The following is a 72,089-nucleotide window of genomic DNA, read 5'->3' on the forward strand; positions in this document are numbered from 1 at the left end:
CGTGTAAGGCGAACGTGATAACCACTACACTACAGGAACTACACTGGCATTGTTTTTGATTGAGAAAAAAGCGGCTTATCAAAACAATACACGAAATAAGCAGTATTGTGTCAGCGATTAACCTTACAAAAGAGAGTTCAATAGCTTGTTCCGGAGTTGCCCAGGGTCCTGGAGAAGGTTTTAGAATTCCTTAACAATTCATTAATGTAATTTTGGTCCTGTCCTTGGCCCTCCTTGCCTAAGCTTTTACTGTAACTGTCTCTAAAATGGCCAACGATAAATGTCCTTTAACCCTCCTTTTCCTGTTGCCGTGATTCTCAGAGTAATAGACAGGCTAAATGAAACATAAGGAAGAACACAAATTATAAATATCTAGTGAAACGTGCAAGAAAGGTCCATTGTAAACAATTGGAACTCAGCCCACTTCCTTGATAGAGTTTGAATTGACTTTTCCCTTTTCAGTTTCTTTTGTAGGAAACAAAATGCTAGTTCCCGCCCGGTTTCGAACCGGGGACCTTTCGCGTGTTAGGCGAACGTGATAACCACTACACTACAGGAACTGCACTGGCATTGTTTTTGATTGAGAAAAAAGCGGCTTATCAAAACAATACACGAAATAAGCAGTATTGTGTCAGCGATTAACCTTACAAAAGAGAGTTCAATAGCTTGTTCTGGAGTTGCCCAGGGTCCTGGAGAAGGTTTTAGAATTCCTTAACAATTCATTCATGTAATTTTGGTCCTGTCCTTGGCCCTCCTTGCCTAAGCTTTTACTGTAACTGTCCCTAAAATGGCCAACGATAAATGTCCTTTAACCCTCCTTTTCCTGTTGCCGTGATTCTCAGAGTAATAGACAGGCTAAATGAAACATAAGGAAGAACACAAATTATAAATATCTAGTGAAACGTGCAAGAAAGGTCCATTGTAAACAATTGGAACTCAGCCGACTTGCTTGATAGAGTTTGAATTGACATTTCCCTTTTTAGTTTCTTTTGTAGGAAACGAAATGCTAGTTCCCGCCCGGTTTCGAACCGGGGACCTTTCGCGTGTGAGGCGAACGTGATAACCACTACACTACAGGAACTGCTCTGGTATTAATTTTGATTGAGGAAAAGCGGCTAATCAAAACAATACACAAATAAGCAGTATTGTGTCAGCCATTAACCTTACAAAAGAGAGTTCAATAGCTTGTTCTGGAGTTGCCCAGGGTCCTGAAGAAGGTTTTAGAATTCCTTAACAATTCATTAATGTAATTTTGGTCCTGTCCTTGGCCATCCTTGCCTAAGCTTTTACTGTAACTGTCCCTAAAATGGCCAACGATAAATGTCCTTTAACCCTCCTTTTCCTGTTGCCGTGATTCTCAGAGTAATAGACAGGCTAAATGAAACATAAGGAAGAACACAAATTATAAATATCTAGTGAAACGTGCAAGAAAGGTCCATTGTAAACAATTGGAACTCAGCCCACTTCCTTGATAGAGTTTGAATTGACTTTTCCCTTTTTAGTTTCTTTTGTAGGAAACGAAATGCTAGTTCCCGCCCGGTTTCGAACCGGGGACCTTTCGCGTGTGAGGCGAACGTGATAACCACTACACTACAGGAACTGCTCTGGTATTCTTTTTGATTGAGGAAAAGCGGCTAATCAAAACAATACACAAATAAGCAGTATTGTGTCAGCCATTAACCTTACAAAAGAGAGTTCAATAGCTTGTTCCGGAGTTGCCCAGGGTCCTGGAGAAGGTTTTAGAATTCCTTAACAATTCATTAATGTAATTTTGGTCCTGTCCTTGGCCCTCCTTGCCTAAGCTTTTACTGTAACTGTCCCTAAAATGGCCAACGATAAATGTCCTTTAACCCTCCTATTCCTGTTGCCGTGATTCTCAGAGTAATAGACAGGCTAAATGAAACATAAGGAAGAACACAAATTATAAATATCTAGTGAAACGTGCAAGAAAGGTCCATTGTAAACAATTGGAACTCAGCCCACTTCCTTGATAGAGTTTGAATTGACTTTTCCCTTTTTAGTTTCTTTTGTAGGAAACGAAATGCTAGTTCCCGCCCGGTTTCGAACCGGGGACCTTTCGCGTGTGAGGCGAACGTGATAACCACTACACTACAGGAACTGCTCTGGTATTCTTTTTGATTGAGGAAAAGCGGCTAATCAAAACAATACACAAATAAGCAGTATTGTGTCAGCCATTAACCTTACAAAAGAGAGTTCAATAGCTTGCTCCGGAGTTGCCCAGGGTCCTGGAGAAGGTTTTAGAATTCCTTAACAATTCATTAATGTAATTTTGGTCCTGTCCTTGGCCCTCCTTGCCTAAGCTTTTACTGTAACTGTCCCTAAAATGGCCAACGATAAATGTCCTTTAACCCTCCTATTCCTGTTGCCGTGATTCTCAGAGTAATAGACAGGCTAAATGAAACATAAGGAAGAACACAAATTATAAATATCTAGTGAAACGTGCAAGAAAGGTCCATTGTAAACAATTGGAACTCAGCCCACTTCCTTGGTAGAGTTTGAATTGACTTTTCCCTTTTCAGTTTCTTTTGTAGGAAACAAAATGCTAGTTCCCACCCGGTTTCGAACCGGGGACCTTTCGCGTGTTAGGCGAACGTGATAACCACTACACTACAGGAACTGCACTGGCATTGACTTTGATTGAGAAAAAAGCGGCTTATCAAAACAATACACGAAATAAGCAGTATTGTGTCAGCGATTAACCTTACAAAAGAGAGTTCAATAGCTTGTTCTGGAGTTGCCCAGGGTCCTGGAGAAGGTTTTAGAATTCCTTAACAATTCATTAATGTAATTTTGGTCCTGTCCTTGGCCCTCCTTGCCTAAGCTTTTACTGTAACTGTCCCTAAAATGGCCAACGATAAATGTCCTTTAACCCTCCTTTTCCTGTTGCCGTGATTCTCAGAGTAATAGACAGGCTAAATGAAACATAAGGAAGAACACAAATTATAAATATCTAGTGAAACGTGCAAGAAAGGTCCATTGTAAACAATTGGAACTCAGCCGACTTGCTTGATAGAGTTTGAATTGACATTTCCCTTTTTAGTTTCTTTTGTAGGAAACGAAATGCTAGATCCCGCCCGGTTTCGAACCGGGGACCTTTCGCGTGTGAGGCGAACGTGATAACCACTACACTACAGGAACTGCTCTGGTATTCTTTTTGATTGAGGAAAAGCGGCTAATCAAAACAATACACAAATAAGCAGTATTGTGTCAGCCATTAACCTTACAAAAGAGAGTTCAATAGCTTGTTCCGGAGTTGCCCAGGGTCCTGGAGAAGGTTTTAGAATTCCTTAACAATTCATTAATGTAATTTTGGTCCTGTCCTTGGCCCTCCTTGCCTAACCTTTTACTGTAACTGTCCCTAAAATGGCCAACGATAAATGTCCTTTAACCCTCCTATTCCTGTTGCCGTGATTCTCAGAGTAATAGACAGGCTAAATGAAACATAAGGAAGAACACAAATTATAAATATCTAGTGAAACGTGCAAGAAAGGTCCATTGTAAACAATTGGAACTCAGCCCACTTCCTTGATAGAGTTTGAATTGACTTTTCCCTTTTCAGTTTCTTTTGTAGGAAACAAAATGCTAGTTCCCGCCCGGTTTCGAACCGGGGACCTTTCGCGTGTTAGGCGAACGTGATAACCACTACACTACAGGAACTGCACTGGCATTGTTTTTGATTGAGAAAAAAGCGGCTTATCAAAACAATACACGAAATAAGCAGTATTGTGTCAGCGATTAACCTTACAAAAGAGAGTTCAATAGCTTGTTCTGGAGTTGCCCAGGGTCCTGGAGAAGGTTTTAGAATTCCTTAACAATTCATTAATGTAATTTTGGTCCTGTCCTTGGCCCTCCTTGCCTAAGCTTTTACTGTAACTGTCCCTAAAATGGCCAACGATAAATGTCCTTTAACCCTCCTTTTCCTGTTGCCGTGATTCTCAGAGTAATAGACAGGCTAAATGAAACATAAGGAAGAACACAAATTATAAATATCTAGTGAAACGTGCAAGAAAGGTCCATTGTAAACAATTGGAACTCAGCCGACTTGCTTGATAGAGTTTGAATTGACATTTCCCTTTTTAGTTTCTTTTGTAGGAAACGAAATGCTAGTTCCCGCCCGGTTTCGAACCGGGGACCTTTCGCGTGTTAGGCGAACGTGATAACCACTACACTACAGGAACTGCACTGGCATTGTTTTTGATTGAGAAAAAAGCGGCTTATCAAAACAATACACGAAATAAGCAGTATTGTGTCAGCGATTAACCTTACAAAAGAGAGTTCAATAGCTTGTTCTGGAGTTGCCCAGGGTCCTGGAGAAGGTTTTAGAATTCCTTAACAATTCAATAATGTAATTTAGGTCCTGTCCTTGGCCCTCCTTGCCTAAGCTTTTACTGTAACTGTCCCTAAAATGGCCAACGATAAATGTCCTTTAACCCTCCTTTTCCTTTTGCCGCGATTCTCAGAGTAATAGACAGGCTAAATGAAACATAAGGAAGAACACAAATTATAAATATCTAGTGAAACGTGCAAGAAAGGTCCATTGTAAACAATTGGAACTCAGCCGACTTGCTTGATAGAGTTTGAATTGACATTTCGCTTTTTAGTTTCTTTTGTAGGAAACGAAATGCTAGTTCCCGCCCGGTTTCGAACCGGGGACCTTTCGCGTGTTAGGCGAACGTGATAACCACTACACTACAGGAACTGCACTGGCATTGTTTTTGATTGAGAAAAAAGCGGCTTATCAAAACAATACACGAAATAAGCAGTATTGTGTCAGCGATTAACCTTACAAAAGAGAGTTCAATAGCTTGTTCTGGAGTTGCCCAGGGTCCTGGAGAAGGTTTTAGAATTCCTTAACAATTCATTAATGTAATTTAGGTCCTGTCCTTGGCCCTCCTTGCCTAAGCTTTTACTGTAACTGTCCCTAAAATGGCCAACGATAAATGTCCTTTAACCCTCCTTTTCCTTTTGCCGCGATTCTCAGAGTAATAGACAGGCTAAATGAAACATAAGGAAGAACACAAATTATAAATATCTAGTGAAACGTGCAAGAAAGGTCCATTGTAAACAATTGGAACTCAGCCGACTTGCTTGATAGAGTTTGAATTGACATTTCGCTTTTTAGTTTCTTTTGTAGGAAACGAAATGCTAGTTCCCGCCCGGTTTCGAACCGGGGACCTTTCGCGTGTTAGGCGAACGTGATAACCACTACACTACAGGAACTGCACTGGTATTATTTTTGATTGAGGAAAAGCGGCTAATCAAAACAATACACAAATAAGCAGTATTGTGTCAGCCATTAATGTTACAAAAGAGAGTTCAATAGCTTGTTCTGGAGTTGCCCAGGATCCCGGAGAAGGTTTTAGAATTCCTTAACAATTCATTAATGTAATTTTGGTCCTGTCCTTGGCCCTCCTTGCCTAAGCTTTTACTGTAACTGTCCCTAAAATGGCCAACGATAAATGTCCTTTAACCCTCCTTTTCCTGTTGCCGTGATTCTCAGAGTAATAGACAGGCTAAATGAAACATAAGGAAGAACACAAATGATAAATATCTAGTGAAACGTGCTAGAAAGGTCCATTTGAAACAATTGGAACTCAGCCCACTTCCTTGATAGAGTTTGAATTGACTTTTCGCTTTTCAGTTTCTTTTGTAGGAAACGAAATGCTAGTTCCCGCCCGGTTTCGAACCGGGGACCTTTCGCGTGTTAGGCGAACGTGATAACCACTACACTACAGGAACTGCACTGGCATTGTTTTTGATTGAGAAAAAAGCGGCTTATCAAAACAATACACGAAATAAGCAGTATTGTGTCAGCCATTAACCTTACAAAAGAGAGTTCAATAGCTTGTTCTGGAGTTGCCCAGGGTCCTGGAGAAGGTTTTAGAATTCCTTAACAATTCATTAATGTAATTTTGGTCCTGTCCTTGGCCCTCCTTGCCTAAGCTTTTACTGTAACTGTCCCTAAAATGGCCAACGATAAATGTCCTTTAACCCTCCTTTTCCTGTTGCCGTGATTCTCAGAGTAATAGACAGGCTAAATGAAACATAAGGAAGAACACAAATGATAAATATCAAGTGAAACGTGCAAGAAAGGTCCTTTTGAAACAATTGGAACTCAGCCAACTTCCTTGATAGAGTTTGAATTGACTTTTCCCTTTTCAGTTTCTTTTGTAGGAAACAAAATGCTAGTTCCCGCCCGGTTTTGAACCGGGGACCTTTCGCGTGTAAGGTGAACGTGATAACCACTACACTACAGGAACTGCACTGGCATTGTTTTTGATTAAGAAAAAAGCGGCTTATCAAAACAATACACGAAATAAGCAGTATTGTGTCAGCGATTAACCTTACAAAATAGAGTTCAATAGCTTGTTCCGGAGTTGCCCAGGGTCCTGGAGAAGGTTTTAGAATTCCTTAACAATTCATTAATGTAATTTTGGTCCTGTCCTTGGCCCTCCTTGCCTAAGCTTTTACTGTAACTGTCCCTAAAATGGCCAACGATAAATGTCCTTTAACCCTCCTTTTCCTGTTGCCGTGATTCTCAGAGTAATAGACAGGCTAAATGAAACATAAGGAAGAACACAAATGATAAATATCTAGTGAAACGTGCAAGAAAGGTCCATTTGAAACAATTGGAACTCAGCCAACTTCCTTGATAGAGTTTGAATTGACTTTTCCCTTTTCAGTTTCTTTTGTAGGAAACGAAATGCTAGTTCCTGCCCGGTTTCGAACCGGGGACCTTTCGCGTGTAAGGCGAACGTGATAACCACTACACTACAGGAACTACACTGGCATTGTTTTTGATTGAGAAAAAAGCAGCTTATCAAAACAATACACGAAATAAGCAGTATTGTGTCAGCGATTAACCTTACAAAAGAGAGTTCAATAGCTTGTTCCGGAGTTGCCCAGGGTCCTGGAGAAGGTTTTAGAATTCCTTAACAATTCATTAATGTAATTTTGGTCCTGTCCTTGGCCCTCCTTGCCTAAGCTTTTACTGTAACTGTCCCTAAAATGGCCAACGATAAATGTCCTTTAACCCTCCTTTTCCTGTTGCCGTGATTCTCAGAGTAATAGACAGGCTAAATGAAACATAAGGAAGAACACAAATGATAAATATCTAGTGAAACGTGCAAGAAAGGTCCATTTGAAACACAGCCGACTTCCTTGATAGAGTTTGAATTGACTTTTCCCTTTTCAGTTTCTTTTGTAGGAAACGAAATGCTAGTTCCTGCCCGGTTTCGAACCGGGGACCTTTCGCGTGTAAGGCGAACGTGATAACCACTACACTACAGGAACTACACTGGCATTGTTTTTGATTGAGAAAAAAGCGGCTTATCAAAACAATACACGAAATAAGCAGTATTGTGTCAGCGATTAACCTTACAAAAGAGAGTTCAATAGCTTGTTCCGGAGTTGCCCAGGGTCCTGGAGAAGGTTTTAGAATTCCTTAACAATTCATTAATGTAATTTTGGTCCTGTCCTTGGCCCTCCTTGCCTAAGCTTTTACTGTAACTGTCTCTAAAATGGCCAACGATAAATGTCCTTTAACCCTCCTTTTCCTGTTGCCGTGATTCTCAGAGTAATAGACAGGCTAAATGAAACATAAGGAAGAACACAAATTATAAATATCTAGTGAAACGTGCAAGAAAGGTCCATTGTAAACAATTGGAACTCAGCCCACTTCCTTGATAGAGTTTGAATTGACTTTTCCCTTTTCAGTTTCTTTTGTAGGAAACAAAATGCTAGTTCCCGCCCGGTTTCGAACCGGGGACCTTTCGCGTGTTAGGCGAACGTGATAACCACTACACTACAGGAACTGTACTGGCATTGTTTTTGATTGAGAAAAAAGCGGCTTATCAAAACAATACACGAAATAAGCAGTATTGTGTCAGCGATTAACCTTACAAAAGAGAGTTCAATAGCTTGTTCTGGAGTTGCCCAGGGTCCTGGAGAAGGTTTTAGAATTCCTTAACAATTCATTCATGTAATTTTGGTCCTGTCCTTGGCCCTCCTTGCCTAAGCTTTTACTGTAACTGTCCCTAAAATGGCCAACGATAAATGTCCTTTAACCCTCCTTTTCCTGTTGCCGTGATTCTCAGAGTAATAGACAGGCTAAATGAAACATAAGGAAGAACACAAATTATAAATATCTAGTGAAACGTGCAAGAAAGGTCCATTGTAAACAATTGGAACTCAGCCGACTTGCTTGATAGAGTTTGAATTGACATTTCCCTTTTTAGTTTCTTTTGTAGGAAACGAAATGCTAGTTCCCGCCCGGTTTCGAACCGGGGACCTTTCGCGTGTGAGGCGAACGTGATAACCACTACACTACAGGAACTGCTCTGGTATTAATTTTGATTGAGGAAAAGCGGCTAATCAAAACAATACACAAATAAGCAGTATTGTGTCAGCCATTAACCTTACAAAAGAGAGTTCAATAGCTTGTTCTGGAGTTGCCCAGGGTCCTGAAGAAGGTTTTAGAATTCCTTAACAATTCATTAATGTAATTTTGGTCCTGTCCTTGGCCATCCTTGCCTAAGCTTTTACTGTAACTGTCCCTAAAATGGCCAACGATAAATGTCCTTTAACCCTCCTTTTCCTGTTGCCGTGATTCTCAGAGTAATAGACAGGCTAAATGAAACATAAGGAAGAACACAAATTATAAATATCTAGTGAAACGTGCAAGAAAGGTCCATTGTAAACAATTGGAACTCAGCCCACTTCCTTGATAGAGTTTGAATTGACTTTTCCCTTTTTAGTTTCTTTTGTAGGAAACGAAATGCTAGTTCCCGCCCGGTTTCGAACCGGGGACCTTTCGCGTGTGAGGCGAACGTGATAACCACTACACTACAGGAACTGCTCTGGTATTCTTTTTGATTGAGGAAAAGCGGCTAATCAAAACAATACACAAATAAGCAGTATTGTGTCAGCCATTAACCTTACAAAAGAGAGTTCAATAGCTTGTTCCGGAGTTGCCCAGGGTCCTGGAGAAGGTTTTAGAATTCCTTAACAATTCATTAATGTAATTTTGGTCCTGTCCTTGGCCCTCCTTGCCTAAGCTTTTACTGTAACTGTCCCTAAAATGGCCAACGATAAATGTCCTTTAACCCTCCTATTCCTGTTGCCGTGATTCTCAGAGTAATAGACAGGCTAAATGAAACATAAGGAAGAACACAAATTATAAATATCTAGTGAAACGTGCAAGAAAGGTCCATTGTAAACAATTGGAACTCAGCCCACTTCCTTGATAGAGTTTGAATTGACTTTTCCCTTTTCAGTTTCTTTTGTAGGAAACAAAATGCTAGTTCCCACCCGGTTTCGAACCGGGGACCTTTCGCATGTTAGGCGAACGTGATAACCACTACACTACAGGAACTGCACTGGCATTGACTTTGATTGAGAAAAAAGTGGCTTATCAAAACAATACACGAAATAAGCAGTATTGTGTCAGCGATTAACCTTACAAAAGAGAGTTCAATAGCTTGTTCTGGAGTTGCCCAGGGTCCTGGAGAAGGTTTTAGAATTCCTTAACAATTCATTAATGTAATTTTGGTCCTGTCCTTGGCCCTCCTTGCCTAAGCTTTTACTGTAACTGTCCCTAAAATGGCCAACGATAAATGTCCTTTAACCCTCCTTTTCCTGTTGCCGTGATTCTCAGAGTAATAGACAGGCTAAATGAAACATAAGGAAGAACACAAATTATAAATATCTAGTGAAACGTGCAAGAAAGGTCCATTGTAAACAATTGGAACTCAGCCGACTTGCTTGATAGAGTTTGAATTGACATTTCCCTTTTTAGTTTCTTTTGTAGGAAACGAAATGCTAGATCCCGTCCGGTTTCGAACCGGGGACCTTTCGCGTGTGAGGCGAACGTGATAACCACTACACTACAGGAACTGCTCTGGTATTCTTTTTGATTGAGGAAAAGCGGCTAATCAAAACAATACACAAATAAGCAGTATTGTGTCAGCCATTAACCTTACAAAAGAGAGTTCAATAGCTTGTTCCGGAGTTGCCCAGGGTCCTGGAGAAGGTTTTAGAATTCCTTAACAATTCATTAATGTAATTTTGGTCCTGTCCTTGGCCCTCCTTGCCTAACCTTTTACTGTAACTGTCCCTAAAATGGCCAACGATAAATGTCCTTTAACCCTCCTATTCCTGTTGCCGTGATTCTCAGAGTAATAGACAGGCTAAATGAAACATAAGGAAGAACACAAATTATAAATATCTAGTGAAACGTGCAAGAAAGGTCCATTGTAAACAATTGGAACTCAGCCCACTTCCTTGATAGAGTTTGAATTGACTTTTCCCTTTTCAGTTTCTTTTGTAGGAAACAAAATGCTAGTTCCCGCCCGGTTTCGAACCGGGGACCTTTCGCGTGTTAGGCGAACGTGATAACCACTACACTACAGGAACTGCACTGGCATTGTTTTTGATTGAGAAAAAAGCGGCTTATCAAAACAATACACGAAATAAGCAGTATTGTGTCAGCGATTAACCTTACAAAAGAGAGTTCAATAGCTTGTTCTGGAGTTGCCCAGGGTCCTGGAGAAGGTTTTAGAATTCCTTAACAATTCATTAATGTAATTTTGGTCCTGTCCTTGGCCCTCCTTGCCTAAGCTTTTACTGTAACTGTCCCTAAAATGGCCAACGATAAATGTCCTTTAACCCTCCTTTTCCTGTTGCCGTGATTCTCAGAGTAATAGACAGGCTAAATGAAACATAAGGAAGAACACAAATTATAAATATCTAGTGAAACGTGCAAGAAAGGTCCATTGTAAACAATTGGAACTCAGCCGACTTGCTTGATAGAGTTTGAATTGACATTTCCCTTTTTAGTTTCTTTTGTAGGAAACGAAATGCTAGATCCCGCCCGGTTTCGAACCGGGGACCTTTCGCGTGTGAGGCGAACGTGATAACCACTACACTACAGGAACTGCTCTGGTATTCTTTTTGATTAAGGAAAAGCGGCTAATCAAAACAATACACAAATAAGCAGTATTGTGTCAGCCATTAACCTTACAAAAGAGAGTTCAATAGCTTGTTCCGGAGTTGCCCAGGGTCCTGGAGAAGGTTTTAGAATTCCTTAACAATTCATTAATGTAATTTTGGTCCTGTCCTTGGCCCTCCTTGCCTAACCTTTTACTGTAACTGTCCCTAAAATGGCCAACGATAAATGTCCTTTAACCCTCCTATTCCTGTTGCCGTGATTCTCAGAGTAATAGACAGGCTAAATGAAACATAAGGAAGAACACAAATTATAAATATCTAGTGAAACGTGCAAGAAAGGTCCATTGTAAACAATTGGAACTCAGCCCACTTCCTTGATAGAGTTTGAATTGACTTTTCCCTTTTCAGTTTCTTTTGTAGGAAACAAAATGCTAGTTCCCGCCCGGTTTCGAACCGGGGACCTTTCGCGTGTTAGGCGAACGTGATAACCACTACACTACAGGAACTGCACTGGCATTGTTTTTGATTGAGAAAAAAGCGGCTTATCAAAACAATACACGAAATAAGCAGTATTGTGTCAGCGATTAACCTTACAAAAGAGAGTTCAATAGCTTGTTCTGGAGTTGCCCAGGGTCCTGGAGAAGGTTTTAGAATTCCTTAACAATTCATTAATGTAATTTTGGTCCTGTCCTTGGCCCTCCTTGCCTAAGCTTTTACTGTAACTGTCCCTAAAATGGCCAACGATAAATGTCCTTTAACCCTCCTTTTCCTGTTGCCGTGATTCTCAGAGTAATAGACAGGCTAAATGAAACATAAGGAAGAACACAAATTATAAATATCTAGTGAAACGTGCAAGAAAGGTCCATTGTAAACAATTGGAACTCAGCCGACTTGCTTGATAGAGTTTGAATTGACATTTCCCTTTTTAGTTTCTTTTGTAGGAAACGAAATGCTAGTTCCCGCCCGGTTTCGAACCGGGGACCTTTCGCGTGTGAGGCGAACGTGATAACCACTACACTACAGGAACTGCTCGGATATTAATTTTGATTGAGGAAAAGCGGCTAATCAAAACAATACACAAATAAGCAGTATTGTGTCAGCCATTAACCTTACAAAAGAGAGTTCAATAGCTTGTTCTGGAGTTGCCCAGGGTCCTGGAGAAGGTTTTAGAATTCCTTAACAATTCATTAATGTAATTTTGGTCCTGTCCTTGGCCCTCCTTGCCTAAGCTTTTACTGTAACTGTCCCTAAAATGGCCAACGATAAATGTCCTTTAACCCTCCTATTCCTGTTGCCGTGATTCTCAGAGTAATAGACAGGCTAAATGAAACATAAGGAAGAACACAAATTATAAATATCTAGTGAAACGTGCAAGAAAGGTCCATTGTAAACAATTGGAACTCAGCCCACTTCCTTGATAGAGTTTGAATTGACTTTTCCCTTTTCAGTTTCTTTTGTAGGAAACAAAATGCTAGTTCCCGCCCGGTTTCGAACCGGGGACCTTTCGCGTGTGAGGCGAACGTGATAACCACTACACTACAGGAACTGCTCTGTTATTCTTTTTGATTGAGGAAAAGCGGCTAATCAAAACAATACACAAATAAGCAGTATTGTGTCAGCCATTAACCTTACAAAAGAGAGTTCAATAGCTTGTTCCGGAGTTGCCCAGGGTCCTGGAGAAGGTTTTAGAATTCCTTAACAATTCATTAATGTAATTTTGGTCCTGTCCTTGGCCCTCCTTGCCTAACCTTTTACTGTAACTGTCCCTAAAATGGCCAACGATAAATGTCCTTTAACCCTCCTATTCCTGTTGCCGTGATTCTCAGAGTAATAGACAGGCTAAATGAAACATAAGGAAGAACACAAATTATAAATATCTAGTGAAACGTGCAAGAAAGGTCCATTGTAAACAATTGGAACTCAGCCCACTTCCTTGATAGAGTTTGAATTGACTTTTCCCTTTTTAGTTTCTTTTGTAGGAAACGAAATGCTAGTTCCCGCCCGGTTTCGAACCGGGGACCTTTCGCGTGTGAGGCGAACGTGATAACCACTACACTACAGGAACTGCTCTGGTATTCTTTTTGATTGAGGAAAAGCGGCTAATCAAAACAATACACAAATAAGCAGTATTGTGTCAGCCATTAACCTTACAAAAGAGAGTTCAATAGCTTGTTCCGGAGTTGCCCAGGGTCCTGGAGAAGGTTTTAGAATTCCTTAACAATTCATTAATGTAATTTTGGTCCTGTCCTTGGCCCTCCTTGCCTAAGCTTTTACTGTAACTGTCCCTAAAATGGCCAACGATAAATGTCCTTTAACCCTCCTATTCCTGTTGCCGTGATTCTCAGAGTAATAGACAGGCTAAATGAAACATAAGGAAGAACACAAATTATAAATATCTAGTGAAACGTGCAAGAAAGGTCCATTGTAAACAATTGGAACTCAGCCCACTTCCTTGATAGAGTTTGAATTGACTTTTCCCTTTTCAGTTTCTTTTGTAGGAAACAAAATGCTAGTTCCCACCCGGTTTCGAACCGGGGACCTTTCGCATGTTAGGCGAACGTGATAACCACTACACTACAGGAACTGCACTGGCATTGACTTTGATTGAGAAAAAAGCGGCTTATCAAAACAATACACGAAATAAGCAGTATTGTGTCAGCGATTAACCTTACAAAAGAGAGTTCAATAGCTTGTTCTGGAGTTGCCCAGGGTCCTGGAGAAGGTTTTAGAATTCCTTAACAATTCATTAATGTAATTTTGGTCCTGTCCTTGGCCCTCCTTGCCTAAGCTTTTACTGTAACTGTCCCTAAAATGGCCAACGATAAATGTCCTTTAACCCTCCTTTTCCTGTTGCCGTGATTCTCAGAGTAATAGACAGGCTAAATGAAACATAAGGAAGAACACAAATTATAAATATCTAGTGAAACGTGCAAGAAAGGTCCATTGTAAACAATTGGAACTCAGCCGACTTGCTTGATAGAGTTTGAATTGACATTTCCCTTTTTAGTTTCTTTTGTAGGAAACGAAATGCTAGATCCCGTCCGGTTTCGAACCGGGGACCTTTCGCGTGTGAGGCGAACGTGATAACCACTACACTACAGGAACTGCTCTGGTATTCTTTTTGATTGAGGAAAAGCGGCTAATCAAAACAATACACAAATAAGCAGTATTGTGTCAGCCATTAACCTTACAAAAGAGAGTTCAATAGCTTGTTCCGGAGTTGCCCAGGGTCCTGGAGAAGGTTTTAGAATTCCTTAACAATTCATTAATGTAATTTTGGTCCTGTCCTTGGCCCTCCTTGCCTAACCTTTTACTGTAACTGTCCCTAAAATGGCCAACGATAAATGTCCTTTAACCCTCCTATTCCTGTTGCCGTGATTCTCAGAGTAATAGACAGGCTAAATGAAACATAAGGAAGAACACAAATTATAAATATCTAGTGAAACGTGCAAGAAAGGTCCATTGTAAACAATTGGAACTCAGCCCACTTCCTTGATAGAGTTTGAATTGACTTTTCCCTTTTCAGTTTCTTTTGTAGGAAACAAAATGCTAGTTCCCGCCCGGTTTCGAACCGGGGACCTTTCGCGTGTTAGGCGAACGTGATAACCACTACACTACAGGAACTGCACTGGCATTGTTTTTGATTGAGAAAAAAGCGGCTTATCAAAACAATACACGAAATAAGCAGTATTGTGTCAGCGATTAACCTTACAAAAGAGAGTTCAATAGCTTGTTCTGGAGTTGCCCAGGGTCCTGGAGAAGGTTTTAGAATTCCTTAACAATTCATTAATGTAATTTTGGTCCTGTCCTTGGCCCTCCTTGCCTAAGCTTTTACTGTAACTGTCCCTAAAATGGCCAACGATAAATGTCCTTTAACCCTCCTTTTCCTGTTGCCGTGATTCTCAGAGTAATAGACAGGCTAAATGAAACATAAGGAAGAACACAAATTATAAATATCTAGTGAAACGTGCAAGAAAGGTCCATTGTAAACAATTGGAACTCAGCCGACTTGCTTGATAGAGTTTGAATTGACATTTCCCTTTTTAGTTTCTTTTGTAGGAAACGAAATGCTAGATCCCGCCCGGTTTCGAACCGGGGACCTTTCGCGTGTGAGGCGAACGTGATAACCACTACACTACAGGAACTGCTCTGGTATTCTTTTTGATTAAGGAAAAGCGGCTAATCAAAACAATACACAAATAAGCAGTATTGTGTCAGCCATTAACCTTACAAAAGAGAGTTCAATAGCTTGTTCCGGAGTTGCCCAGGGTCCTGGAGAAGGTTTTAGAATTCCTTAACAATTCATTAATGTAATTTTGGTCCTGTCCTTGGCCCTCCTTGCCTAAGCTTTTACTGTAACTGTCCCTAAAATGGCCAACGATAAATGTCCTTTAACCCTCCTTTTCCTGTTGCCGTGATTCTCAGAGTAATAGACAGGCTAAATGAAACATAAGGAAGAACACAAATTATAAATATCTAGTGAAACGTGCAAGAAAGGTCCATTGTAAACAATTGGAACTCAGCCGACTTGCTTGATAGAGTTTGAATTGACATTTCCCTTTTTAGTTTCTTTTGTAGGAAACGAAATGCTAGATCCCGCCCGGTTTCGAACCGGGGACCTTTCGCGTGTGAGGCGAACGTGATAACCACTACACTACAGGAACTGCTCTGGTATTCTTTTTGATTAAGGAAAAGCGGCTAATCAAAACAATACACAAATAAGCAGTATTGTGTCAGCCATTAACCTTACAAAAGAGAGTTCAATAGCTTGTTCCGGAGTTGCCCAGGGTCCTGGAGAAGGTTTTAGAATTCCTTAACAATTCATTAATGTAATTTTGGTCCTGTCCTTGGCCCTCCTTGCCTAACCTTTTACTGTAACTGTCCCTAAAATGGCCAACGATAAATGTCCTTTAACCCTCCTATTCCTGTTGCCGTGATTCTCAGAGTAATAGACAGGCTAAATGAAACATAAGGAAGAACACAAATTATAAATATCTAGTGAAACGTGCAAGAAAGGTCCATTGTAAACAATTGGAACTCAGCCCACTTCCTTGATAGAGTTTGAATTGACTTTTCCCTTTTCAGTTTCTTTTGTAGGAAACAAAATGCTAGTTCCCGCCCGGTTTCGAACCGGGGACCTTTCGCGTGTTAGGCGAACGTGATAACCACTACACTACAGGAACTGCACTGGCATTGTTTTTGATTGAGAAAAAAGCGGCTTATCAAAACAATACACGAAATAAGCAGTATTGTGTCAGCGATTAACCTTACAAAAGAGAGTTCAATAGCTTGTTCTGGAGTTGCCCAGGGTCCTGGAGAAGGTTTTAGAATTCCTTAACAATTCATTAATGTAATTTTGGTCCTGTCCTTGGCCCTCCTTGCCTAAGCTTTTACTGTAACTGTCCCTAAAATGGCCAACGATAAATGTCCTTTAACCCTCCTTTTCCTGTTGCCGTGATTCTCAGAGTAATAGACAGGCTAAATGAAACATAAGGAAGAACACAAATTATAAATATCTAGTGAAACGTGCAAGAAAGGTCCATTGTAAACAATTGGAACTCAGCCGACTTGCTTGATAGAGTTTGAATTGACATTTCCCTTTTTAGTTTCTTTTGTAGGAAACGAAATGCTAGTTCCCGCCCGGTTTCGAACCGGGGACCTTTCGCGTGTGAGGCGAACGTGATAACCACTACACTACAGGAACTGCTCGGATATTAATTTTGATTGAGGAAAAGCGGCTAATCAAAACAATACACAAATAAGCAGTATTGTGTCAGCCATTAACCTTACAAAAGAGAGTTCAATAGCTTGTTCTGGAGTTGCCCAGGGTCCTGGAGAAGGTTTTAGAATTCCTTAACAATTCATTAATGTAATTTTGGTCCTGTCCTTGGCCCTCCTTGCCTAAGCTTTTACTGTAACTGTCCCTAAAATGGCCAACGATAAATGTCCTTTAACCCTCCTATTCCTGTTGCCGTGATTCTCAGAGTAATAGACAGGCTAAATGAAACATAAGGAAGAACACAAATTATAAATATCTAGTGAAACGTGCAAGAAAGGTCCATTGTAAACAATTGGAACTCAGCCCACTTCCTTGATAGAGTTTGAATTGACTTTTCCCTTTTCAGTTTCTTTTGTAGGAAACAAAATGCTAGTTCCCGCCCGGTTTCGAACCGGGGACCTTTCGCGTGTGAGGCGAACGTGATAACCACTACACTACAGGAACTGCTCTGTTATTCTTTTTGATTGAGGAAAAGCGGCTAATCAAAACAATACACAAATAAGCAGTATTGTGTCAGCCATTAACCTTACAAAAGAGAGTTCAATAGCTTGTTCCGGAGTTGCCCAGGGTCCTGGAGAAGGTTTTAGAATTCCTTAACAATTCATTAATGTAATTTTGGTCCTGTCCTTGGCCCTCCTTGCCTAAGCTTTTACTGTAACTGTCCCTAAAATGGCCAACGATAAATGTCCTTTAACCCTCCTTTTCCTGTTGCCGTGATTCTCAGAGTAATAGACAGGCTAAATGAAACATAAGGAAGAACACAAATTATAAATATCTAGTGAAACGTGCAAGAAAGGTCCATTGTAAACAATTGGAACTCAGCCGACTTGCTTGATAGAGTTTGAATTGACATTTCCCTTTTTAGTTTCTTTTGTAGGAAACGAAATGCTAGTTCCCGCCCGGTTTCGAACCGGGGACCTTTCGCGTGTGAGGCGAACGTGATAACCACTACACTACAGGAACTGCTCGGATATTAATTTTGATTGAGGAAAAGCGGCTAATCAAAACAATACACAAATAAGCAGTATTGTGTCAGCCATTAACCTTACAAAAGAGAGTTCAATAGCTTGTTCTGGAGTTGCCCAGGGTCCTGGAGAAGGTTTTAGAATTCCTTAACAATTCATTAATGTAATTTTGGTCCTGTCCTTGGCCCTCCTTGCCTAAGCTTTTACTGTAACTGTCCCTAAAATGGCCAACGATAAATGTCCTTTAACCCTCCTATTCCTGTTGCCGTGATTCTCAGAGTAATAGACAGGCTAAATGAAACATAAGGAAGAACACAAATTATAAATATCTAGTGAAACGTGCAAGAAAGGTCCATTGTAAACAATTGGAACTCAGCCCACTTCCTTGATAGAGTTTGAATTGACTTTTCCCTTTTCAGTTTCTTTTGTAGGAAACAAAATGCTAGTTCCCGCCCGGTTTCGAACCGGGGACCTTTCGCGTGTGAGGCGAACGTGATAACCACTACACTACAGGAACTGCTCTGTTATTCTTTTTGATTGAGGAAAAGCGGCTAATCAAAACAATACACAAATAAGCAGTATTGTGTCAGCCATTAACCTTACAAAAGAGAGTTCAATAGCTTGTTCCGGAGTTGCCCAGGGTCCTGGAGAAGGTTTTAGAATTCCTTAACAATTCATTAATGTAATTTTGGTCCTGTCCTTGGCCCTCCTTGCCTAACCTTTTACTGTAACTGTCCCTAAAATGGCCAACGATAAATGTCCTTTAACCCTCCTATTCCTGTTGCCGTGATTCTCAGAGTAATAGACAGGCTAAATGAAACATAAGGAAGAACACAAATTATAAATATCTAGTGAAACGTGCAAGAAAGGTCCATTGTAAACAATTGGAACTCAGCCCACTTCCTTGATAGAGTTTGAATTGACTTTTCCCTTTTTAGTTTCTTTTGTAGGAAACGAAATGCTAGTTCCCGCCCGGTTTCGAACCGGGGACCTTTCGCGTGTGAGGCGAACGTGATAACCACTACACTACAGGAACTGCTCTGGTATTCTTTTTGATTGAGGAAAAGCGGCTAATCAAAACAATACACAAATAAGCAGTATTGTGTCAGCCATTAACCTTACAAAAGAGAGTTCAATAGCTTGTTCCGGAGTTGCCCAGGGTCCTGGAGAAGGTTTTAGAATTCCTTAACAATTCATTAATGTAATTTTGGTCCTGTCCTTGGCCCTCCTTGCCTAAGCTTTTACTGTAACTGTCCCTAAAATGGCCAACGATAAATGTCCTTTAACCCTCCTATTCCTGTTGCCGTGATTCTCAGAGTAATAGACAGGCTAAATGAAACATAAGGAAGAACACAAATTATAAATATCTAGTGAAACGTGCAAGAAAGGTCCATTGTAAACAATTGGAACTCAGCCCACTTCCTTGATAGAGTTTGAATTGACTTTTCCCTTTTCAGTTTCTTTTGTAGGAAACAAAATGCTAGTTCCCACCCGGTTTCGAACCGGGGACCTTTCGCATGTTAGGCGAACGTGATAACCACTACACTACAGGAACTGCACTGGCATTGACTTTGATTGAGAAAAAAGCGGCTTATCAAAACAATACACGAAATAAGCAGTATTGTGTCAGCGATTAACCTTACAAAAGAGAGTTCAATAGCTTGTTCTGGAGTTGCCCAGGGTCCTGGAGAAGGTTTTAGAATTCCTTAACAATTCATTAATGTAATTTTGGTCCTGTCCTTGGCCCTCCTTGCCTAAGCTTTTACTGTAACTGTCCCTAAAATGGCCAACGATAAATGTCCTTTAACCCTCCTTTTCCTGTTGCCGTGATTCTCAGAGTAATAGACAGGCTAAATGAAACATAAGGAAGAACACAAATTATAAATATCTAGTGAAACGTGCAAGAAAGGTCCATTGTAAACAATTGGAACTCAGCCGACTTGCTTGATAGAGTTTGAATTGACATTTCCCTTTTTAGTTTCTTTTGTAGGAAACGAAATGCTAGATCCCGTCCGGTTTCGAACCGGGGACCTTTCGCGTGTGAGGCGAACGTGATAACCACTACACTACAGGAACTGCTCTGGTATTCTTTTTGATTGAGGAAAAGCGGCTAATCAAAACAATACACAAATAAGCAGTATTGTGTCAGCCATTAACCTTACAAAAGAGAGTTCAATAGCTTGTTCCGGAGTTGCCCAGGGTCCTGGAGAAGGTTTTAGAATTCCTTAACAATTCATTAATGTAATTTTGGTCCTGTCCTTGGCCCTCCTTGCCTAACCTTTTACTGTAACTGTCCCTAAAATGGCCAACGATAAATGTCCTTTAACCCTCCTATTCCTGTTGCCGTGATTCTCAGAGTAATAGACAGGCTAAATGAAACATAAGGAAGAACACAAATTATAAATATCTAGTGAAACGTGCAAGAAAGGTCCATTGTAAACAATTGGAACTCAGCCCACTTCCTTGATAGAGTTTGAATTGACTTTTCCCTTTTCAGTTTCTTTTGTAGGAAACAAAATGCTAGTTCCCGCCCGGTTTCGAACCGGGGACCTTTCGCGTGTTAGGCGAACGTGATAACCACTACACTACAGGAACTGCACTGGCATTGTTTTTGATTGAGAAAAAAGCGGCTTATCAAAACAATACACGAAATAAGCAGTATTGTGTCAGCGATTAACCTTACAAAAGAGAGTTCAATAGCTTGTTCTGGAGTTGCCCAGGGTCCTGGAGAAGGTTTTAGAATTCCTTAACAATTCATTAATGTAATTTTGGTCCTGTCCTTGGCCCTCCTTGCCTAAGCTTTTACTGTAACTGTCCCTAAAATGGCCAACGATAAATGTCCTTTAACCCTCCTTTTCCTGTTGCCGTGATTCTCAGAGTAATAGACAGGCTAAATGAAACATAAGGAAGAACACAAATTATAAATATCTAGTGAAACGTGCAAGAAAGGTCCATTGTAAACAATTGGAACTCAGCCGACTTGCTTGATAGAGTTTGAATTGACATTTCCCTTTTTAGTTTCTTTTGTAGGAAACGAAATGCTAGATCCCGCCCGGTTTCGAACCGGGGACCTTTCGCGTGTGAGGCGAACGTGATAACCACTACACTACAGGAACTGCTCTGGTATTCTTTTTGATTAAGGAAAAGCGGCTAATCAAAACAATACACAAATAAGCAGTATTGTGTCAGCCATTAACCTTACAAAAGAGAGTTCAATAGCTTGTTCCGGAGTTGCCCAGGGTCCTGGAGAAGGTTTTAGAATTCCTTAACAATTCATTAATGTAATTTTGGTCCTGTCCTTGGCCCTCCTTGCCTAACCTTTTACTGTAACTGTCCCTAAAATGGCCAACGATAAATGTCCTTTAACCCTCCTATTCCTGTTGCCGTGATTCTCAGAGTAATAGACAGGCTAAATGAAACATAAGGAAGAACACAAATTATAAATATCTAGTGAAACGTGCAAGAAAGGTCCATTGTAAACAATTGGAACTCAGCCCACTTCCTTGATAGAGTTTGAATTGACTTTTCCCTTTTCAGTTTCTTTTGTAGGAAACAAAATGCTAGTTCCCGCCCGGTTTCGAACCGGGGACCTTTCGCGTGTTAGGCGAACGTGATAACCACTACACTACAGGAACTGCACTGGCATTGTTTTTGATTGAGAAAAAAGCGGCTTATCAAAACAATACACGAAATAAGCAGTATTGTGTCAGCGATTAACCTTACAAAAGAGAGTTCAATAGCTTGTTCTGGAGTTGCCCAGGGTCCTGGAGAAGGTTTTAGAATTCCTTAACAATTCATTAATGTAATTTTGGTCCTGTCCTTGGCCCTCCTTGCCTAAGCTTTTACTGTAACTGTCCCTAAAATGGCCAACGATAAATGTCCTTTAACCCTCCTTTTCCTGTTGCCGTGATTCTCAGAGTAATAGACAGGCTAAATGAAACATAAGGAAGAACACAAATTATAAATATCTAGTGAAACGTGCAAGAAAGGTCCATTGTAAACAATTGGAACTCAGCCGACTTGCTTGATAGAGTTTGAATTGACATTTCCCTTTTTAGTTTCTTTTGTAGGAAACGAAATGCTAGTTCCCGCCCGGTTTCGAACCGGGGACCTTTCGCGTGTGAGGCGAACGTGATAACCACTACACTACAGGAACTGCTCGGATATTAATTTTGATTGAGGAAAAGCGGCTAATCAAAACAATACACAAATAAGCAGTATTGTGTCAGCCATTAACCTTACAAAAGAGAGTTCAATAGCTTGTTCTGGAGTTGCCCAGGGTCCTGGAGAAGGTTTTAGAATTCCTTAACAATTCATTAATGTAATTTTGGTCCTGTCCTTGGCCCTCCTTGCCTAAGCTTTTACTGTAACTGTCCCTAAAATGGCCAACGATAAATGTCCTTTAACCCTCCTATTCCTGTTGCCGTGATTCTCAGAGTAATAGACAGGCTAAATGAAACATAAGGAAGAACACAAATTATAAATATCTAGTGAAACGTGCAAGAAAGGTCCATTGTAAACAATTGGAACTCAGCCCACTTCCTTGATAGAGTTTGAATTGACTTTTCCCTTTTCAGTTTCTTTTGTAGGAAACAAAATGCTAGTTCCCGCCCGGTTTCGAACCGGGGACCTTTCGCGTGTTAGGCGAACGTGATAACCACTACACTACAGGAACTGCACTGGCATTGATTTTGATTGAGAAAAAAGCGGCTTATCAAAACAATACACGAAATAAGCAGTATTGTGTCAGCGATTAACCTTACAAAAGAGAGTTCAATAGCTTGTTCTGGAGTTGCCCAGGGTCCTGGAGAAGGTTTTAGAATTCCTTAACAATTCATTAATGTAATTTTGGTCCTGTCCTTGGCCCTCCTTGCCTAAGCTTTTACTGTAACTGTCCCTAAAATGGCCAACGATAAATGTCCTTTAACCCTCCTTTTCCTGTTGCCGTGATTCTCAGAGTAATAGACAGGCTAAATGAAACATAAGGAAGAACACAAATTATAAATATCTAGTGAAACGTGAAAGAAAGGTCCATTGTAAACAATTGGAACTCAGCCGACTTGCTTGATAGAGTTTGAATTGACATTTCCCTTTTTAGTTTCTTTTGTAGGAAACGAAATGCTAGATCCCGCCCGGTTTCGAACCGGGGACCTTTCGCGTGTGAGGCGAACGTGATAACCACTACACTACAGGAACTGCTCTGGTATTCTTTTTGATTGAGGAAAAGCGGCTAATCAAAACAATACACAAATAAGCAGTATTGTGTCAGCCATTAACCTTACAAAAGAGAGTTCAATAGCTTGTTCCGGAGTTGCCCAGGGTCCTGGAGAAGGTTTTAGAATTCCTTAACAATTCATTAATGTAATTTTGGTCCTGTCCTTGGCCCTCCTTGCCTAACCTTTTACTGTAACTGTCCCTAAAATGGCCAACGATAAATGTCCTTTAACCCTCCTATTCCTGTTGCCGTGATTCTCAGAGTAATAGACAGGCTAAATGAAACATAAGGAAGAACACAAATTATAAATATCTAGTGAAACGTGCAAGAAAGGTCCATTGTAAACAATTGGAACTCAGCCCACTTCCTTGATAGAGTTTGAATTGACTTTTCCCTTTTCAGTTTCTTTTGTAGGAAACAAAATGCTAGTTCCCGCCCGGTTTCGAACCGGGGACCTTTCGCGTGTTAGGCGAACGTGATAACCACTACACTACAGGAACTGCACTGGCATTGTTTTTGATTGAGAAAAAAGCGGCTTATCAAAACAATACACGAAATAAGCAGTATTGTGTCAGCGATTAACCTTACAAAAGAGAGTTCAATAGCTTGTTCTGGAGTTGCCCAGGGTCCTGGAGAAGGTTTTAGAATTCCTTAACAATTCATTAATGTAATTTTGGTCCTGTCCTTGGCCCTCCTTGCCTAAGCTTTTACTGTAACTGTCCCTAAAATGGCCAACGATAAATGTCCTTTAACCCTCCTTTTCCTGTTGCCGTGATTCTCAGAGTAATAGACAGGCTAAATGAAACATAAGGAAGAACACAAATTATAAATATCTAGTGAAACGTGCAAGAAAGGTCCATTGTAAACAATTGGAACTCAGCCGACTTGCTTGATAGAGTTTGAATTGACATTTCCCTTTTTAGTTTCTTTTGTAGGAAACGAAATGCTAGTTCCCGCCCGGTTTCGAACCGGGGAACTTTCGCGTGTGAGGCGAACGTGATAACCACTACACTACAGGAACTGCTCTGGTATTAATTTTGATTGAGGAAAAGCGGCTAATCAAAACAATACACAAATAAGCAGTATTGTGTCAGCCATTAACCTTACAAAAGAGAGTTCAATAGCTTGTTCTGGAGTTGCCCAGGGTCCTGGAGAAGGTTTTAGAATTCCTTAACAATTCATTAATGTAATTTTGGTCCTGTCCTTGGCCCTCCTTGCCTAAGCTTTTACTGTAACTGTCCCTAAAATGGCCAACGATAAATGTCCTTTAACCCTCCTTTTCCTGTTGCCGTGATTCTCAGAGTAATAGACAGGCTAAATGAAACATAAGGAAGAACACAAATTATAAATATCTAGTGAAACGTGCAAGAAAGGTCCATTGTAAACAATTGGAACTCAGCCGACTTGCTTGATAGAGTTTGAATTGACATTTCCCTTTTTAGTTTCTTTTGTAGGAAACGAAATGCTAGTTCCCGCCCGGTTTCGAACCGGGGACCTTTCGCGTGTGAGGCAAACGTGATAACCACTACACTACAGGAACTGCTCTGGTATTCTTTTTGATTGAGGAAAAGCGGCTAATCAAAACAATACACAAATAAGCAGTATTGTGTCAGCCATTAACCTTACAAAAGAGAGTTCAATAGCTTGTTCCGGAGTTGCCCAGGGTCCTGGAGAAGGTTTTAGAATTCCTTAACAATTCATTAATGTAATTTTGGTCCTGTCCTTGGCCCTCCTTGCCTAAGCTTTTACTGTAACTGTCCCTAAAATGGCCAACGATAAATGTCCTTTAACCCTCCTTTTCCTGTTGCCGTGATTCTCAGAGTAATAGACAGGCTAAATGAAACATAAGGAAGAACACAAATTATAAATATCTAGTGAAACGTGCAAGAAAGGTCCATTGTAAACAATTGGAACTCAGCCGACTTGCTTGATAGAGTTTGAATTGACATTTCCCTTTTTAGTTTCTTTTGTAGGAAACGAAATGCTAGTTCCCGCCCGGTTTCGAACCGGGGACCTTTCGCGTGTGAGGCGAACGTGATAACCACTACACTACAGGAACTGCTCTGGTATTAATTTTGATTGAGGAAAAGCGGCTAATCAAAACAATACACAAATAAGCAGTATTGTGTCAGCCATTAACCTTACAAAAGAGAGTTCAATAGCTTGTTCTGGAGTTGCCCAGGGTCCTGAAGAAGGTTTTAGAATTCCTTAACAATTCATTAATGTAATTTTGGTCCTGTCCTTGGCCATCCTTGCCTAAGCTTTTACTGTAACTGTCCCTAAAATGGCCAACGATAAATGTCCTTTAACCCTCCTTTTCCTGTTGCCGTGATTCTCAGAGTAATAGACAGGCTAAATGAAACATAAGGAAGAACACAAATGATAAATATCTAGTGAAACGTGCAAGAAAGGTCCATTTGAAACAATTGGAACTCAGCCAACTTCCTTGATAGAGTTTGAATTGACTTTTCCCTTTTCAGTTTCTTTTGTAGGAAACGAAATGCTAGTTCCCGCCCGGTTTCGAACCGGGGACCTTTCGCGTGTAAGGCGAACGTGATAACCACTACACTACAGGAACTACACTGGCATTGTTTTTTTTGATTGAGAAAAAAGCGGCTTATCAAAACAATACACGAAATAAGCAGTATTGTGTCAGCGATTAACCTTACAAAAGAGAGTTCAATAGCTTGTTCCGGAGTTGCCCAGGGTCCTGGAGAAGGTTTTAGAATTCCTTAACAATTCATTAATGTAATTTTGGTCCTGTCCTTGGCCCTCCTTGCCTAAGCTTTTACTGTAACTGTCCCTAAAATGGCCAACGATAAATGTCCTTTAACCCTCCTTTTCCTGTTGCCGTGATTCTCAGAGTAATAGACAGGCTAAATGAAACATAAGGAAGAACACAAATTATAAATATCTAGTGAAACGTGCAAGAAAGGTCCATTGTAAACAATTGGAACTCAGCCCACTTCCTTGATAGAGTTTGAATTGACTTTTCCCTTTTTAGTTTCTTTTGTAGGAAACAAAATGCTAGTTCCCGCCCGGTTTCGAACCGGGGACCTTTCGCGTGTGAGGCGAACGTGATAACCACTACACTACAGGAACTGCTCTGGTATTCTTTTTGATTGAGGAAAAGCGGCTAATCAAAACAATACACAAATAAGCAGTATTGTGTCAGCCATTAACCTTACAAAAGAGAGTTCAATAGCTTGTTCCGGAGTTGCCCAGGGTCCTGGAGAAGGTTTTAGAATTCCTTAACAATTCATTAATGTAATTTTGGTCCTGTCCTTGGCCCTCCTTGCCTAACCTTTTACTGTAACTGTCCCTAAAATGGCCAACGATAAATGTCCTTTAACCCTCCTATTCCTGTTGCCGTGATTCTCAGAGTAATAGACAGGCTAAATGAAACATAAGGAAGAACACAAATTATAAATATCTAGTGAAACGTGCAAGAAAGGTCCATTGTAAACAATTGGAACTCAGCCCACTTCCTTGATAGAGTTTGAATTGACTTTTCCCTTTTCAGTTTCTTTTGTAGGAAACAAATTGCTAGTTCCCGCCCGGTTTCGAACCGGTGACCTTTCGCGTGTTAGGCGAACGTGATAACCACTACACTACAGGAACTGCACTGGCATTGTTTTTGATTGAGAAAAAAGCGGCTTATCAAAACAATACACGAAATAAGCAGTATTGTGTCAGCGATTAACCTTACAAAAGAGAGTTCAATAGCTTGTTCCGGAGTTGCCCAGGGTCCTGGAGAAGGTTTTAGAATTCCTTAACAATTCATTAATGTAATTTTGGTCCTGTCCTTGGCCCTCCTTGCCTAAGCTTTTACTGTAACTGTCCCTAAAATGGCCAACGATAAATGTCCTTTAACCCTCCTTTTCCTGTTGCCGTGATTCTCAGAGTAATAGACAGGCTAAATGAAACATAAGGAAGAACACAAATTATAAATATCTAGTGAAACGTGCAAGAAAGGTCCATTGTAAACAATTGGAACTCAGCCGACTTGCTTGATAGAGTTTGAATTGACATTTCCCTTTTTAGTTTCTTTTGTAGGAAACGAAATGCTAGTTCCCGCCCGGTTTCGAACCGGGGACCTTTCGCTTGTGAGGCGAACGTGATAACCACTACACTACAGGAACTGCTCTGGTATTAATTTTGATTGAGGAAAAGCGGCTAATCAAAACAATACACAAATAAGCAGTATTGTGTCAGCCATTAACCTTACAAAAGAGAGTTCAATAGCTTGTTCTGGAGTTGCCCAGGGTCCTGAAGAAGGTTTTAGAATTCCTTAACAATTCATTAATGTAATTTTGGTCCTGTCCTTGGCCATCCTTGCCTAAGCTTTTACTGTAACTGTCCCTAAAATGGCCAACGATAAATGTCCTTTAACCCTCCTTTTCCTGTTGCCGTGATTCTCAGAGTAATAGACAGGCTAAATGAAACATAAGGAAGAACACAAATGATAAATATCTAGTGAAACGTGCAAGAAAGGTCCATTTGAAACAATTGGAACTCAGCCAACTTCCTTGATAGAGTTTGAATTGACTTTTCCCTTTTCAGTTTCTTTTGTAGGAAACGAAATGCTAGTTCCCGCCCGGTTTCGAACCGGGGACCTTTCGCGTGTAAGGCGAACGTGATAACCACTACACTACAGGAACTACACTGGCATTGTTTTTTTTTATTGAGAAAAAAGCGGCTTATCAAAACAATACACGAAATAAGCAGTATTGTGTCAGCGATTAACCTTACAAAAGAGAGTTCAATAGCTTGTTCCGGAGTTGCCCAGGGTCCTGGAGAAGGTTTTAGAATTCCTTAACAATTCATTAATGTAATTTTGGTCCTGTCCTTGGCCCTCCTTGCCTAAGCTTTTACTGTAACTGTCCCTAAAATGGCCAACGATAAATGTCCTTTAACCCTCCTTTTCCTGTTGCCGTGATTCTCAGAGTAATAGACAGGCTAAATGAAACATAAGGAAGAACACAAATTATAAATATCTAGTGAAACGTGCAAGAAAGGTCCATTGTAAACAATTGGAACTCAGCCCACTTCCTTGATAGAGTTTGAATTGACTTTTCCCTTTTTAGTTTCTTTTGTAGGAAACAAAATGCTAGTTCCCGCCCGGTTTCGAACCGGGGACCTTTCGCGTGTGAGGCGAACGTGATAACCACTACACTACAGGAACTGCTCTGGTATTCTTTTTGATTGAGGAAAAGCGGCTAATCAAAACAATACACAAATAAGCAGTATTGTGTCAGCCATTAACCTTACAAAAGAGAGTTCAATAGCTTGTTCCGGAGTTGCCCAGGGTCCTGGAGAAGGTTTTAGAATTCCTTAACAATTCATTAATGTAATTTTGGTCCTGTCCTTGGCCCTCCTTGCCTAACCTTTTACTGTAACTGTCCCTAAAATGGCCAACGATAAATGTCCTTTAACCCTCCTATTCCTGTTGCCGTGATTCTCAGAGTAATAGACAGGCTAAATGAAACATAAGGAAGAACACAAATTATAAATATCTAGTGAAACGTGCAAGAAAGGTCCATTGTAAACAATTGGAACTCAGCCCACTTCCTTGATAGAGTTTGAATTGACTTTTCCCTTTTCAGTTTCTTTTGTAGGAAACAAAATGCTAGTTCCCGCCCGGTTTCGAACCGGGGACCTTTCGCGTGTTAGGCGAACGTGATAACCACTACACTACAGGAACTGCACTGGCATTGATTTTGATTGAGAAAAAAGCGGCTTATCAAAACAATACACGAAATAAGCAGTATTGTGTCAGCGATTAACCTTACAAAAGAGAGTTCAATAGCTTGTTCTGGAGTTGCCCAGGGTCCTGGAGAAGGTTTTAGAATTCCTTAACAATTCATTAATGTAATTTTGGTCCTGTCCTTGGCCCTCCTTGCCTAAGCTTTTACTGTAACTGTCCCTAAAATGGCCAACGATAAATGTCCTTTAACCCTCCTTTTCCTGTTGCCGTGATTCTCAGAGTAATAGACAGGCTAAATGAAACATAAGGAAGAACACAAATTATAAATATCTAGTGAAACGTGCAAGAAAGGTCCATTGTAAACAATTGGAACTCAGCCGACTTGCTTGATAGAGTTTGAATTGACATTTCCCTTTTTAGTTTCTTTTGTAGGAAACGAAATGCTAGTTCCCGCCCGGTTTCGAACCGGGGACCTTTCGCGTGTGAGGCGAACGTGATAACCACTACACTACAGGAACTGCTCTGGTATTAATTTTGATTGAGGAAAAGCGGCTAATCAAAACAATACACAAATAAGCAGTATTGTGTCAGCCATTAACCTTACAAAAGAGAGTTCAATAGCTTGTTCTGGAGTTGCCCAGGGTCCTGAAGAAGGTTTTAGAATTCCTTAACAATTCATTAATGTAATTTTGGTCCTGTCCTTGGCCATCCTTGCCTAAGCTTTTACTGTAACTGTCCCTAAAATGGCCAACGATAAATGTCCTTTAACCCTCCTTTTCCTGTTGCCGTGATTCTCAGAGTAATAGACAGGCTAAATGAAACATAAGGAAGAACACAAATGATAAATATCTAGTGAAACGTGCAAGAAAGGTCCATTTGAAACAATTGGAACTCAGCCAACTTCCTTGATAGAGTTTGAATTGACTTTTCCCTTTTCAGTTTCTTTTGTAGGAAACGAAATGCTAGTTCCCGCCCGGTTTCGAACCGGGGACCTTTCGCGTGTAAGGCGAACGTGATAACCACTACACTACAGGAACTACACTGGCATTGTTTTTTTTGATTGAGAAAAAAGCGGCTTATCAAAACAATACACGAAATAAGCAGTATTGTGTCAGCGATTAACCTTACAAAAGAGAGTTCAATAGCTTGTTCCGGAGTTGCCCAGGGTCCTGGAGAAGGTTTTAGAATTCCTTAACAATTCATTAATGTAATTTTGGTCCTGTCCTTGGCCATCCTTGCCTAAGCTTTTACTGTAACTGTCCCTAAAATGGCCAACGATAAATGTCCTTTAACCCTCCTTTTCCTGTTGCCGTGATTCTCAGAGTAATAGACAGGCTAAATGAAACATAAGGAAGAACACAAATGATAAATATCTAGTGAAACGTGCAAGAAAGGTCCATTGTAAACAATTGGAACTCAGCCGACTTGCTTGATAGAGTTTGAATTGACATTTCCCTTTTTAGTTTCTTTTGTAGGAAACGAAATGCTAGTTCCCGCCCGGTTTCGAACCGGGGACCTTTCGCGTGTGAGGCAAACGTGATAACCACTACACTACAGGAACTGCTCTGGTATTCTTTTTGATTGAGGAAAAGCGGCTAATCAAAACAATACACAAATAAGCAGTATTGTGTCAGCCATTAACCTTACAAAAGAGAGTTCAATAGCTTGTTCCGGAGTTGCCCAGGGTCCTGGAGAAGGTTTTAGAATTCCTTAACAATTCATTAATGTAATTTTGGTCCTGTCCTTGGCCCTCCTTGCATAAGCTTTTACTGTAACTGTCCCTAAAATGGCCAACGATAAATGTCCTTTAACCCTCCTTTTCCTGTTGCCGTGATTCTCAGAGTAATAGACAGGCTAAATGAAACATAAGGAAGAACACAAATTATAAATATCTAGTGAAACGTGCAAGAAAGGTCCATTGTAAACAATTGGAACTCAGCCGACTTGCTTGATAGAGTTTGAATTGACATTTCCCTTTTTAGTTTCTTTTGTAGGAAACGAAATGCTAGTTCCCGCCCGGTTTCGAACCGGGGACCTTTCGCGTGTGAGGCGAACGTGATAACCACTACACTACAGGAACTGCTCTGGTATTAATTTTGATTGAGGAAAAGCGGCTAATCAAAACAATACACAAATAAGCAGTATTGTGTCAGCCATTAACCTTACAAAAGAGAGTTCAATAGCTTGTTCTGGAGTTGCCCAGGGTCCTGAAGAAGGTTTTAGAATTCCTTAACAATTCATTAATGTAATTTTGGTCCTGTCCTTGGCCATCCTTGCCTAAGCTTTTACTGTAACTGTCCCTAAAATGGCCAACGATAAATGTCCTTTAACCCTCCTTTTCCTGTTGCCGTGATTCTCAGAGTAATAGACAGGCTAAATGAAACATAAGGAAGAACACAAATGATAAATATCTAGTGAAACGTGCAAGAAAGGTCCATTTGAAACAATTGGAACTCAGCCAACTTCCTTGATAGAGTTTGAATTGACTTTTCCCTTTTCAGTTTCTTTTGTAGGAAACGAAATGCTAGTTCCCGCCCGGTTTCGAACCGGGGACCTTTCGCGTGTGAGGCGAACGTGATAACCACTACACTACAGGAACTACACTGGCATTGTTTTTTTTGATTGAGAAAAAAGCGGCTTATCAAAACAATACACGAAATAAGCAGTATTGTGTCAGCGATTAACCTTACAAAAGAGAGTTCAATAGCTTGTTCCGGAGTTGCCCAGGGTCCTGGAGAAGGTTTTAGAATTCCTTAACAATTCATTAATGTAATTTTGGTCCTGTCCTTGGCCCTCCTTGCCTAAGCTTTTACTGTAACTGTCCCTAAAATGGCCAACGATAAATGTCCTTTAACCCTCCTTTTCCTGTTGCCGTGATTCTCAGAGTAATAGACAGGCTAAATGAAACATAAGGAAGAACACAAATTATAAATATCTAGTGAAACGTGCAAGAAAGGTCCATTGTAAACAATTGGAACTCAGCCCACTTCCTTGATAGAGTTTGAATTGACTTTTCCCTTTTTAGTTTCTTTTGTAGGAAACAAAATGCTAGTTCCCGCCCGGTTTCGAACCGGGGACCTTTCGCGTGTGAGGCGAACGTGATAACCACTACACTACAGGAACTGCTCTGGTATTCTTTTTGATTGAGGAAAAGCGGCTAATCAAAACAATACACAAATAAGCAGTATTGTGTCAGCCATTAACCTTACAAAAGAGAGTTCAATAGCTTGTTCCGGAGTTGCCCAGGGTCCTGGAGAAGGTTTTAGAATTCCTTAACAATTCATTAATGTAATTTTGGTCCTGTCCTTGGCCCTCCTTGCCTAACCTTTTACTGTAACTGTCCCTAAAATGGCCAACGATAAATGTCCTTTAACCCTCCTATTCCTGTTGCCGTGATTCTCAGAGTAATAGACAGGCTAAATGAAACATAAGGAAGAACACAAATTATAAATATCTAGTGAAACGTGCAAGAAAGGTCCATTGTAAACAATTGGAACTCAGCCCACTTCCTTGATAGAGTTTGAATTGACTTTTCCCTTTTCAGTTTCTTTTGTAGGAAACAAAATGCTAGTTCCCGCCCGGTTTCGAACCGGTGACCTTTCGCGTGTTAGGCGAACGTGATAACCACTACACTACAGGAACTGCACTGGCATTGTTTTTGATTGAGAAAAAAGCGGCTTATCAAAACAATACACGAAATAAGCAGTATTGTGTCAGCGATTAACCTTACAAAAGAGAGTTCAATAGCTTGTTCCGGAGTTGCCCAGGGTCCTGGAGAAGGTTTTAGAATTCCTTAACAATTCATTAATGTAATTTTGGTCCTGTCCTTGGCCCTCCTTGCCTAAGCTTTTACTGTAACTGTCCCTAAAATGGCCAACGATAAATGTCCTTTAACCCTCCTTTTCCTGTTGCCGTGATTCTCAGAGTAATAGACAGGCTAAATGAAACATAAGGAAGAACACAAATTATAAATATCTAGTGAAACGTGCAAGAAAGGTCCATTGTAAACAATTGGAACTCAGCCGACTTGCTTGATAGAGTTTGAATTGACATTTCCCTTTTTAGTTTCTTTTGTAGGAAACGAAATGCTAGTTCCCGCCCGGTTTCGAACCGGGGACCTTTCGCTTGTGAGGCGAACGTGATAACCACTACACTACAGGAACTGCTCTGGTATTAATTTTGATTGAGGAAAAGCGGCTAATCAAAACAATACACAAATAAGCAGTATTGTGTCAGCCATTAACCTTACAAAAGAGAGTTCAATAGCTTGTTCTGGAGTTGCCCAGGGTCCTGAAGAAGGTTTTAGAATTCCTTAACAATTCATTAATGTAATTTTGGTCCTGTCCTTGGCCATCCTTGCCTAAGCTTTTACTGTAACTGTCCCTAAAATGGCCAACGATAAATGTCCTTTAACCCTCCTTTTCCTGTTGCCGTGATTCTCAGAGTAATAGACAGGCTAAATGAAACATAAGGAAGAACACAAATGATAAATATCTAGTGAAACGTGCAAGAAAGGTCCATTTGAAACAATTGGAACTCAGCCAACTTCCTTGATAGAGTTTGAATTGACTTTTCCCTTTTCAGTTTCTTTTGTAGGAAACGAAATGCTAGTTCCCGCCCGGTTTCGAACCGGGGACCTTTCGCGTGTAAGGCGAACGTGATAACCACTACACTACAGGAACTACACTGGCATTGTTTTTTTTGATTGAGAAAAAAGCGGCTTATCAAAACAATACACGAAATAAGCAGTATTGTGTCAGCGATTAACCTTACAAAAGAGAGTTCAATAGCTTGTTCCGGAGTTGCCCAGGGTCCTGGAGAAGGTTTTAGAATTCCTTAACAATTCATTAATGTAATTTTGGTCCTGTCCTTGGCCCTCCTTGCCTAAGCTTTTACTGTAACTGTCCCTAAAATGGCCAACGATAAATGTCCTTTAACCCTCCTTTTCCTGTTGCCGTGATTCTCAGAGTAATAGACAGGCTAAATGAAACATAAGGAAGAACACAAATTATAAATATCTAGTGAAACGTGCAAGAAAGGTCCATTGTAAACAATTGGAACTCAGCCCACTTCCTTGATAGAGTTTGAATTGACTTTTCCCTTTTCAGTTTCTTTTGTAGGAAACAAAATGCTAGTTCCCGCCCGGTTTCGAACCGGGGACCTTTCGCGTGTTAGGCGAACGTGATAACCACTACACTACAGGAACTGCACTGGCATTGTTTTTGATTGAGAAAAAAGCGGCTTATCAAAACAATACACGAAATAAGCAGTATTGTGTCAGCGATTAACCTTACAAAAGAGAGTTCAATAGCTTGTTCTGGAGTTGCCCAGGGTCCTGGAGAAGGTTTTAGAATTCCTTAACAATTCATTAATGTAATTTTGGTCCTGTCCTTGGCCCTCCTTGCCTAAGATTTTACTGTAACTGTCCCTAAAATGGCCAACGATAAATGTCCTTTAACCCTCCTTTTCCTGTTGCCGTGATTCTCAGAGTAATAGACAGGCTAAATGAAACATAAGGAAGAACACAAATTATAAATATCTAGTGAAACGTGCAAGAAAGGTCCATTGTAAACAATTGGAACTCAGCCGACTTGCTTGATAGAGTTTGAATTGACATTTCCCTTTTTAGTTTCTTTTGTAGGAAACGAAATGCTAGTTCCCGCCCGGTTTCGAACCGGGGACCTTTCGCGTGTGAGGCGAACGTGATAACCACTACACTACAGGAACTGCTCTGGTATTAATTTTGATTGAGGAAAAGCGGCTAATCAAAACAATACACAAATAAGCAGTATTGTGTCAGCCATTAACCTTACAAAAGAGAGTTCAATAGCTTGTTCTGGAGTTGCCCAGGGTCCTGAAGAAGGTTTTAGAATTCCTTAACAATTCATTAATGTAATTTTGGTCCTGTCCTTGGCCATCCTTGCCTAAGCTTTTACTGTAACTGTCCCTAAAATGGCCAACGATAAATGTCCTTTAACCCTCCTTTTCCTGTTGCCGTGATTCTCAGAGTAATAGACAGGCTAAATGAAACATAAGGAAGAACACAAATGATAAATATCTAGTGAAACGTGCAAGAAAGGTCCATTTGAAACAATTGGAACTCAGCCAACTTCCTTGATAGAGTTTGAATTGACTTTTCCCTTTTCAGTTTCTTTTGTAGGAAACGAAATGCTAGTTCCCGCCCGGTTTCGAACCGGGGACCTTTCGCGTGTAAGGCGAACGTGATAACCACTACACTACAGGAACTACACTGGCATTGTTTTTTTTTATTGAGAAAAAAGCGGCTTATCAAAACAATACACGAAATAAGCAGTATTGTGTCAGCGATTAACCTTACAAAAGAGAGTTCAATAGCTTGTTCCGGAGTTGCCCAGGGTCCTGGAGAAGGTTTTAGAATTCCTTAACAATTCATTAATGTAATTTTGGTCCTGTCCTTGGCCCTCCTTGCCTAAGCTTTTACTGTAACTGTCCCTAAAATGGCCAACGATAAATGTCCTTTAACCCTCCTTTTCCTGTTGCCGTGATTCTCAGAGTAATAGACAGGCTAAATGAAACATAAGGAAGAACACAAATTATAAATATCTAGTGAAACGTGCAAGAAAGGTCCATTGTAAACAATTGGAACTCAGCCCACTTCCTTGATAGAGTTTGAATTGACTTTTCCCTTTTCAGTTTCTTTTGTAGGAAACAAAATGCTAGTTCCCGCCCGGTTTCGAACCGGGGACCTTTCGCGTGTTAGGCGAACGTGATAACCACTACACTACAGGAACTGCACTGGCATTGTTTTTGATTGAGAAAAAAGCGGCTTATCAAAACAATACACGAAATAAGCAGTATTGTGTCAGCGATTAACCTTACAAAAGAGAGTTCAATAGCTTGTTCTGGAGTTGCCCAGGGTCCTGGAGAAGGTTTTAGAATTCCTTAACAATTCATTAATGTAATTTTGGTCCTGTCCTTGGCCCTCCTTGCCTAAGCTTTTACTGTAACTGTCCCTAAAATGGCCAACGATAAATGTCCTTTAACCCTCCTTTTCCTGTTGCCGTGATTCTCAGAGTAATAGACAGGCTAAATGAAACATAAGGAAGAACACAAATTATAAATATCTAGTGAAACGTGCAAGAAAGGTCCATTGTAAACAATTGGAACTCAGCCGACTTGCTTGATAGAGTTTGAATTGACATTTCCCTTTTTAGTTTCTTTTGTAGGAAACGAAATGCTAGTTCCCGCCCGGTTTCGAACCGGGGACCTTTCGCGTGTGAGGCGAACGTGATAACCACTACACTACAGGAACTGCTCTGGTATTAATTTTGATTGAGGAAAAGCGGCTAATCAAAACAATACACAAATAAGCAGTATTGTGTCAGCCATTAACCTTACAAAAGAGAGTTCAATAGCTTGTTCTGGAGTTGCCCAGGGTCCTGAAGAAGGTTTTAGAATTCCTTAACAATTCATTAATGTAATTTTGGTCCTGTCCTTGGCCATCCTTGCCTAAGCTTTTACTGTAACTGTCCCTAAAATGGCCAACGATAAATGTCCTTTAACCCTCCTTTTCCTGTTGCCGTGATTCTCAGAGTAATAGACAGGCTAAATGAAACATAAGGAAGAACACAAATGATAAATATCTAGTGAAACGTGCAAGAAAGGTCCATTTGAAACAATTGGAACTCAGCCAACTTCCTTGATAGAGTTTGAATTGACTTTTCCCTTTTCAGTTTCTTTTGTAGGAAACAAAATGCTAGTTCCCGCCCGGTTTCGAACCGGGGACCTTTCGCGTGTAAGGCGAACGTGATAACCACTACACTACAGGAACTACACTGGCATTGTTTTTTTTGATTGAGAAAAAAGCGGCTTATCAAAACAATACACGAAATAAGCAGTATTGTGTCAGCGATTAACCTTACAAAAGAGAGTTCAATAGCTTGTTCCGGAGTTGCCCAGGGTCCTGGAGAAGGTTTTAGAATTCCTTAACAATTCATTAATGTAATTTTGGTCCTGTCCTTGGCCCTCCTTGCCTAAGCTTTTACTGTAACTGTCCCTAAAATGGCCAACGATAAATGTCCTTTAACCCTCCTTTTCCTGTTGCCGTGATTCTCAGAGTAATAGACAGGCTAAATGAAACATAAGGAAGAACACAAATTATAAATATCTAGTGAAACGTGCAAGAAAGGTCCATTGTAAACAATTGGAACTCAGCCCACTTCCTTGATAGAGATTGAATTGACTTTTCCCTTTTTAGTTTCTTTTGTAGGAAACGAAATGCTAGTTCCCGCCCGGTTTCGAACCGGGGACCTTTCGCGTGTGAGGCGAACGTGATAACCACTACACTACAGGAACTGCTCTGTTATTCTTTTTGATTGAGGAAAAGCGGCTAATCAAAACAATACACAAATAAGCAGTATTGTGTCAGCCATTAACCTTACAAAAGAGAGTTCAATAGCTTGTTCCGGAGTTGCCCAGGGTCCTGGAGAAGGTTTTAGAATTCCTTAACAATTCATTAATGTAATTTTGGTCCTGTCCTTGGCCCTCCTTGCCTAAGCTTTTACTGTAACTGTCCCTAAAATGGCCAACGATAAATGTCCTTTAACCCTCCTTTTCCTGTTGCCGTGATTCTCAGAGTAATAGACAGGCTAAATGAAACATAAGGAAGAACACAAATTATAAATATCTAGTGAAACGTGCAAGAAAGGTCCATTGTAAACAATTGGAACTCAGCCCACTTCCTTGATAGAGTTTGAATTGACTTTTCCCTTTTTAGTTTCTTTTGTAGGAAACGAAATGCTAGTTCCCGCCCGGTTTCGAACCGGGGACCTTTCGCGTGTGAGGCGAACGTGATAACCACTACACTACAGGAACTGCTCTGGTATTCTTTTTGATTGAGGAAAAGCGGCTAATCAAAACAATACACAAATAAGCAGTATTGTGTCAGCCATTAACCTTACAAAAGAGAGTTCAATAGCTTGTTCCGGAGTTGCCCAGGGTCCTGGAGAAGGTTTTAGAATTCCTTAACAATTCATTAATGTAATTTTGGTCCTGTCCTTGGCCCTCCTTGCCTAAGCTTTTACTGTAACTGTCCCTAAAATGGCCAACGATAAATGTCCTTTAACCCTCCTATTCCTGTTGCCGTGATTCTCAGAGTAATAGACAGGCTAAATGAAACATAAGGAAGAACACAAATTATAAATATCTAGTGAAACGTGCAAGAAAGGTCCATTGTAAACAATTGGAACTCAGCCCACTTCCTTGATAGAGTTTGAATTGACTTTTCCCTTTTCAGTTTCTTTTGTAGGAAACAAAATGCTAGTTCCCGCCCGGTTTCGAACCGGGGACCTTTCGCATGTTAGGCAAACGTGATAACCACTACACTACAGGAACTGCACTGGCATTGTTTTTGATTGAGAAAAAAGCGGCTTATCAAAACAATACACGAAATAAGCAGTATTGTGTCAGCGATTAACCTTACAAAAGAGAGTTCAATAGCTTGTTCTGGAGTTGCCCAGGGTCCTGGAGAAGGTTTTAGAATTCCTTAACAATTCATTAATGTAATTTTGGTCCTGTCCTTGGCCCTCCTTGCCTAAGCTTTTACTGTAACTGTCCCTAAAATGGCCAACGATAAATGTCCTTTAACCCTCCTTTTCCTGTTGCCGTGATTCTCAGAGTAATAGACAGGCTAAATGAAACATAAGGAAGAACACAAATTATAAATATCTAGTGAAACGTGCAAGAAAGGTCCATTGTAAACAATTGGAACTCAGCCGACTTGCTTGATAGAGTTTGAATTGACATTTCCCTTTTTAGTTTCTTTTGTAGGAAACGAAATGCTAGTTCCCGCCCGGTTTCGAACCGGGGACCTTTCGCGTGTGAGGCGAACGTTATAACCACTACACTACAGGAACTGCTCTGGTATTAATTTTGATTGAGGAAAAGCGGCTAATCAAAACAATACACAAATAAGCAGTATTGTGTCAGCCATTAACCTTACAAAAGAGAGTTCAATAGCTTGTTCTGGAGTTGCCCAGGGTCCTGAAGAAGGTTTTAGAATTCCTTAACAATTCATTAATGTAATTTTGGTCCTGTCCTTGGCCATCCTTGCCTAAGCTTTTACTGTAACTGTCCCTAAAATGGCCAACGATAAATGTCCTTTAACCCTCCTTTTCCTGTTGCCGTGATTCTCAGAGTAATAGACAGGCTAAATGAAACATAAGGAAGAACACAAATGATAAATATCAAGTGAAACGTGCAAGAAAGGTCATTTTGAAACAATTGGAACTCAGCCCACTTCCTTGATAGAGTTTGAATTGACATTTCCCTTTTTAGTTTCATTTGTAGGAAACGAAATGCTAGTTCGCGCCCGGTTTCGAACAGGGGACATTTCGCGTGTTAGGCGAACGTGATAACCACTACACTACAGGAACTGCACTGGCATTGTTTTTGATTGAGAAAAAAGCGGCTTATCAAAACAATACACGAAATAAGCAGTATTGTGTCAGCGATTAACCTTACAAAAGAGAGTTCAATAGCTTGTTCTGGAGTTGCCCAGGGTCCTGGAGAAGGTTTTAGAATTCCTTAACAATTCATTAATGTAATTTTGGTCCTGTCCTTGGCCCTCCTTGCCTAAGCTTTTACTGTAACTGTCCCTAAAATGGCCAACGATAAATGTCCTTTAACCCTCCTTTTCCTGTTGCCGTGATTCTCAGAGTAATAGACAGGCTAAATGAAACATAAGGAAGAACACAAATTATAAATATCTAGTGAAACGTGCAAGAAAGGTCCATTGTAAACAATTGGAACTCAGCCGACTTGCTTGATAGAGTTTGAATTGACATTTCCCTTTTTAGTTTCTTTTGTAGGAAACGAAATGCTAGTTCCCGCCCAGTTTCGAACCGGGGACCTTTCGCGTGTGAGGCGAACGTGATAACCACTACACTACAGGAACTGCTCTGGTATTAATTTTGATTGAGGAAAAGCGGCTAATCAAAACAATACACAAATAAGCAGTATTGTGTCAGCCATTAACCTTACAAAAGAGAGTTCAATAGCTTGTTCTGGAGTTGCCCAGGGTCCTGAAGAAGGTTTTAGAATTCCTTAACAATTCATTAATGTAATTTTGGTCCTGTCCTTGGCCATCCTTGCCTAAGCTTTTACTGTAACTGTCCCTAAAATGGCCAACGATAAATGTCCTTTAACCCTCCTTTTCCTGTTGCCGTGATTCTCAGAGTAATAGACAGGCTAAATGAAACATAAGGAAGAACACAAATGATAAATATCTAGTGAAACGTGCAAGAAAGGTCCATTTGAAACAATTGGAACTCAGCCAACTTCCTTGATAGAGTTTGAATTGACTTTTCCCTTTTCAGTTTCTTTTGTAGGAAACGAAATGCTAGTTCCCGCCCGGTTTCGAACCGGGGACCTTTCGCGTGTAAGGCGAACGTGATAACCACTACACTACAGGAACTACACTGGCATTGTTTTTTTTGATTGAGAAAAAAGCGGCTTATCAAAACAATACACGAAATAAGCAGTATTGTGTCAGCGATTAACCTTACAAAAGAGAGTTCAATAGCTTGTTCCGGAGTTGCCCAGGGTCCTGGAGAAGGTTTTAGAATTCCTTAACAATTCATTAATGTAATTTTGGTCCTGTCCTTGGCCCTCCTTGCCTAAGCTTTTACTGTAACTGTCCCTAAAATGGCCAACGATAAATGTCCTTTAACCCTCCTTTTCCTGTTGCCGTGATTCTCAGAGTAATAGACAGGCTAAATGAAACATAAGGAAGAACACAAATTATAAATATCTAGTGAAACGTGCAAGAAAGGTCCATTGTAAACAATTGGAACTCAGCCCACTTCCTTGATAGAGTTTGAATTGACTTTTCCCTTTTTAGTTTCTTTTGTAGGAAACGAAATGCTAGTTCCCGCCCGGTTTCGAACCGGGGACCTTTCGCGTGTGAGGCGAACGTGATAACCACTACACTACAGGAACTGCTCTGTTAGTCTTTTTGATTGAGGAAAAGCGGCTAATCAAAACAATACACAAATAAGCAGTATTGTGTCAGCCATTAACCTTACAAAAGAGAGTTCAATAGCTTGTTCCGGAGTTGCCCAGGGTCCTGGAGAAGGTTTTAGAATTCCTTAACAATTCATTAATGTAATTTTGGTCCTGTCCTTGGCCCTCCTTGCCTAAGCTTTTACTGTAACTGTCCCTAAAATGGCCAACGATAAATGTCCTTTAACCCTCCTTTTCCTGTTGCCGTGATTCTCAGAGTAATAGACAGGCTAAATGAAACATAAGGAAGAACACAAATTATAAATATCTAGTGAAACGTGCAAGAAAGGTCCATTGTAAACAATTGGAACTCAGCCCACTTCCTTGATAGAGTTTGAATTGACTTTTCCCTTTTTAGTTTCTTTTGTAGGAAACGAAATGCTAGTTCCCGCCCGGTTTCGAACCGGGGACCTTTCGCGTGTGAGGCTAACGTGATAACCACTACACTACAGGAACTGCTCTGGTATTATTTTTGATTGAGGAAAAGCGGCTAATCAAAACAATACACAAATAAGCAGTATTGTGTCAGCCATTAACCTTACAAAAGAGAGTTCAATAGCTTGTTCCGGAGTTGCCCAGGGTCCTGGAGAAGGTTTTAGAATTCCTTAACAATTCATTCATGTAATTTTGGTCCTGTCCTTGGCCCTCCTTGCCTAACCTTTTACTGTAACTGTCCCTAAAATGGCCAACGATAAATGTCCTTTAACCCTCCTATTCCTGTTGCCGTGATTCTCAGAGTAATAGACAGGCTAAATGAAACATAAGGAAGAACACAAATTATAAATATCTAGTGAAACGTGCAAGAAAGGTCCATTGTAAACAATTGGAACTCAGCCCACTTCCTTGATAGAGTTTGAATTGACTTTTCCCTTTTCAGTTTCTTTTGTAGGAAACAAAATGCTAGTTCCCGCCCGGTTTCGAACCGGGGACCTTTCGCGTGTTAGGCGAACGTGATAACCACTACACTACAGGAACTGCTCTGGTATTAATTTTGATTGAGGAAAAGCGGCTAATCAAAACAATACACAAATAAGCAGTATTGTGTCAGCCATTAACCTTACAAAAGAGAGTTCAATAGCTTGTTCTGGAGTTGCCCAGGGTCCTGAAGAAGGTTTTAGAATTCCTTAACAATTCATTAATGTAATTTTGGTCCTGTCCTTGGCCATCCTTGCCTAAGCTTTTACTGTAACTGTCCCTAAAATGGCCAACGATAAATGTCCTTTAACCCTCCTTTTCCTGTTGCCGTGATTCTCAGAGTAATAGACAGGCTAAATGAAACATAAGGAAGAACACAAATGATAAATATCTAGTGAAACGTGCAAGAAAGGTCCATTTGAAACAATTGGAACTCAGCCAACTTCCTTGATAGAGTTTGAATTGACTTTTCCCTTTTCAGTTTCTTTTGTAGGAAACGAAATGCTAGTTCCCGCCCGGTTTCGAACCGGGGACCTTTCGCGTGTAAGGCGAACGTGATAACCACTACACTACAGGAACTACACTGGCATTGTTTTTTTTGATTGAGAAAAAAGCGGCTTATCAAAACAATACACGAAATAAGCAGTATTGTGTCAGCGATTAACCTTACAAAAGAGAGTTCAATAGCTTGTTCCGGAGTTGCCCAGGGTCCTGGAGAAGGTTTTAGAATTCCTTAACAATTCATTAATGTAATTTTGGTCCTGTCCTTGGCCCTCCTTGCCTAAGCTTTTACTGTAACTGTCCCTAAAATGGCCAACGATAAATGTCCTTTAACCCTCCTTTTCCTGTTGCCGTGATTCTCAGAGTAATAGACAGGCTAAATGAAACATAAGGAAGAACACAAATGATAAATATCTAGTGAAACGTGCAAGAAAGGTCCATTGTAAACAATTGGAACTCAGCCCACTTCCTTGATAGAGTTTGAATTGACTTTTCCCTTTTTAGTTTCTTTTGTAGGAAACGAAATGCTAGTTCCCGCCCGGTTTCGAACCGGGGACCTTTCGCGTGTGAGGCGAACGTGATAACCACTACACTACAGGAACTGCTCTGTTATTCTTTTTGATTGAGGAAAAGCGGCTAATCAAAACAATACACAAATAAGCAGTATTGTGTCAGCCATTAACCTTACAAAAGAGAGTTCAATAGCTTGTTCCGGAGTTGCCCAGGGTCCTGGAGAAGGTTTTAGAATTCCTTAACAATTCATTAATGTAATTTTGGTCCTGTCCTTGGCCCTCCTTGCTTAAGCTTTTACTGTAACTGTCCCTAAAATGGCCAACGATAAATGTCCTTTAACCCTCCTTTTCCTGTTGCCGTGATTCTCAGAGTAATAGACAGGCTAAATGAAACATAAGGAAGAACACAAATTATAAATATCTAGTGAAACGTGCAAGAAAGGTCCATTGTAAACAATTGGAACTCAGCCCACTTCCTTGATAGAGTTTGAATTGACTTTTCCCTTTTTAGTTTCTTTTGTAGGAAACGAAATGCTAGTTCCCGCCCGGTTTCGAACCGGGGACCTTTCGCGTGTGAGGCTAACGTGATAACCACTACACTACAGGAACTGCTCTGGTATTATTTTTGATTGAGGAAAAGCGGCTAATCAAAACAATACACAAATAAGCAGTATTGTGTCAGCCATTAACCTTACAAAAGAGAGTTCAATAGCTTGTTCCGGAGTTGCCCAGGGTCCTGGAGAAGGTTTTAGAATTCCTTAACAATTCATTAATGTAATTTTGGTCCTGTCCTTGGCCCTCCTTGCCTAAGCTTTTACTGTAACTGTCCCTAAAATGGCCAACGATAAATGTCCTTTAACCCTCCTTTTCCTGTTGCCGTGATTCTCAGAGTAATAGACAGGCTAAATGAAACATAAGGAAGAACACAAATTATAAATATCTAGTGAAACGTGCAAGAAAGGTCCATTGTAAACAATTGGAACTCAGCCGACTTGCTTGATAGAGTTTGAATTGACATTTCCCTTTTTAGTTTCTTTTGTAGGAAACGAAATGCTAGTTCCCGCCCAGTTTCGAACCGGGGACCTTTCGCGTGTGAGGCGAACGTGATAACCACTACACTACAGGAACTGCTCTGGTATTAATTTTGATTGAGGAAAAGCGGCTAATCAAAACAATACACAAATAAGCAGTATTGTGTCAGCCATTAACCTTACAAAAGAGAGTTCAATAGCTTGTTCTGGAGTTGCCCAGGGTCCTGAAGAAGGTTTTAGAATTCCTTAACAATTCATTAATGTAATTTTGGTCCTGTCCTTGGCCATCCTTGCCTAAGCTTTTACTGTAACTGTCCCTAAAATGGCCAACGATAAATGTCCTTTAACCCTCCTTTTCCTGTTGCCGTGATTCTCAGAGTAATAGACAGGCTAAATGAAACATAAGGAAGAACACAAATGATAAATATCTAGTGAAACGTGCAAGAAAGGTCCATTGTAAACAATTGGAACTCAGCCCACTTCCTTGATAGAGTTTGAATTGACTTTTCCCTTTTTAGTTTCTTTTGTAGGAAACGAAATGCTAGTTCCCGCCCGGTTTCGAACCGGGGACCTTTCGCGTGTGAGGCGAACGTGATAACCACTACACTACAGGAACTGCTCTGTTATTCTTTTTGATTGAGGAAAAGCGGCTAATCAAAACAATACACAAATAAGCAGTATTGTGTCAGCCATTAACCTTACAAAAGAGAGTTCAATAGCTTGTTCCGGAGTTGCCCAGGGTCCTGGAGAAGGTTTTAGAATTCCTTAACAATTCATTAATGTAATTTTGGTCCTGTCCTTGGCCCTCCTTGCTTAAGCTTTTACTGTAACTGTCCCTAAAATGGCCAACGATAAATGTCCTTTAACCCTCCTTTTCCTGTTGCCGTGATTCTCAGAGTAATAGACAGGCTAAATGAAACATAAGGAAGAACACAAATTATAAATATCTAGTGAAACGTGCAAGAAAGGTCCATTGTAAACAATTGGAACTCAGCCCACTTCCTTGATAGAGTTTGAATTGACTTTTCCCTTTTTAGTTTCTTTTGTAGGAAACGAAATGCTAGTTCCCGCCCGGTTTCGAACCGGGGACCTTTCGCGTGTGAGGCTAACGTGATAACCACTACACTACAGGAACTGCTCTGGTATTATTTTTGATTGAGGAAAAGCGGCTAATCAAAACAATACACAAATAAGCAGTATTGTGTCAGCCATTAACCTTACAAAAGAGAGTTCAATAGCTTGTTCCGGAGTTGCCCAGGGTCCTGGAGAAGGTTTTAGAATTCCTTAACAATTCATTAATGTAATTTTGGTCCTGTCCTTGGCCCTCCTTGCCTAAGCTTTTACTGTAACTGTCCCTAAAATGGCCAACGATAAATGTCCTTTAACCCTCCTTTTCCTGTTGCCGTGATTCTCAGAGTAATAGACAGGCTAAATGAAACATAAGGAAGAACACAAATTATAAATATCTAGTGAAACGTGCAAGAAAGGTCCATTGTAAACAATTGGAACTCAGCCGACTTGCTTGATAGAGTTTGAATTGACATTTCCCTTTTTAGTTTCTTTTGTAGGAAACGAAATGCTAGTTCCCGCCCAGTTTCGAACCGGGGACCTTTCGCGTGTGAGGCGAACGTGATAACCACTACACTACAGGAACTGCTCTGGTATTAATTTTGATTGAGGAAAAGCGGCTAATCAAAACAATACACAAATAAGCAGTATTGTGTCAGCCATTAACCTTACAAAAGAGAGTTCAATAGCTTGTTCTGGAGTTGCCCAGGGTCCTGAAGAAGGTTTTAGAATTCCTTAACAATTCATTAATGTAATTTTGGTCCTGTCCTTGGCCATCCTTGCCTAAGCTTTTACTGTAACTGTCCCTAAAATGGCCAACGATAAATGTCCTTTAACCCTCCTTTTCCTGTTGCCGTGATTCTCAGAGTAATAGACAGGCTAAATGAAACATAAGGAAGAACACAAATGATAAATATCTAGTGAAACGTGCAAGAAAGGTCCATTTGAAACAATTGGAACTCAGCCAACTTCCTTGATAGAGTTTGAATTGACTTTTCCCTTTTCAGTTTCTTTTGTAGGAAACGAAATGCTAGTTCCCGCCCGGTTTCGAACCGGGGACCTTTCGCGTGTAAGGCGAACGTGATAACCACTACACTACAGGAACTACACTGGCATTGTTTTTTTTGATTGAGAAAAAAGCGGCTTATCAAAACAATACACGAAATAAGCAGTATTGTGTCAGCGATTAACCTTACAAAAGAGAGTTCAATAGCTTGTTCCGGAGTTGCCCAGGGTCCTGGAGAAGGTTTTAGAATTCCTTAACAATTCATTAATGTAATTTTGGTCCTGTCCTTGGCCCTCCTTGCCTAAGCTTTTACTGTAACTGTCCCTAAAATGGCCAACGATAAATGTCCTTTAACCCTCCTTTTCCTGTTGCCGTGATTCTCAGAGTAATAGACAGGCTAAATGAAACATAAGGAAGAACACAAATTATAAATATCTAGTGAAACGTGCAAGAAAGGTCCATTGTAAACAATTGGAACTCAGCCCACTTCCTTGATAGAGTTTGAATTGACTTTTCCCTTTTTAGTTTCTTTTGTAGGAAACGAAATGCTAGTTCCCGCCCGGTTTCGAACCGGGGACCTTTCGCGTGTGAGGCGAACGTGATAACCACTACACTACAGGAACTGCTCTGTTATTCTTTTTGATTGAGGAAAAGCGGCTAATCAAAACAATACACAAATAAGCAGTATTGTGTCAGCCATTAACCTTACAAAAGAGAGTTCAATAGCTTGTTCTGGAGTTGCCCAGGGTCCTGAAGAAGGTTTTAGAATTCCTTAACAATTCATTAATGTAATTTTGGTCCTGTCCTTGGCCATCCTTGCCTAAGCTTTTACTGTAACTGTCCCTAAAATGGCCAACGATAAATGTCCTTTAACCCTCCTTTTCCTGTTGCCGTGATTCTCAGAGTAATAGACAGGCTAAATGAAACATAAGGAAGAACACAAATGATAAATATCTAGTGAAACGTGCAAGAAAGGTCCATTTGAAACAATTGGAACTCAGCCAACTTCCTTGATAGAGTTTGAATTGACTTTTCCCTTTTCAGTTTCTTTTGTAGGAAACGAAATGCTAGTTCCCGCCCGGTTTCGAACCGGGGACCTTTCGCGTGTAAGGCGAACGTGATAACCACTACACTACAGGAACTACACTGGCATTGTTTTTTTTGATTGAGAAAAAAGCGGCTTATCAAAACAATACACAAAATAAGCAGTATTGTGTCAGCGATTAACCTTACAAAAGAGAGTTCAATAGCTTGTTCCGGAGTTGCCCAGGGTCCTGGAGAAGGTTTTAGAATTCCTTAACAATTCATTAATGTAATTTTGGTCCTGTCCTTGGCCCTCCTTGCCTAAGCTTTTACTGTAACTGTCCCTAAAATGGCCAACGATAAATGTCCTTTAACCCTCCTTTTCCTGTTGCCGTGATTCTCAGAGTAATAGACAGGCTAAATGAAACATAAGGAAGAACACAAATGATAAATATCTAGTGAAACGTGCAAGAAAGGTCCATTGTAAACAATTGGAACTCAGCCCACTTCCTTGATAGAGTTTGAATTGACTTTTCCCTTTTTAGTTTCTTTTGTAGGAAACGAAATGCTAGTTCCCGCCCGGTTTCGAACCGGGGACCTTTCGCGTGTGAGGCGAACGTGATAACCACTACACTACAGGAACTGCTCTGTTATTCTTTTTGATTGAGGAAAAGCGGCTAATCAAAACAATACACAAATAAGCAGTATTGTGTCAGCCATTAACCTTACAAAAGAGAGTTCAATAGCTTGTTCCGGAGTTGCCCAGGGTCCTGGAGAAGGTTTTAGAATTCCTTAACAATTCATTAATGTAATTTTGGTCCTGTCCTTGGCCCTCCTTGCCTAAGCTTTTACTGTAACTGTCCCTAAAATGGCCAACGATAAATGTCCTTTAACCCTCCTTTTCCTGTTGCCGTGATTCTCAGAGTAATAGACAGGCTAAATGAAACATAAGGAAGAACACAAATTATAAATATCTAGTGAAACGTGCAAGAAAGGTCCATTGTAAACAATTGGAACTCAGCCCACTTCCTTGATAGAGTTTGAATTGACTTTTCCCTTTTTAGTTTCTTTTGTAGGAAACGAAATGCTAGTTCCCGCCCGGTTTCGAACCGGGGACCTTTCGCGTGTGAGGCGAACGTGATAACCACTACACTACAGGAACTGCTCTGTTATTCTTTTTGATTGAGGAAAAGCGGCTAATCAAAACAATACACAAATAAGCAGTATTGTGTCAGCCATTAACCTTACAAAAGAGAGTTCAATAGCTTGTTCTGGAGTTGCCCAGGGTCCTGAAGAAGGTTTTAGAATTCCTTAACAATTCATTAATGTAATTTTGGTCCTGTCCTTGGCCATCCTTGCCTAAGCTTTTACTGTAACTGTCCCTAAAATGGCCAACGATAAATGTCCTTTAACCCTCCTTTTCCTGTTGCCGTGATTCTCAGAGTAATAGACAGGCTAAATGAAACATAAGGAAGAACACAAATGATAAATATCTAGTGAAACGTGCAAGAAAGGTCCATTTGAAACAATTGGAACTCAGCCAACTTCCTTGATGGAGTTTGAATTGACTTTTCCCTTTTCAGTTTCTTTTGTAGGAAACGAAATGCTAGTTCCCGCCCGGTTTCGAACCGGGGACCTTTCGCGTGTAAGGCGAACGTGATAACCACTACACTACAGGAACTACACTGGCATTGTTTTTTTTGATTGAGAAAAAAGCGGCTTATCAAAACAATACACAAAATAAGCAGTATTGTGTCAGCGATTAACCTTACAAAAGAGAGTTCAATAGCTTGTTCCGGAGTTGCCCAGGGTCCTGGAGAAGGTTTTAGAATTCCTTAACAATTCATTAATGTAATTTTGGTCCTGTCCTTGGCCCTCCTTGCCTAAGCTTTTACTGTAACTGTCCCTAAAATGGCCAACGATAAATGTCCTTTAACCCTCCTTTTCCTGTTGCCGTGATTCTCAGAGTAATAGACAGGCTAAATGAAACATAAGGAAGAACACAAATGATAAATATCTAGTGAAACGTGCAAGAAAGGTCCATTGTAAACAATTGGAACTCAGCCCACTTCCTTGATAGAGTTTGAATTGACTTTTCCCTTTTTAGTTTCTTTTGTAGGAAACGAAATGCTAGTTCCCGCCCGGTTTCGAACCGGGGACCTTTCGCGTGTGAGGCGAACGTGATAACCACTACACTACAGGAACTGCTCTGTTATTCTTTTTGATTGAGGAAAAGCGGCTAATCAAAACAATACACAAATAAGCAGTATTGTGTCAGCCATTAACCTTACAAAAGAGAGTTCAATAGCTTGTTCCGGAGTTGCCCAGGGTCCTGGAGAAGGTTTTAGAATTCCTTAACAATTCATTAATGTAATTTTGGTCCTGTCCTTGGCCCTCCTTGCTTAAGCTTTTACTGTAACTGTCCCTAAAATGGCCAACGATAAATGTCCTTTAACCCTCCTTTTCCTGTTGCCGTGATTCTCAGAGTAATAGACAGGCTAAATGAAACATAAGGAAGAACACAAATTATAAATATCTAGTGAAACGTGCAAGAAAGGTCCATTGTAAACAATTGGAACTCAGCCCACTTCCTTGATAGAGTTTGAATTGACTTTTCCCTTTTTAGTTTCTTTTGTAGGAAACGAAATGCTAGTTCCCGCCCGGTTTCGAACCGGGGACCTTTCGCGTGTGAGGCTAACGTGATAACCACTACACTACAGGAACTGCTCTGGTATTATTTTTGATTGAGGAAAAGCGGCTAATCAAAACAATACACAAATAAGCAGTATTGTGTCAGCCATTAACCTTACAAAAGAGAGTTCAATAGCTTGTTCCGGAGTTGCCCAGGGTCCTGGAGAAGGTTTTAGAATTCCTTAACAATTCATTAATGTAATTTTGGTCCTGTCCTTGGCCCTCCTTGCCTAAGCTTTTACTGTAACTGTCCCTAAAATGGCCAACGATAAATGTCCTTTAACCCTCCTTTTCCTGTTGCCGTGATTCTCAGAGTAATAGACAGGCTAAATGAAACATAAGGAAGAACACAAATTATAAATATCTAGTGAAACGTGCAAGAAAGGTCCATTGTAAACAATTGGAACTCAGCCGACTTGCTTGATAGAGTTTGAATTGACATTTCCCTTTTTAGTTTCTTTTGTAGGAAACGAAATGCTAGTTCCCGCCCAGTTTCGAACCGGGGACCTTTCGCGTGTGAGGCGAACGTGATAACCACTACACTACAGGAACTGCTCTGGTATTAATTTTGATTGAGGAAAAGCGGCTAATCAAAACAATACACAAATAAGCAGTATTGTGTCAGCCATTAACCTTACAAAAGAGAGTTCAATAGCTTGTTCTGGAGTTGCCCAGGGTCCTGAAGAAGGTTTTAGAATTCCTTAACAATTCATTAATGTAATTTTGGTCCTGTCCTTGGCCATCCTTGCCTAAGCTTTTACTGTAACTGTCCCTAAAATGGCCAACGATAAATGTCCTTTAACCCTCCTTTTCCTGTTGCCGTGATTCTCAGAGTAATAGACAGGCTAAATGAAACATAAGGAAGAACACAAATGATAAATATCTAGTGAAACGTGCAAGAAAGGTCCATTTGAAACAATTGGAACTCAGCCAACTTCCTTGATAGAGTTTGAATTGACTTTTCCCTTTTCAGTTTCTTTTGTAGGAAACGAAATGCTAGTTCCCGCCCGGTTTCGAACCGGGGACCTTTCGCGTGTAAGGCGAACGTGATAACCACTACACTACAGGAACTACACTGGCATTGTTTTTTTTGATTGAGAAAAAAGCGGCTTATCAAAACAATACACGAAATAAGCAGTATTGTGTCAGCGATTAACCTTACAAAAGAGAGTTCAATAGCTTGTTCCGGAGTTGCCCAGGGTCCTGGAGAAGGTTTTAGAATTCCTTAACAATTCATTAATGTAATTTTGGTCCTGTCCTTGGCCCTCCTTGCCTAAGCTTTTACTGTAACTGTCCCTAAAATGGCCAACGATAAATGTCCTTTAACCCTCCTTTTCCTGTTGCCGTGATTCTCAGAGTAATAGACAGGCTAAATGAAACATAAGGAAGAACACAAATTATAAATATCTAGTGAAACGTGCAAGAAAGGTCCATTGTAAACAATTGGAACTCAGCCCACTTCCTTGATAGAGTTTGAATTGACTTTTCCCTTTTTAGTTTCTTTTGTAGGAAACGAAATGCTAGTTCCCGCCCGGTTTCGAACCGGGGACCTTTCGCGTGTGAGGCGAACGTGATAACCACTACACTACAGGAACTGCTCTGTTATTCTTTTTGATTGAGGAAAAGCGGCTAATCAAAACAATACACAAATAAGCAGTATTGTGTCAGCCATTAACCTTACAAAAGAGAGTTCAATAGCTTGTTCCGGAGTTGCCCAGGGTCCTGGAGAAGGTTTTAGAATTCCTTAACAATTCATTAATGTAATTTTGGTCCTGTCCTTGGCCCTCCTTGCCTAAGCTTTTACTGTAACTGTCCCTAAAATGGCCAACGATAAATGTCCTTTAACCCTCCTTTTCCTGTTGCCGTGATTCTCAGAGTAATAGACAGGCTAAATGAAACATAAGGAAGAACACAAATTATAAATATCTAGTGAAACGTGCAAGAAAGGTCCATTGTAAACAATTGGAACTCAGCCCACTTCCTTGATAGAGTTTGAATTGACTTTTCCCTTTTTAGTTTCTTTTGTAGGAAACGAAATGCTAGTTCCCGCCCGGTTTCGAACCGGGGACCTTTCGCGTGTGAGGCTAACGTGATAACCACTACACTACAGGAACTGCTCTGGTATTATTTTTGATTGAGGAAAAGCGGCTAATCAAAACAATACACAAATAAGCAGTATTGTGTCAGCCATTAACCTTACAAAAGAGAGTTCAATAGCTTGTTCCGGAGTTGCCCAGGGTCCTGGAGAAGGTTTTAGAATTCCTTAACAATTCATTCATGTAATTTTGGTCCTGTCCTTGGCCCTCCTTGCCTAACCTTTTACTGTAACTGTCCCTAAAATGGCCAACGATAAATGTCCTTTAACCCTCCTATTCCTGTTGCCGTGATTCTCAGAGTAATAGACAGGCTAAATGAAACATAAGGAAGAACACAAATTATAAATATCTAGTGAAACGTGCAAGAAAGGTCCATTGTAAACAATTGGAACTCAGCCCACTTCCTTGATAGAGTTTGAATTGACTTTTCCCTTTTCAGTTTCTTTTGTAGGAAACAAAATGCTAGTTCCCGCCCGGTTTCGAACCGGGGACCTTTCGCGAGTTAGGCGAACGTGATAACCACTACACTACAGGAACTGCACTGGCATTGTTTTTGATTGAGAAAAAAGCGGCTTATCAAAACAATACACGAAATAAGCAGTATTGTGTCAGCGATTAACCTTACAAAAGAGAGTTCAATAGCTTGTTCTGGAGTTGCCCAGGGTCCTGGAGAAGGTTTTAGAATTCCTTAACAATTCATTAATGTAATTTTGGTCCTGTCCTTGGCCCTCCTTGCCTAAGCTTTTACTGTAACTGTCCCTAAAATGGCCAACGATAAATGTCCTTTAACCCTCCTTTTCCTGTTGCCGTGATTCTCAGAGTAATAGACAGGCTAAATGAAACATAAGGAAGAACACAAATTATAAATATCTAGTGAAACGTGCAAGAAAGGTCCATTGTAAACAATTGGAACTCAGCCGACTTGCTTGATAGAGTTTGAATTGACATTTCCCTTTTTAGTTTCTTTTGTAGGAAACGAAATGCTAGTTCCCGCCCGGTTTCGAACCGGGGACCTTTCGCGTGTGAGGCGAACGTGATAACCACTACACTACAGGAACTGCTCTGGTATTAATTTTGATTGAGGAAAAGCGGCTAATCAAAACAATACACAAATAAGCAGTATTGTGTCAGCCATTAACCTTACAAAAGAGAGTTCAATAGCTTGTTCTGGAGTTGCCCAGGGTCCTGAAGAAGGTTTTAGAATTCCTTAACAATTCATTAATGTAATTTTGGTCCTGTCCTTGGCCATCCTTGCCTAAGCTTTTACTGTAACTGTCCCTAAAATGGCCAACGATAAATGTCCTTTAACCCTCCTTTTCCTGTTGCCGTGATTCTCAGAGTAATAGACAGGCTAAATGAAACATAAGGAAGAACACAAATTATAAATATCTAGTGAAACGTGCAAGAAAGGTCCATTGTAAACAATTGGAACTCAGCCGACTTGCTTGATAGAGTTTGAATTGACATTTCCCTTTTTAGTTTCTTTTGTAGGAAACGAAATGCTAGTTCCCGCCCAGTTTCGAACCGGGGACCTTTCGCGTGTGAGGCGAACGTGATAACCACTACACTACAGGAACTGCTCTGGTATTAATTTTGATTGAGGAAAAGCGGCTAATCAAAACAATACACAAATAAGCAGTATTGTGTCAGCCATTAACCTTACAAAAGAGAGTTCAATAGCTTGTTCTGGAGTTGCCCAGGGTCCTGAAGAAGGTTTTAGAATTCCTTAACAATTCATTAATGTAATTTTGGTCCTGTCCTTGGCCATCCTTGCCTAAGCTTTTACTGTAACTGTCCCTAAAATGGCCAACGATAAATGTCCTTTAACCCTCCTTTTCCTGTTGCCGTGATTCTCAGAGTAATAGACAGGCTAAATGAAACATAAGGAAGAACACAAATGATAAATATCTAGTGAAACGTGCAAGAAAGGTCCATTTGAAACAATTGGAACTCAGCCAACTTCCTTGATAGAGTTTGAATTGACTTTTCCCTTTTCAGTTTCTTTTGTAGGAAACGAAATGCTAGTTCCCGCCCGGTTTCGAACCGGGGACCTTTCGCGTGTAAGGCGAACGTGATAACCACTACACTACAGGAACTACACTGGCATTGTTTTTTTTGATTGAGAAAAAAGCGGCTTATCAAAACAATACACGAAATAAGCAGTATTGTGTCAGCGATTAACCTTACAAAAGAGAGTTCAATAGCTTGTTCCGGAGTTGCCCAGGGTCCTGGAGAAGGTTTTAGAATTCCTTAACAATTCATTAATGTAATTTTGGTCCTGTCCTTGGCCCTCCTTGCCTAAGCTTTTACTGTAACTGTCCCTAAAATGGCCAACGATAAATGTCCTTTAACCCTCCTTTTCCTGTTGCCGTGATTCTCAGAGTAATAGACAGGCTAAATGAAACATAAGGAAGAACACAAATTATAAATATCTAGTGAAACGTGCAAGAAAGGTCCATTGTAAACAATTGGAACTCAGCCCACTTCCTTGATAGAGTTTGAATTGACTTTTCCCTTTTTAGTTTCTTTTGTAGGAAACGAAATGCTAGTTCCCGCCCGGTTTCGAACCGGGGACCTTTCGCGTGTGAGGCGAACGTGATAACCACTACACTACAGGAACTGCTCTGTTATTCTTTTTGATTGAGGAAAAGCGGCTAATCAAAACAATACACAAATAAGCAGTATTGTGTCAGCCATTAACCTTACAAAAGAGAGTTCAATAGCTTGTTCCGGAGTTGCCCAGGGTCCTGGAGAAGGTTTTAGAATTCCTTAACAATTCATTAATGTAATTTTGGTCCTGTCCTTGGCCCTCCTTGCCTAAGCTTTTACTGTAACTGTCCCTAAAATGGCCAACGATAAATGTCCTTTAACCCTCCTTTTCCTGTTGCCGTGATTCTCAGAGTAATAGACAGGCTAAATGAAACATAAGGAAGAACACAAATTATAAATATCTAGTGAAACGTGCAAGAAAGGTCCATTGTAAACAATTGGAACTCAGCCCACTTCCTTGATAGAGTTTGAATTGACTTTTCCCTTTTTAGTTTCTTTTGTAGGAAACGAAATGCTAGTTCCCGCCCGGTTTCGAACCGGGGACCTTTCGCGTGTGAGGCTAACGTGATAACCACTACACTACAGGAACTGCTCTGGTATTATTTTTGATTGAGGAAAAGCGGCTAATCAAAACAATACACAAATAAGCAGTATTGTGTCAGCCATTAACCTTACAAAAGAGAGTTCAATAGCTTGTTCCGGAGTTGCCCAGGGTCCTGGAGAAGGTTTTAGAATTCCTTAACAATTCATTCATGTAATTTTGGTCCTGTCCTTGGCCCTCCTTGCCTAACCTTTTACTGTAACTGTCCCTAAAATGGCCAACGATAAATGTCCTTTAACCCTCCTATTCCTGTTGCCGTGATTCTCAGAGTAATAGACAGGCTAAATGAAACATAAGGAAGAACACAAATTATAAATATCTAGTGAAACGTGCAAGAAAGGTCCATTGTAAACAATTGGAACTCAGCCCACTTCCTTGATAGAGTTTGAATTGACTTTTCCCTTTTCAGTTTCTTTTGTAGGAAACAAAATGCTAGTTCCCGCCCGGTTTCGAACCGGGGACCTTTCGCGAGTTAGGCGAACGTGATAACCACTACACTACAGGAACTGCACTGGCATTGTTTTTGATTGAGAAAAAAGCGGCTTATCAAAACAATACACGAAATAAGCAGTATTGTGTCAGCGATTAACCTTACAAAAGAGAGTTCAATAGCTTGTTCTGGAGTTGCCCAGGGTCCTGGAGAAGGTTTTAGAATTCCTTAACAATTCATTAATGTAATTTTGGTCCTGTCCTTGGCCCTCCTTGCCTAAGCTTTTACTGTAACTGTCCCTAAAATGGCCAACGATAAATGTCCTTTAACCCTCCTTTTCCTGTTGCCGTGATTCTCAGAGTAATAGACAGGCTAAATGAAACATAAGGAAGAACACAAATTATAAATATCTAGTGAAACGTGCAAGAAAGGTCCATTGTAAACAATTGGAACTCAGCCGACTTGCTTGATAGAGTTTGAATTGACATTTCCCTTTTTAGTTTCTTTTGTAGGAAACGAAATGCTAGTTCCCGCCCGGTTTCGAACCGGGGACCTTTCGCGTGTGAGGCGAACGTGATAACCACTACACTACAGGAACTGCTCTGGTATTAATTTTGATTGAGGAAAAGCGGCTAATCAAAACAATACACAAATAAGCAGTATTGTGTCAGCCATTAACCTTACAAAAGAGAGTTCAATAGCTTGTTCTGGAGTTGCCCAGGGTCCTGAAGAAGGTTTTAGAATTCCTTAACAATTCATTAATGTAATTTTGGTCCTGTCCTTGGCCATCCTTGCCTAAGCTTTTACTGTAACTGTCCCTAAAATGGCCAACGATAAATGTCCTTTAACCCTCCTTTTCCTGTTGCCGTGATTCTCAGAGTAATAGACAGGCTAAATGAAACATAAGGAAGAACACAAATGATAAATATCTAGTGAAACGTGCAAGAAAGGTCCATTTGAAACAATTGGAACTCAGCCAACTTCCTTGATAGAGTTTGAATTGACTTTTCCCTTTTCAGTTTCTTTTGTAGGAAACGAAATGCTAGTTCCCGCCCGGTTTCGAACCGGGGACCTTTCGCGTGTAAGGCGAACGTGATAACCACTACACTACAGGAACTACACTGGCATTGTTTTTTTTGATTGAGAAAAAACGGCTTATCAAAACAATACACGAAATAAGCAGTATTGTGTCAGCGATTAACCTTACAAAAGAGAGTTCAATAGCTTGTTCCGGAGTTGCCCAGGGTCCTGGAGAAGGTTTTAGAATTCCTTAACAATTCATTAATGTAATTTTGGTCCTGTCCTTGGCCCTCCTTGCCTAAGCTTTTACTGTAACTGTCCCTAAAATGGCCAACGATAAATGTCCTTTAACCCTCCTTTTCCTGTTGCCGTGATTCTCAGAGTAATAGACAGGCTAAATGAAACATAAGGAAGAACACAAATGATAAATATCTAGTGAAACGTGCAAGAAAGGTCCATTGTAAACAATTGGAACTCAGCCCACTTCCTTGATAGAGTTTGAATTGACTTTTCCCTTTTTAGTTTCTTTTGTAGGAAACGAAATGCTAGTTCCCGCCCGGTTTCGAACCGGGGACCTTTCGCGTGTGAGGCGAACGTGATAACCACTACACTACAGGAACTGCTCTGTTATTCTTTTTGATTGAGGAAAAGCGGCTAATCAAAACAATACACAAATAAGCAGTATTGTGTCAGCCATTAACCTTACAAAAGAGAGTTCAATAGCTTGTTCCGGAGTTGCCCAGGGTCCTGGAGAAGGTTTTAGAATTCCTTAACAATTCATTAATGTAATTTTGGTCCTGTCCTTGGCCCTCCTTGCCTAAGCTTTTACTGTAACTGTCCCTAAAATGGCCAACGATAAATGTCCTTTAACCCTCCTTTTCCTGTTGCCGTGATTCTCAGAGTAATAGACAGGCTAAATGAAACATAAGGAAGAACACAAATTATAAATATCTAGTGAAACGTGCAAGAAAGGTCCATTGTAAACAATTGGAACTCAGCCCACTTCCTTGATAGAGTTTGAATTGACTTTTCCCTTTTTAGTTTCTTTTGTAGGAAACGAAATGCTAGTTCCCGCCCGGTTTCGAACCGGGGACCTTTCGCGTGTGAGGCGAACGTGATAACCACTACACTACAGGAACTGCTCTGTTATTCTTTTTGATTGAGGAAAAGCGGCTAATCAAAACAATACACAAATAAGCAGTATTGTGTCAGCCATTAACCTTACAAAAGAGAGTTCAATAGCTTGTTCTGGAGTTGCCCAGGGTCCTGAAGAAGGTTTTAGAATTCCTTAACAATTCATTAATGTAATTTTGGTCCTGTCCTTGGCCATCCTTGCCTAAGCTTTTACTGTAACTGTCCCTAAAATGGCCAACGATAAATGTCCTTTAACCCTCCTTTTCCTGTTGCCGTGATTCTCAGAGTAATAGACAGGCTAAATGAAACATAAGGAAGAACACAAATGATAAATATCTAGTGAAACGTGCAAGAAAGGTCCATTTGAAACAATTGGAACTCAGCCAACTTCCTTGATAGAGTTTGAATTGACTTTTCCCTTTTCAGTTTCTTTTGTAGGAAACGAAATGCTAGTTCCCGCCCGGTTTCGAACCGGGGACCTTTCGCGTGTAAGGCGAACGTGATAACCACTACACTACAGGAACTACACTGGCATTGTTTTTTTTGATTGAGAAAAAAGCGGCTTATCAAAACAATACACAAAATAAGCAGTATTGTGTCAGCGATTAACCTTACAAAAGAGAGTTCAATAGCTTGTTCCGGAGTTGCCCAGGGTCCTGGAGAAGGTTTTAGAATTCCTTAACAATTCATTAATGTAATTTTGGTCCTGTCCTTGGCCCTCCTTGCCTAAGCTTTTACTGTAACTGTCCCTAAAATGGCCAACGATAAATGTCCTTTAACCCTCCTTTTCCTGTTGCCGTGATTCTCAGAGTAATAGACAGGCTAAATGAAACATAAGGAAGAACACAAATGATAAATATCTAGTGAAACGTGCAAGAAAGGTCCATTGTAAACAATTGGAACTCAGCCCACTTCCTTGATAGAGTTTGAATTGACTTTTCCCTTTTTAGTTTCTTTTGTAGGAAACGAAATGCTAGTTCCCGCCCGGTTTCGAACCGGGGACCTTTCGCGTGTGAGGCGAACGTGATAACCACTACACTACAGGAACTGCTCTGTTATTCTTTTTGATTGAGGAAAAGCGGCTAATCAAAACAATACACAAATAAGCAGTATTGTGTCAGCCATTAACCTTACAAAAGAGAGTTCAATAGCTTGTTCCGGAGTTGCCCAGGGTCCTGGAGAAGGTTTTAGAATTCCTTAACAATTCATTAATGTAATTTTGGTCCTGTCCTTGGCCCTCCTTGCTTAAGCTTTTACTGTAACTGTCCCTAAAATGGCCAACGATAAATGTCCTTTAACCCTCCTTTTCCTGTTGCCGTGATTCTCAGAGTAATAGACAGGCTAAATGAAACATAAGGAAGAACACAAATTATAAATATCTAGTGAAACGTGCAAGAAAGGTCCATTGTAAACAATTGGAACTCAGCCCACTTCCTTGATAGAGTTTGAATTGACTTTTCCCTTTTTAGTTTCTTTTGTAGGAAACGAAATGCTAGTTCCCGCCCGGTTTCGAACCGGGGACCTTTCGCGTGTGAGGCTAACGTGATAACCACTACACTACAGGAACTGCTCTGGTATTATTTTTGATTGAGGAAAAGCGGCTAATCAAAACAATACACAAATAAGCAGTATTGTGTCAGCCATTAACCTTACAAAAGAGAGTTCAATAGCTTGTTCCGGAGTTGCCCAGGGTCCTGGAGAAGGTTTTAGAATTCCTTAACAATTCATTAATGTAATTTTGGTCCTGTCCTTGGCCCTCCTTGCCTAAGCTTTTACTGTAACTGTCCCTAAAATGGCCAACGATAAATGTCCTTTAACCCTCCTTTTCCTGTTGCCGTGATTCTCAGAGTAATAGACAGGCTAAATGAAACATAAGGAAGAACACAAATTATAAATATCTAGTGAAACGTGCAAGAAAGGTCCATTGTAAACAATTGGAACTCAGCCGACTTGCTTGATAGAGTTTGAATTGACATTTCCCTTTTTAGTTTCTTTTGTAGGAAACGAAATGCTAGTTCCCGCCCAGTTTCGAACCGGGGACCTTTCGCGTGTGAGGCGAACGTGATAACCACTACACTACAGGAACTGCTCTGGTATTAATTTTGATTGAGGAAAAGCGGCTAATCAAAACAATACACAAATAAGCAGTATTGTGTCAGCCATTAACCTTACAAAAGAGAGTTCAATAGCTTGTTCTGGAGTTGCCCAGGGTCCTGAAGAAGGTTTTAGAATTCCTTAACAATTCATTAATGTAATTTTGGTCCTGTCCTTGGCCATCCTTGCCTAAGCTTTTACTGTAACTGTCCCTAAAATGGCCAACGATAAATGTCCTTTAACCCTCCTTTTCCTGTTGCCGTGATTCTCAGAGTAATAGACAGGCTAAATGAAACATAAGGAAGAACACAAATGATAAATATCTAGTGAAACGTGCAAGAAAGGTCCATTTGAAACAATTGGAACTCAGCCAACTTCCTTGATAGAGTTTGAATTGACTTTTCCCTTTTCAGTTTCTTTTGTAGGAAACGAAATGCTAGTTCCCGCCCGGTTTCGAACCGGGGACCTTTCGCGTGTAAGGCGAACGTGATAACCACTACACTACAGGAACTACACTGGCATTGTTTTTTTTGATTGAGAAAAAAGCGGCTTATCAAAACAATACACGAAATAAGCAGTATTGTGTCAGCGATTAACCTTACAAAAGAGAGTTCAATAGCTTGTTCCGGAGTTGCCCAGGGTCCTGGAGAAGGTTTTAGAATTCCTTAACAATTCATTAATGTAATTTTGGTCCTGTCCTTGGCCCTCCTTGCCTAAGCTTTTACTGTAACTGTCCCTAAAATGGCCAACGATAAATGTCCTTTAACCCTCCTTTTCCTGTTGCCGTGATTCTCAGAGTAATAGACAGGCTAAATGAAACATAAGGAAGAACACAAATTATAAATATCTAGTGAAACGTGCAAGAAAGGTCCATTGTAAACAATTGGAACTCAGCCCACTTCCTTGATAGAGTTTGAATTGACTTTTCCCTTTTTAGTTTCTTTTGTAGGAAACGAAATGCTAGTTCCCGCCCGGTTTCGAACCGGGGACCTTTCGCGTGTGAGGCGAACGTGATAACCACTACACTACAGGAACTGCTCTGTTATTCTTTTTGATTGAGGAAAAGCGGCTAATCAAAACAATACACAAATAAGCAGTATTGTGTCAGCCATTAACCTTACAAAAGAGAGTTCAATAGCTTGTTCCGGAGTTGCCCAGGGTCCTGGAGAAGGTTTTAGAATTCCTTAACAATTCATTAATGTAATTTTGGTCCTGTCCTTGGCCCTCCTTGCCTAAGCTTTTACTGTAACTGTCCCTAAAATGGCCAACGATAAATGTCCTTTAACCCTCCTTTTCCTGTTGCCGTGATTCTCAGAGTAATAGACAGGCTAAATGAAACATAAGGAAGAACACAAATTATAAATATCTAGTGAAACGTGCAAGAAAGGTCCATTGTAAACAATTGGAACTCAGCCCACTTCCTTGATAGAGTTTGAATTGACTTTTCCCTTTTTAGTTTCTTTTGTAGGAAACGAAATGCTAGTTCCCGCCCGGTTTCGAACCGGGGACCTTTCGCGTGTGAGGCTAACGTGATAACCACTACACTACAGGAACTGCTCTGGTATTATTTTTGATTGAGGAAAAGCGGCTAATCAAAACAATACACAAATAAGCAGTATTGTGTCAGCCATTAACCTTACAAAAGAGAGTTCAATAGCTTGTTCCGGAGTTGCCCAGGGTCCTGGAGAAGGTTTTAGAATTCCTTAACAATTCATTCATGTAATTTTGGTCCTGTCCTTGGCCCTCCTTGCCTAACCTTTTACTGTAACTGTCCCTAAAATGGCCAACGATAAATGTCCTTTAACCCTCCTATTCCTGTTGCCGTGATTCTCAGAGTAATAGACAGGCTAAATGAAACATAAGGAAGAACACAAATTATAAATATCTAGTGAAACGTGCAAGAAAGGTCCATTGTAAACAATTGGAACTCAGCCCACTTCCTTGATAGAGTTTGAATTGACTTTTCCCTTTTCAGTTTCTTTTGTAGGAAACAAAATGCTAGTTCCCGCCCGGTTTCGAACCGGGGACCTTTCGCGAGTTAGGCGAACGTGATAACCACTACACTACAGGAACTGCACTGGCATTGTTTTTGATTGAGAAAAAAGCGGCTTATCAAAACAATACACGAAATAAGCAGTATTGTGTCAGCGATTAACCTTACAAAAGAGAGTTCAATAGCTTGTTCTGGAGTTGCCCAGGGTCCTGGAGAAGGTTTTAGAATTCCTTAACAATTCATTAATGTAATTTTGGTCCTGTCCTTGGCCCTCCTTGCCTAAGCTTTTACTGTAACTGTCCCTAAAATGGCCAACGATAAATGTCCTTTAACCCTCCTTTTCCTGTTGCCGTGATTCTCAGAGTAATAGACAGGCTAAATGAAACATAAGGAAGAACACAAATTATAAATATCTAGTGAAACGTGCAAGAAAGGTCCATTGTAAACAATTGGAACTCAGCCGACTTGCTTGATAGAGTTTGAATTGACATTTCCCTTTTTAGTTTCTTTTGTAGGAAACGAAATGCTAGTTCCCGCCCGGTTTCGAACCGGGGACCTTTCGCGTGTGAGGCGAACGTGATAACCACTACACTACAGGAACTGCTCTGGTATTAATTTTGATTGAGGAAAAGCGGCTAATCAAAACAATACACAAATAAGCAGTATTGTGTCAGCCATTAACCTTACAAAAGAGAGTTCAATAGCTTGTTCTGGAGTTGCCCAGGGTCCTGAAGAAGGTTTTAGAATTCCTTAACAATTCATTAATGTAATTTTGGTCCTGTCCTTGGCCATCCTTGCCTAAGCTTTTACTGTAACTGTCCCTAAAATGGCCAACGATAAATGTCCTTTAACCCTCCTTTTCCTGTTGCCGTGATTCTCAGAGTAATAGACAGGCTAAATGAAACATAAGGAAGAACACAAATGATAAATATCTAGTGAAACGTGCAAGAAAGGTCCATTTGAAACAATTGGAACTCAGCCAACTTCCTTGATAGAGTTTGAATTGACTTTTCCCTTTTCAGTTTCTTTTGTAGGAAACGAAATGCTAGTTCCCGCCCGGTTTCGAACCGGGGACCTTTCGCGTGTAAGGCGAACGTGATAACCACTACACTACAGGAACTACACTGGCATTGTTTTTTTTGATTGAGAAAAAACGGCTTATCAAAACAATACACGAAATAAGCAGTATTGTGTCAGCGATTAACCTTACAAAAGAGAGTTCAATAGCTTGTTCCGGAGTTGCCCAGGGTCCTGGAGAAGGTTTTAGAATTCCTTAACAATTCATTAATGTAATTTTGGTCCTGTCCTTGGCCCTCCTTGCCTAAGCTTTTACTGTAACTGTCCCTAAAATGGCCAACGATAAATGTCCTTTAACCCTCCTTTTCCTGTTGCCGTGATTCTCAGAGTAATAGACAGGCTAAATGAAACATAAGGAAGAACACAAATGATAAATATCTAGTGAAACGTGCAAGAAAGGTCCATTGTAAACAATTGGAACTCAGCCCACTTCCTTGATAGAGTTTGAATTGACTTTTCCCTTTTTAGTTTCTTTTGTAGGAAACGAAATGCTAGTTCCCGCCCGGTTTCGAACCGGGGACCTTTCGCGTGTGAGGCGAACGTGATAACCACTACACTACAGGAACTGCTCTGTTATTCTTTTTGATTGAGGAAAAGCGGCTAATCAAAACAATACACAAATAAGCAGTATTGTGTCAGCCATTAACCTTACAAAAGAGAGTTCAATAGCTTGTTCCGGAGTTGCCCAGGGTCCTGGAGAAGGTTTTAGAATTCCTTAACAATTCATTAATGTAATTTTGGTCCTGTCCTTGGCCATCCTTGCCTAAGCTTTTACTGTAACTGTCCCTAAAATGGCCAACGATAAATGTCCTTTAACCCTCCTTTTCCTGTTGCCGTGATTCTCAGAGTAATAGACAGGCTAAATGAAACATAAGGAAGAACACAAATGATAAATATCTAGTGAAACGTGCAAGAAAGGTCCATTTGAAACAATTGGAACTCAGCCAACTTCCTTGATAGAGTTTGAATTGACTTTTCCCTTTTCAGTTTCTTTTGTAGGAAACGAAATGCTAGTTCCCGCCCGGTTTCGAACCGGGGACCTTTCGCGTGTAAGGCGAACGTGATAACCACTACACTACAGGAACTACACTGGCATTGTTTTTTTTGATTGAGAAAAAAGCGGCTTATCAAAACAATACACGAAATAAGCAGTATTGTGTCAGCGATTAACCTTACAAAAGAGAGTTCAATAGCTTGTTCCGGAGTTGCCCAGGGTCCTGGAGAAGGTTTTAGAATTCCTTAACAATTCATTAATGTAATTTTGGTCCTGTCCTTGGCCCTCCTTGCCTAAGCTTTTACTGTAACTGTCCCTAAAATGGCCAACGATAAATGTCCTTTAACCCTCCTTTTCCTGTTGCCGTGATTCTCAGAGTAATAGACAGGCTAAATGAAACATAAGGAAGAACACAAATTATAAATATCTAGTGAAACGTGCAAGAAAGGTCCATTGTAAACAATTGGAACTCAGCCCACTTCCTTGATAGAGTTTGAATTGACTTTTCCCTTTTTAGTTTCTTTTGTAGGAAACGAAATGCTAGTTCCCGCCCGGTTTCGAACCGGGGACCTTTCGCGTGTGAGGCGAACGTGATAACCACTACACTACAGGAACTGCTCTGTTATTCTTTTTGATTGAGGAAAAGCGGCTAATCAAAACAATACACAAATAAGCAGTATTGTGTCAGCCATTAACCTTACAAAAGAGAGTTCAATAGCTTGTTCCGGAGTTGCCCAGGGTCCTGGAGAAGGTTTTAGAATTCCTTAACAATTCATTAATGTAATTTTGGTCCTGTCCTTGGCCCTCCTTGCCTAAGCTTTTACTGTAACTGTCCCTAAAATGGCCAACGATAAATGTCCTTTAACCCTCCTTTTCCTGTTGCCGTGATTCTCAGAGTAATAGACAGGCTAAATGAAACATAAGGAAGAACACAAATTATAAATATCTAGTGAAACGTGCAAGAAAGGTCCATTGTAAACAATTGGAACTCAGCCCACTTCCTTGATAGAGTTTGAATTGACTTTTCCCTTTTTAGTTTCTTTTGTAGGAAACGAAATGCTAGTTCCCGCCCGGTTTCGAACCGGGGACCTTTCGCGTGTGAGGCTAACGTGATAACCACTACACTACAGGAACTGCTCTGGTATTATTTTTGATTGAGGAAAAGCGGCTAATCAAAACAATACACAAATAAGCAGTATTGTGTCAGCCATTAACCTTACAAAAGAGAGTTCAATAGCTTGTTCCGGAGTTGCCCAGGGTCCTGGAGAAGGTTTTAGAATTCCTTAACAATTCATTCATGTAATTTTGGTCCTGTCCTTGGCCCTCCTTGCCTAACCTTTTACTGTAACTGTCCCTAAAATGGCCAACGATAAATGTCCTTTAACCCTCCTATTCCTGTTGCCGTGATTCTCAGAGTAATAGACAGGCTAAATGAAACATAAGGAAGAACACAAATTATAAATATCTAGTGAAACGTGCAAGAAAGGTCCATTGTAAACAATTGGAACTCAGCCCACTTCCTTGATAGAGTTTGAATTGACTTTTCCCTTTTCAGTTTCTTTTGTAGGAAACAAAATGCTAGTTCCCGCCCGGTTTCGAACCGGGGACCTTTCGCGAGTTAGGCGAACGTGATAACCACTACACTACAGGAACTGCACTGGCATTGTTTTTGATTGAGAAAAAAGCGGCTTATCAAAACAATACACGAAATAAGCAGTATTGTGTCAGCGATTAACCTTACAAAAGAGAGTTCAATAGCTTGTTCTGGAGTTGCCCAGGGTCCTGGAGAAGGTTTTAGAATTCCTTAACAATTCATTAATGTAATTTTGGTCCTGTCCTTGGCCCTCCTTGCCTAAGCTTTTACTGTAACTGTCCCTAAAATGGCCAACGATAAATGTCCTTTAACCCTCCTTTTCCTGTTGCCGTGATTCTCAGAGTAATAGACAGGCTAAATGAAACATAAGGAAGAACACAAATTATAAATATCTAGTGAAACGTGCAAGAAAGGTCCATTGTAAACAATTGGAACTCAGCCGACTTGCTTGATAGAGTTTGAATTGACATTTCCCTTTTTAGTTTCTTTTGTAGGAAACGAAATGCTAGTTCCCGCCCGGTTTCGAACCGGGGACCTTTCGCGTGTGAGGCGAACGTGATAACCACTACACTACAGGAACTGCTCTGGTATTAATTTTGATTGAGGAAAAGCGGCTAATCAAAACAATACACAAATAAGCAGTATTGTGTCAGCCATTAACCTTACAAAAGAGAGTTCAATAGCTTGTTCTGGAGTTGCCCAGGGTCCTGAAGAAGGTTTTAGAATTCCTTAACAATTCATTAATGTAATTTTGGTCCTGTCCTTGGCCATCCTTGCCTAAGCTTTTACTGTAACTGTCCCTAAAATGGCCAACGATAAATGTCCTTTAACCCTCCTTTTCCTGTTGCCGTGATTCTCAGAGTAATAGACAGGCTAAATGAAACATAAGGAAGAACACAAATGATAAATATCTAGTGAAACGTGCAAGAAAGGTCCATTTGAAACAATTGGAACTCAGCCAACTTCCTTGATAGAGTTTGAATTGACTTTTCCCTTTTCAGTTTCTTTTGTAGGAAACGAAATGCTAGTTCCCGCCCGGTTTCGAACCGGGGACCTTTCGCGTGTAAGGCGAACGTGATAACCACTACACTACAGGAACTACACTGGCATTGTTTTTTTTGATTGAGAAAAAACGGCTTATCAAAACAATACACGAAATAAGCAGTATTGTGTCAGCGATTAACCTTACAAAAGAGAGTTCAATAGCTTGTTCCGGAGTTGCCCAGGGTCCTGGAGAAGGTTTTAGAATTCCTTAACAATTCATTAATGTAATTTTGGTCCTGTCCTTGGCCCTCCTTGCCTAAGCTTTTACTGTAACTGTCCCTAAAATGGCCAACGATAAATGTCCTTTAACCCTCCTTTTCCTGTTGCCGTGATTCTCAGAGTAATAGACAGGCTAAATGAAACATAAGGAAGAACACAAATGATAAATATCTAGTGAAACGTGCAAGAAAGGTCCATTGTAAACAATTGGAACTCAGCCCACTTCCTTGATAGAGTTTGAATTGACTTTTCCCTTTTTAGTTTCTTTTGTAGGAAACGAAATGCTAGTTCCCGCCCGGTTTCGAACCGGGGACCTTTCGCGTGTGAGGCGAACGTGATAACCACTACACTACAGGAACTGCTCTGTTATTCTTTTTGATTGAGGAAAAGCGGCTAATCAAAACAATACACAAATAAGCAGTATTGTGTCAGCCATTAACCTTACAAAAGAGAGTTCAATAGCTTGTTCCGGAGTTGCCCAGGGTCCTGGAGAAGGTTTTAGAATTCCTTAACAATTCATTAATGTAATTTTGGTCCTGTCCTTGGCCCTCCTTGCTTAAGCTTTTACTGTAACTGTCCCTAAAATGGCCAACGATAAATGTCCTTTAACCCTCCTTTTCCTGTTGCCGTGATTCTCAGAGTAATAGACAGGCTAAATGAAACATAAGGAAGAACACAAATTATAAATATCTAGTGAAACGTGCAAGAAAGGTCCATTGTAAACAATTGGAACTCAGCCCACTTCCTTGATAGAGTTTGAATTGACTTTTCCCTTTTTAGTTTCTTTTGTAGGAAACGAAATGCTAGTTCCCGCCCGGTTTCGAACCGGGGACCTTTCGCGTGTGAGGCTAACGTGATAACCACTACACTACAGGAACTGCTCTGGTATTATTTTTGATTGAGGAAAAGCGGCTAATCAAAACAATACACAAATAAGCAGTATTGTGTCAGCCATTAACCTTACAAAAGAGAGTTCAATAGCTTGTTCCGGAGTTGCCCAGGGTCCTGGAGAAGGTTTTAGAATTCCTTAACAATTCATTCATGTAATTTTGGTCCTGTCCTTGGCCCTCCTTGCCTAACCTTTTACTGTAACTGTCCCTAAAATGGCCAACGATAAATGTCCTTTAACCCTCCTATTCCTGTTGCCGTGATTCTCAGAGTAATAGACAGGCTAAATGAAACATAAGGAAGAACACAAATTATAAATATCTAGTGAAACGTGCAAGAAAGGTCCATTGTAAACAATTGGAACTCAGCCCACTTCCTTGATAGAGTTTGAATTGACTTTTCCCTTTTCAGTTTCTTTTGTAGGAAACAAAATGCTAGTTCCCGCCCGGTTTCGAACCGGGGACCTTTCGCGTGTTAGGCGAACGTGATAACCACTACACTACAGGAACTGCTCTGGTATTAATTTTGATTGAGGAAAAGCGGCTAATCAAAACAATACACAAATAAGCAGTATTGTGTCAGCCATTAACCTTACAAAAGAGAGTTCAATAGCTTGTTCTGGAGTTGCCCAGGGTCCTGAAGAAGGTTTTAGAATTCCTTAACAATTCATTAATGTAATTTTGGTCCTGTCCTTGGCCATCCTTGCCTAAGCTTTTACTGTAACTGTCCCTAAAATGGCCAACGATAAATGTCCTTTAACCCTCCTTTTCCTGTTGCCGTGATTCTCAGAGTAATAGACAGGCTAAATGAAACATAAGGAAGAACACAAATGATAAATATCTAGTGAAACGTGCAAGAAAGGTCCATTTGAAACAATTGGAACTCAGCCAACTTCCTTGATAGAGTTTGAATTGACTTTTCCCTTTTCAGTTTCTTTTGTAGGAAACGAAATGCTAGTTCCCGCCCGGTTTCGAACCGGGGACCTTTCGCGTGTAAGGCGAACGTGATAACCACTACACTACAGGAACTACACTGGCATTGTTTTTTTTGATTGAGAAAAAAGCGGCTTATCAAAACAATACACGAAATAAGCAGTATTGTGTCAGCGATTAACCTTACAAAAGAGAGTTCAATAGCTTGTTCCGGAGTTGCCCAGGGTCCTGGAGAAGGTTTTAGAATTCCTTAACAATTCATTAATGTAATTTTGGTCCTGTCCTTGGCCCTCCTTGCCTAAGCTTTTACTGTAACTGTCCCTACAATGGCCAACGATAAATGTCCTTTAACCCTCCTTTTCCTGTTGCCGTGATTCTCAGAGTAATAGACAGGCTAAATGAAACATAAGGAAGAACACAAATTATAAATATCTAGTGAAACGTGCAAGAAAGGTCCATTGTAAACAATTGGAACTCAGCCCACTTCCTTGATAGAGTTTGAATTGACTTTTCCCTTTTCAGTTTCTTTTGTAGGAAACAAAATGCTAGTTCCCGCCCGGTTTCAAACCGGGGACCTTTCGCGTGTTAGGCGAACGTGATAACCACTACACTACAGGAACTGCACTGGCATTGTTTTTGATTGAGAAAAAAGCGGCTTATCAAAACAATACACGAAATAAGCAGTATTGTGTCAGCGATTAACCTTACAAAAGAGAGTTCAATAGCTTGTTCCGGAGTTGCCCAGGGTCCTGGAGAAGGTTTTAGAATTCCTTAACAATTCATTAATGTAATTTTGGTCCTGTCCTTGGCCCTCCTTGCCTAAGCTTTTACTGTAACTGTCCCTAAAATGGCCAACGATAAATGTCCTTTAACCCTCCTTTTCCTGTTGCCGTGATTCTCAGAGTAATAGACAGGCTAAATGAAACATAAGGAAGAACACAAATTATAAATATCTAGTGAAACGTGCAAGAAAGGTCCATTGTAAACAATTGGAACTCAGCCCACTTCCTTGATAGAGTTTGAATTGACTTTTCCCTTTTTAGTTTCTTTTGTAGGAAACGAAATGCTAGTTCCCGCCCGGTTTCGAACCGGGGACCTTTCGCGTGTGAGGCGAACGTGATAACCACTACACTACAGGAACTGCTCTGTTATTCTTTTTGATTGAGGAAAAGCGGCTAATCAAAACAATACACAAATAAGCAGTATTGTGTCAGCCATTAACCTTACAAAAGAGAGTTCAATAGCTTGTTCCGGAGTTGCCCAGGGTCCTGGAGAAGGTTTTAGAATTCCTTAACAATTCATTAATGTAATTTTGGTCCTGTCCTTGGCCCTCCTTGCCTAAGCTTTTACTGTAACTGTCCCTAAAATGGCCAACAATAAATGTCCTTTAACCCTCCTTTTCCTGTTGCCGTGATTCTCAGAGTAATAGACAGGCTAAATGAAACATAAGGAAGAACACAAATTATAAATATCTAGTGAAACGTGCAAGAAAGGTCCATTGTAAACAATTGGAACTCAGCCCACTTCCTTGATAGAGTTTGAATTGACTTTTCCCTTTTTAGTTTCTTTTGTAGGAAACGAAATGCTAGTTCCCGCCCGGTTTCGAACCGGGGACCTTTCGCGTGTGAGGCGAACGTGATAACCACTACACTACAGGAACTGCTCTGGTATTCTTTTTGATTGAGGAAAAGCGGCTAATCAAAACAATACACAAATAAGCAGTATTGTGTCAGCCATTAACCTTACAAAAGAGAGTTCAATAGCTTGTTCCGGAGTTGCCCAGGGTCCTGGAGAAGGTTTTAGAATTCCTTAACAATTCATTAATGTAATTTTGGTCCTGTCCTTGGCCCTCCTTGCCTAAGCTTTTACTGTAACTGTCCCTAAAATGGCCAACGATAAATGTCCTTTAACCCTCCTATTCCTGTTGCCGTGATTCTCAGAGTAATAGACAGGCTAAATGAAACATAAGGAAGAACACAAATTATAAATATCTAGTGAAACGTGCAAGAAAGGTCCATTGTAAACAATTGGAACTCAGCCCACTTCCTTGATAGAGTTTGAATTGACTTTTCCCTTTTCAGTTTCTTTTGTAGGAAACAAAATGCTAGTTCCCGCCCGGTTTCGAACCGGGGACCTTTCGCGTGTTAGGCGAACGTGATAACCACTACACTACAGGAACTGCACTGGCATTGTTTTTGATTGAGAAAAAAGCGGCTTATCAAAACAATACACGAAATAAGCAGTATTGTGTCAGCGATTAACCTTACAAAAGAGAGTTCAATAGCTTGTTCTGGAGTTGCCCAGGGTCCTGGAGAAGGTTTTAGAATTCCTTAACAATTCATTAATGTAATTTTGGTCCTGTCCTTGGCCCTCCTTGCCTAAGCTTTTACTGTAACTGTCCCTAAAATGGCCAACGATAAATGTCCTTTAACCCTCCTTTTCCTGTTGCCGTGATTCTCAGAGTAATAGACAGGCTAAATGAAACATAAGGAAGAACACAAATTATAAATATCTAGTGAAACGTGCAAGAAAGGTCCATTGTAAACAATTGGAACTCAGCCGACTTGCTTGATAGAGTTTGAATTGACATTTCCCTTTTTAGTTTCTTTTGTAGGAAACGAAATGCTAGTTCCCGCCCGGTTTCGAACCGGGGACCTTTCGCGTGTGAGGCGAACGTGATAACCACTACACTACAGGAACTGCTCTGGTATTAATTTTGATTGAGGAAAAGCGGCTAATCAAAACAATACACAAATAAGCAGTATTGTGTCAGCCATTAACCTTACAAAAGAGAGTTCAATAGCTTGTTCTGGAGTTGCCCAGGGTCCTGAAGAAGGTTTTAGAATTCCTTAACAATTCATTAATGTAATTTTGGTCCTGTCCTTGGCCATCCTTGCCTAAGCTTTTACTGTAACTGTCCCTAAAATGGCCAACGATAAATGTCCTTTAACCCTCCTTTTCCTGTTGCCGTGATTCTCAGAGTAATAGACAGGCTAAATGAAACATAAGGAAGAACACAAATGATAAATATCTAGTGAAACGTGCAAGAAAGGTCCATTTGAAACAATTGGAACTCAGCCAACTTCCTTGATAGAGTTTGAATTGACTTTTCCCTTTTCAGTTTCTTTTGTAGGAAACGAAATGCTAGTTCCCGCCCGGTTTCGAACCGGGGACCTTTCGCGTGTAAGGCGACCGTGATAACCACTACACTACAGGAACTACACTGGCATTGTTTTTTTTGATTGAGAAAAAAGCGGCTTATCAAAACAATACACGAAATAAGCAGTATTGTGTCAGCGATTAACCTTACAAAAGAGAGTTCAATAGCTTGTTCCGGAGTTGCCCAGGGTCCTGGAGAAGGTTTTAGAATTCCTTAACAATTCATTAATGTAATTTTGGTCCTGTCCTTGGCCCTCCTTGCCTAAGCTTTTACTGTAACTGTCCCTAAAATGGCCAACGATAAATGTCCTTTAACCCTCCTTTTCCTGTTGCCGTGATTCTCAGAGTAATAGACAGGCTAAATGAAACATAAGGAAGAACACAAATTATAAATATCTAGTGAAACGTGCAAGAAAGGTCCATTGTAAACAATTGGAACTCAGCCCACTTCCTTGATAGAGTTTGAATTGACTTTTCCCTTTTTAGTTTCTTTTGTAGGAAACGAAATGCTAGTTCCCGCCCGGTTTCGAACCGGGGACCTTTCGCGTGTGAGGCGAACGTGATAACCACTACACTACAGGAACTGCTCTGGTAATCTTTTTGATTGAGGAAAAGCGGCTAATCAAAACAATACACAAATAAGCAGTATTGTGTCAGCCATTAACCTTACAAAAGAGAGTTCAATAGCTTGTTCCGGAGTTGCCCAGGGTCCTGGAGAAGGTTTTAGAATTCCTTAACAATTCATTAATGTAATTTTGGTCCTGTCCTTGGCCCTCCTTGCCTAACCTTTTACTGTAACTGTCCCTAAAATGGCCAACGATAAATGTCCTTTAACCCTCCTATT

The sequence above is a fragment of the Notolepis coatsorum genome, assembly GCF_963971535.1.
Source record: "Notolepis coatsorum genome assembly, chromosome: 17".
NCBI lineage: Eukaryota > Metazoa > Chordata > Actinopteri > Aulopiformes > Paralepididae > Notolepis > Notolepis coatsorum.